General features: G+C 36.9%; 4 protein-coding genes and 1 long non-coding RNA gene across 7 annotated transcripts; 2 read left to right on the forward strand and 3 right to left on the reverse strand.

Annotated features, from left to right (window-relative positions):
- The first annotated feature begins 7,358 nt into the window (after window positions 1-7,358).
- LOC110756371 (DNA glycosylase superfamily protein) lies at window positions 7,359-12,139 on the forward strand. 2 transcript variants are annotated; one of them, XM_021957788.2, is made up of 4 exons: window positions 7,359-7,769; window positions 7,860-9,544; window positions 11,205-11,397; window positions 11,882-12,139. In XM_021957788.2, the coding sequence occupies exons 1-4, from the start codon at window positions 7,451-7,453 to the stop codon at window positions 11,932-11,934; spliced, it is 2,250 nt and encodes a 749-aa protein (XP_021813480.1). In that variant the 5' UTR covers window positions 7,359-7,450; the 3' UTR covers window positions 11,935-12,139. The 2 variants fall into 2 exon arrangements, with proteins under 2 accessions (XP_021813480.1, XP_021813479.1); XM_021957787.2 differs by having other exon boundaries at window positions 7,363-7,769; window positions 11,205-11,401.
- Window positions 12,140-19,755: 7,616 nt separating this feature from the next.
- On the reverse strand, window positions 19,756-22,772 carry LOC148294854 (uncharacterized). Its single transcript, XR_015835434.1, has 3 exons — window positions 22,510-22,772; window positions 21,535-21,710; window positions 19,756-20,128 (listed from the first exon to the last, which is right to left on the reverse strand). It is a non-coding gene; the product is annotated as an uncharacterized LOC148294854 (long non-coding RNA).
- A 14,225-nt stretch (window positions 22,773-36,997) lies between these two features.
- On the forward strand, window positions 36,998-37,645 carry LOC110756368 (VQ motif-containing protein 31-like). The gene has a single exon (XM_021957785.2). It carries the CDS (start codon window positions 37,067-37,069, stop codon window positions 37,643-37,645), a length of 579 nt encoding a protein of 192 aa, XP_021813477.2. The 5' UTR covers window positions 36,998-37,066.
- Window positions 37,646-37,664: 19 nt separating this feature from the next.
- On the reverse strand, window positions 37,665-43,722 carry LOC110756374 (uncharacterized protein At5g08430). Of its 2 annotated transcripts, none has more exons than XM_021957793.2 (6): window positions 42,762-43,722; window positions 42,139-42,198; window positions 40,347-40,397; window positions 39,149-39,219; window positions 38,701-38,978; window positions 37,665-38,306 (listed from the first exon to the last, which is right to left on the reverse strand). In XM_021957793.2, the coding sequence occupies exons 1-6, from the start codon at window positions 43,620-43,622 to the stop codon at window positions 37,891-37,893; spliced, it is 1,737 nt and encodes a 578-aa protein (XP_021813485.1). In that variant the 5' UTR covers window positions 43,623-43,722; the 3' UTR covers window positions 37,665-37,890. The 2 variants fall into 2 exon arrangements, with proteins under 2 accessions (XP_021813485.1, XP_021813484.1); XM_021957792.2 differs by having other exon boundaries at window positions 37,665-38,309; window positions 42,762-43,721.
- A 25,107-nt stretch (window positions 43,723-68,829) lies between these two features.
- On the reverse strand, window positions 68,830-71,556 carry LOC110767397 (uncharacterized). The gene is made up of 4 exons (XM_088251659.1): window positions 71,172-71,556; window positions 71,046-71,082; window positions 69,173-69,211; window positions 68,830-69,062 (listed from the first exon to the last, which is right to left on the reverse strand). The coding sequence occupies exons 1-4, from the start codon at window positions 71,350-71,352 to the stop codon at window positions 68,966-68,968; spliced, it is 354 nt and encodes a 117-aa protein (XP_088107785.1). The 5' UTR covers window positions 71,353-71,556; the 3' UTR covers window positions 68,830-68,965.
- Window positions 71,557-72,089: the final 533 nt, after the last annotated feature.

Below are 72,089 nucleotides of genomic sequence, written 5' to 3' on the forward strand. Positions count from 1 at the left end.
GACAAGTTTGAACACGATAATCAAATTGCCAATAATAAAAAATTAAGGGAAATAATACCACTTGAACTTTGAGGCATAAGCGTGATTATTACTTATACTTTTAATTTTTATTTTCTGTTACATCAATATATTTGACGAGAATTTTTCTATGAAAAAAACTTAAGTATCCAACGACTTCTTTGAGCTCCTTCCTCCCTCACCTTGCCATGCACCCTTCAATCTCAAGTGGAAGGTTGGGGGCAGTGGCAGACCTATTTAGGCGTAAGGAGGTCCAGTTGCATCTCCACTCACTGGAAAAATCAGTGTAAGCGCTTCAAATTGCCCCTCTGCTCAACCTGGTGACAGTGCATTCTAGGTGTTCGACAGAATACCTTAGCCAAACTATGTATGTTGCACTGTTGTTTTGGGCCAAGGCGAAAAAAAAAAAAGGAGTGTGGAAACCAGATTCATGGGCTTTCAACAAGGCTTGCATTTCGTGGGCTTTAATTTAAACAAGGATTCTTTCTTAAAGCAATTCTTTTCGTGAGCTTTAAACATCAATTCTTTCCTAAAGCAATTCGTTAAACATCATGATATGAAACCTCGTCAGCAACAATTGTATGTTAATTGTTGATGAGGCCCAAAAAAGTCACGAGAAGCCCAAAAACATTTAAAGTCTAATATAACATAAAATGTTGGTCATGCATTAATCCAAGCTGTATTTTGTGAATTAATTCATTAAATAAATAATAGTGTCCATGCCATACGAGGCCAATAATACATTTTTCATATGTCAATCACCTATCAAGCTCACATGAGCCCAAGTCATGTGGTTTACGGGGGTTGCACGAGGGATTGTGGTGTGGAAGGTTACGGAGGTCCACAAGGCCCACGGAAGCTCTTGGATAATGAAGACTTTGGGCTAGCTACTTGGGAGCACCAAAGTCCAAGCCCATTACTTAGAGTTCTCCAATTTGGGTGAGCAAATGAGATATTTTTCAAGCACTTCTTTTTACCCATAGGAAATAGCCATTTTCCAAATGCATAGCTTTACCCATTGGAAACAAGCCTTTTCCAGCACTTCCTATTACCTGCTGGAAACAAGCCATTTCCAGCGCTTCCTTTTACCCATAGGAAATAATCAGTTTATGGTACCTAGCTTCGCCTGCTGGAAAATAGCATGCCCCAGCGCTTCCTTTTACCTATTGGAAATAAGTTGGTTCCAGCACCTCTCTTTGCCTATTGGAAATAAAGGAAAACCCTCACCCTCTATAAATTGGGAGGCATTTGCTGGGCAAAATCAGTCTCTCTTTGTGGCTGCAAGCTTCTCAGCAACCATGAGAATTCATCTTCCTTCCTCTTTTCAGCTGCTGCAAGCGTTCCAGCGGCCATCCCAGCCATCAACCTTCATCATTTGGCTGCTGCAAGCATCCCAGCAGCCATCGACCAACACCTCTTGGTTGCTCAAGCACCCCAGCAACCATCAAACCATGTTCCTTCCTTCCAAGCTATAAACACCATAGCCTTCAAACCTTAAGCTTTTCCTCCCATTATTCTTCTCTTGAAACTTTTAAATCCATAAAGCCTCACCAAGCATAACTCCAATCTTTCCCTTCCTTCCAAGCTATAAACACCATAGCCACAAACAACAAATTATCAATACCCAAACTCAAGCATATCCAACACCAAGCCAAGCACATGCATTCTCATTTGCTAAACTTGTGGATCTTTAGCTCACACACTCCAAGCTCTCATGCCAAGCTCATATAATTTCATGTCAACATCAACAAGTCATCTTTAACTCTTCGTCAAGCTACCGGAAACATCAGCAAGTCATCTTCAACTCTTTGTCAAGCTATCGGAAATGTCAGCACCAAACACGCAGCTGCTGGAAGAAGAACAGAGTACTCCCCTGGGACATGCTTCTCCCTCAAGATGCTTTGGGCCTAGTCCTCGCTAACTTAGAAAAAGGAGCAACGAAGGCTTGATCCACCACTCTATGGCGGTCCGAGAATCAACAAGCCCGAACAAGCCTTCCGACGAAAAAAGACCCCAACAATTGTAATGCTATTTTTTTCTATGACTTATGAATCACATTAATATTGTTTAAATTATAGGGATATTTGGTTATCAAAATTTTTATATATAAAGCTTTTAGCCTTCAAAATTGCACATTTGATAAAAAATTCCTCGGTCCGCCAGTGGTTAGGGGAGAATTAGTTTCATCAAGCTCGGTCTAGTCAGGCGGTGTTGAGCTAAAACCAAGTGGTCGTGATGGTGTTTTTGTTGGTGTGACTTGTGGACTAATTAAACTTTCCTTGCACACCAAAGATTCCCATATTAATTGTAATTGATTTCCCTTTTATTTCTGATTTCCTACTGTAAATAGAATTAGGAGTTATTACTTTCCTTGTGTAGGGGTCTTTTCCTTCTGGCAGCAAATGGGCTGGGCTGCTGCAACGAGTGATCTGAGGCAAGTGTCCCCTTTGTGTCTGAGTTCGAAGATTAAGCCCCAAAGATGTCTCGAAAGGGTGATGACGCCTGTTGGGGTCTTTTTGTTCCAACAGCTAGACGAATGGGCTTGGACTGCTGTAAAGGATGAGCTGAGGAGGTTGCCCCTGTTTCTAAGTTCGAAGACTAGGCTCCAAGAGAGTTTTGAAAGGGTTTGTGAAAACCCTTTGAAAACACCTTGGTTCCCTTCACCAATGAACCAAATAAACGTGACAAATTAGCAATGGAATGGCTTGGCATGAGGAGCTTGTGGCATGGGAGCTAAGCTTTCACAAGTTTAGCAATTTGAGAGAGAGAAAAGCATGAGTTTCTTACAAAGGACAGAAATTAAGACTGGGGCAGAGGAATATTAGGAAGGTTTTTTATCTCAGGAAAAGAAGAAAACAACGGAGGAAGATGATTGGGTGGCTTGAGTAAATTTCAGGTTACTTGACAAAGCTTGGTCAAGCTCTGAAACTGGGTTTGCAGGTGAGAGAGAAAGCTTGCTCCCTGAAGAATGGGTTGGTTTTCTGGGTAGCTAAGGCCCTCTTTTATAGCCACAAAGAACCCTAATTTTGTCTTAGCTTTTCCCCATCTTTCATTGTTTCGTCCCACTATAACTTCTTTGGTGAATTTCTCTCTTCCAAAACGCATGGGTAAGGAACCCTTCATGGTTCCAAGGGTTTGACGCAGCTGGACCTCCCCCAAAAGGGTGAGGCGCCACCTGCTTTTCTTATCAGTTTTCAAGATGGAGCTTGCAAAGGAAAAGAGAGATGGAGGGAGTTCTTTGCCCGATAGGTATTCCTATGAATCTCCGTTGGTTTTTGCAGTGGCTTGCTATTTGACTTGGTTCTGAGACTTTTGACAATGCTAGATATTTTATAAGGTACTGGGCTGGGCTTGTATGTACAGTGTTGGGGTTATCGGTGTTCTCCTTTCCAGCGGCCTGCACGCTTTCGTCCAGCTGCTGGAAGTGGCTTATCCGTTTTTGGGCATTCTAACTGTCATGGATTTTCCTAAATGCTACAGCAGCCTATGGGATGTTCTCCTAAGGCATTGGGTCATATTCTCTCCTCTCTCATGCTAACCCATGTGTTTGGGCTCAAGAAATAGGCTTGAGTTTTGGGGCTCCCAAGCAGCCCAAAACTTCCATTTCTTGGCTCATCAATGGGCCTCATGAAAGCTCGTTACCATCCATACCACAACCCACTCAAGCAAGCCCCGAGCATTTGCGTGGCTTGGGCCCACTTAAGCTTGTAGCGTGGCTATGTGTGAAATAATGATTTCCTGCTTGGCATGGCATGTCGCTTGGCGTGCTTGAATTTTGTCGTCTTTGAAAAGAGACATAATGCTTGACAAAATAATTAGCATGAGCTTGTAGAGCCAATGCCTTTTATAGGCTCATTTTAATTCCTAGCGTGATAAATTGCATATTTATTTGGCATGACACGTGTTTGTGGCTCGTGCAAGCGTGCATGAAGAATTTTGCATGCTCCGAATTGGGTTTCTTCTTAATAAGGTGTCGCACTGGGCCGGGAATTTATTTGGGCCCAACCCTTGATTTTTTGGGCCTCAACAACGCCTTAGAAAACTCTTTGGCTATCTTTACCAACGAAAGTAACAATAAATTGCAAGTAAATCTTCTAGCTTGGCATGGGAGCAAAATTATCATGAGTTTAGCACTTTAGGAGAGAGAGAGCTGTGGGTTCCTATGAAGGTCAGAGGTTCTAATGGAAGGGAAGAGAGGTTCTAAGGAGGCTTGGTGGAGAGTTTTGGATGATTTTCGCAGTTTCCGGCAGCTTGACAGTGACTCTGTCAAAGCTTATGTCAATCTGCCAAGATGGGGGAAATAAAGGAAAATTAGCAAGGATAGCACGAAAATGGCTGAGTTTGCAAGTGAGAGAGAAAGCTTGCTCTCTGAAGGTTGTGGGTTGTGTTGTGTTGGGTGGAAGGGGTCTTATTTATAGCTGCTGGGAATGGGTCTTCTCCAAGAAACCCTAATGGTTTCTTCCCAATCTAGCTAAGCTTTCCTCTTCCTTTCTTCTCCTCTTTCTTGACTTACCTCATGGTGGCAAAAATCAGTTCTGCCAAATCCCACAAAATCAGAGATTTTTGGGAGCTCCAGGCTTCTTCCGGCGGCTGCTTCAGAGGAGAGCTTCCATTTTCATCCATCTTCTTTCTCCTCTTTCTTCCTCTTTCCATGGCCAAATCTGATGAAGGAAAGAAAATGGGTGCACCTGCTGGTTTAAAGGATGGCATCCTTCCTTGCGTGCCAAAATCCCTTGGTCCTTCGAATGCCTTTGCTGTAAATTTGTTCCCCCATCACGTGCTGAAGCTTCCAGCGGCTTTGTATACATGGACACCTTTGCTTCTTTTTGTAGCTTTTGTTTTCACCCAAGTGCTGAGGCTCCTGTTGACTTTTATGCTAATTGTATGGGCTTCTTGAGACAACAATATGAAATGGGCTAAGCTTATCAAGTGTTGAGCCATCTTGGTTGTAGTAATGGGCTATCTTTTGGTTGGGATATTTTAATTGGAGCAATGGGCTATTTTGGTTGGGCTACCCTAATTGAAGCAATGGGCTATCTTCTCTCTTGTGCTTACCCATGTTTGGGCCTAAGAAATGGGCTTGAGTCCCGAGTCTCCCAAGTGACCCGGAACTTCCATTTCTCGGTCCACCAATGGGCCTTATGACAATTTATTACCATCTATACCACAACCCACTCAAGCAAGCCCCGGGCATTCGAGTGGCTTGGGCTCACTTAAGCTTGTAGTGCGATTGGGTGTGAAATAATAATTTCCCGCTTGGCATGGCATGTTGCTTGGCATGCTTTTAAATATGATGCTTGATAGGATAATTGGCATGGATTTGCAGAGCTAAATGCATTTTATAATTTTAATCTCAATTTCTAGCATGACGGATTTTTATTTAGCATGGCGTGCGGAGTATGACTCGTGTATGTCATACTTTCATGTGCTCCAAATTAGATCTTTTTTCAATAATATATCATTTTGGGCCAGGGATTTATTCGGGCCCAACCATAGATTTTTTGGGCCTCAACACCTTGACCTTCAAGGTTTTATTGTACTATAAATATGACCTCATACAAGGAGAAGAATACACAAAATATTCCCACAAACACATATTCCCTCATAGTTTCTTATATTTTAGCATGGTATCAGAGCAGTGATCTTGGGATTGCTGACTCTAGTTTCAAACTCTCACCGCCATGGGGGAGGATGATTTTTTTCATTCCTCATGGAGGTAGTACCACCGGCCTCGGCTCTCCTTCTCACCCGACCTTAGCCGAATTAAGTGCTCAGATGGCTCAGCTCCTATCGCCACAGAACCAGACCTCGAACTCGATCCTCATTCAGGATCCGACCTAGACCTCGATTCTGAACTCGATCCTCACTCAGGATCCGACCTAGACTTTCGAGAGGCTTTTTAAAAAAAAAAAAAAATTATTTTAGAATTAAAAAAGATAATGGGTAGTTGTGTTCCATAAAAAGAGGATCCATTATCTGATTTTTCTTTTAAAATTAAAATTTTTAAATATGAAAAAGTGTGAATTTACCATATTATCCTCATTTAATTAATAATTTTTATTCTTAATGTTTGCATTAACCAAGGGCATTTTCTGGTATTTTGAATGTTTCACAATTCTCTGCCTTTTGCTTTATATATATAGATGAATTGACAGAAAATGACTTAAAATTTTGATTTAATGGAAATTGTAACGAAGTTAGACTTAGGTGGTAAATTACAATACTTTTCAAATTTTAGGTGGTTAAAAGTTCATGTGACAATTGAACACAACCCTAAAAGGTGGCATTTATGCAAATTTCTCAAAAATAAACAAATAAGTATGGGTTGGCGATAATTGTGTTTATGTTGAAATGGGGATAAAATATAAACAATTTGTGTTTCGGCCAATTCTAACTTTTTCTTTAATAAAAAAAATTAAAATATATGGTTCACTAAAATGAAAAAGTTTATAACAATGGTAAGGTAAGATTTATGTGTTTGTTTAAATCTAGTAGATTGCTAGACTACTATACTGACTTTGGTTTGGATTAGCCCAAAGGAGCAAATTTGATGAATTTTTATACACAAATTATAGTAAATTTGAGAATTCATAATGGTTTGGTTGGGTCAAGACAAGAAATTGATGGATCCATCCATATAGCACAAGAATTCTTGAAGTCATTCTATAGTTAGGGTGCCATATATGGACCTTAGATTTGGAACTTTAGGTTAGTCGCATGATTTATCTGAATTGTAACTTCACTTAAGTGCCCCGTTTGGTTCACGGAATGAATTTGATGGGAAATCTTTTCCCATGTCATTTCCTAAGGGATGGGAAATGGTGATTCCTTTCCCATGTTTGGTAATGCCGGGAAAGTGACCCGGAAATATCACTTTATTTCCTTTCCCATGTTTGTTTTGAGTAGGAATGGAAAACAAATTTTGTTTAGTTTCCCAATTGTACCCCTATTAAAATAATAAAAAAAATACCAATAATTGTTGGATAAAAACTGTAATTATGAATTGTTAGTAAGGACAAATTAGTCAGAAAAAAAGTTAGTCTTACTTTCCCATGGGAAGGGAAAGTGAAACCCAAGTAGGAAGGAAGGATTCACTTTCCCTCCTACTTTCCCATGTGCTAGGCAACGCTTTCCCATGCCTGACTTACCAAACATGGGAAAGCAATTGGTTTCCCATCCCCAAGATTCCTTTCCCGTGAACCAAACGCAGCCTTAATGAAACGATCATATGTCTATTATAAAAATTCACATGAGAGGTTCATATATGGCACCCTTTTAGAGAATTTCACCTTGATCTAGTTTTGTGGGTCCAAGTAGAATGAGTGAAGTACGACAAGTCTGGGCCTTGGGAGTTTTTTTTATAGCGGAACCGCTGTGCAAGTGCAACAGTGAATGTGAGGAGGAGGGAGGAAAGTAGGAAGGAAGTGGGAAAATGGTGGAAGGCGAGAGGGAAAAGAAGAAGAAGAAGAAGAAAAGGCAGCCTAAGCCTCAGCCATTAGAGGAAGAAGATAACGAGCCTAAGCATAAGAAGAAGAAAAAAAGGGAGGGTTTCTATGTCAATTTCTCCAGTGGACCTGTTCAAAGTGAAACCCAAACCCATGAAGAAGAAGACAATAAAAAGGGTAAGAGCGAGGGAAAGAATAAGAGAAGACGAAAAGTCAATGCCATACGCGTTGGCGAGCGGCTGGTTTCTCCTTATTTTCACAATCAAGGAGGAGGAGGAGGAGGAGGAGGAGGAGATGGAGAAAAAGGTAAGACCTCTACTAAAATTATTAATTCAGACAGTTGTGATGTACTAGTAGTTGTTGAAACTGAAACAATTTGTTATGAAAATAAAACAGAGAAAAAGAAGAAGAAGAAAAAGGAACAAGAAGGCAACGACAATGTGGATTTAGACGAGGCCAATGCCAATGCCAAAGCCAACGCCAGCCATAAAAGAAGAAGAAGAAGAAGAAGAGAAGTTCCGAAATGCGATGATGGCCAACGGGTGGTTTCACCCTATTTTCAGAATCAAGGAGGAGATGGAGAAAAGGGTAAGATATTCCCAACCTCTGCCACCAATTCAGGCATTCTTGTTAATGTAGTAGCTCAAAATGAAAAGTCTTCTTATGAAAACAAACCCAAGACAAAGAAGAAAAAGGAAAAACTAAATTACAATGTGGGTTTACTTGAGGCCAATGCCAATGTTAATTCCGACCACAAAAGAAGAAGAAAAGCCCCTATATGCATTGGACAGCGAGTGGTTTCTCCCTATTTTCAGAATCAAGGGGGAGATGGAAAAAAGGGTAAGATGTTTGCGACCTACCTTAATGTAGTAGCTGAAATTGAAAAGGTTTCTGGTGAAAATAAAACCAAGGAAAAGGAACAAGTAAATTTCAATGACGTTTGTGATGGTATTAGCATAAAGAGGAAGAGGAGAATGGTAACACGACATGATAAGGATGACAATAGTTGCACAAATGCTCTGGAGCCCGAGCCCAAGCCCGAGGAGATTACAGAGTTCCTGCCAACCTCTCCGGAAGCCATTCACAAAGATGAAAGTATGGAACCTGCAGGTGTTGCCAATGAGGATGTGACTTCAGTGGAGTTATCCGGTGCTAATGGCATCGGAAAGAAGAAGAAGAAGAGGGGAAACCGGGAAACAAGCACTATGATGAATGTAGTAAATGAGAAAGAAAGGGATGCGGAAGAGAAGTCTGAGATGAATCCCCAAATAAAGGCTAATAAAAGTAATAATGGGATTTTGAAACTTGAGGATGTACTTGCACAATTTGCATACAAGGGTGGTGCTAGTGTGAACAACATACGAATTGACAAACAGAAGAAGATGGGCACTCCGTTGCAAACTTATTATCAAATTAGTGGTGTGAAGAAACAAGAAGTGGAAGAAGAGGAGGAGAAAAAATATCAGAAGGAAAGTGAAACAGCACCCCATTTCCCATTGAATAATATTATCAATTCTTCCATTGTAGTAAGTGAGAGTGCCAGGAACACAACTGAGGAGCATGCCACTGTGCCAAGCACCTGCAGAAACTTCAAAGAAGAAAAAGTGAGTCAGAATAGTGCAGAAAATGGAAAGGTTTCTTCCAAGAGGAGGAAAAATGAAAATCACCAAAGAATAGCACGTGTGGAAGTCCGAAAGGTTTCCCCTTACTTCCAAACATCAGGAGGGCAAGAATTGTTGGTAAATGGGGGTGATGATACAAAAGCTAAACTGCCTAAACGCTGTTCAAAAACTTGTTCCAAGTCTGTTAAGGTCTCTTCCTACTTTCAGAAAGAATCCAAAGAAGAAGATAATGTGGATGGCCACTTGTTGGAAAGTAAAAAAAGGCGTAAGAGATCTCTGGCAATTAAGACTACTCTTTCTGCTTCCCAGAAGAAAGACGAAGCATACCGAAGAAGAACTCCAGATAACACATGGATTCCTCCTCGCTCGGAATATGGTCTCATGCAGGAGGATCATTTCCATGATCCTTGGAGAGTATTGGTGATTTGCATGCTCCTTAATCAGACAACGGGATTGCAGGTCTTGTTTCTTTATATAACTTCGTCACTTGATTACTTGACCATTCATAGTATTATGTCTATATTAGATTTGGACTACTATAAATTGCATGATTCATATAAGTACATATATATAGAGAGTAGGGGTTTAGTAAGTAACTACGATAAGTAGTTAAAATAAGTAACCAATCATTGACTGTTAAGTCTAGTTTTGAATCATTCTGATTGGCAAAGTAAAATATTCCCACTCAAGTCTCTTAACATTAGCCTTAGAAAGAGTTCACGATTTGTTTATTTATTTCAGAAAGAGATATTGGCTCGACTTCTGGCTATGCCATCACATTTTAAACATAATAGTTTGAGTAATGGTACCAAATACCCCCTACATCTAACTGAAGCATATATGATCTAATTCTTCCGAATGATAGCCGTCACTTGTTGTAGGCATTTTGTTTAATGAGGTTTTTGAAAATGCATAATTATACATGGATTTTTAGAAGAGATAATTGTACATGCATATTTAGGACTAGTTCCACCCCTTTCCCATAAGACATTTTCTGTCTGTTATTTGTATCTTTTAGTAGAGTTCCCTCAGCTTTATTGTTTTTGTTGGTTGTTCTCTTCATGGCTTATGAGTTATTTCCTTGTCTTGCTCTAAGAAAGCACTGGAAAATGGAAAAGGAATAATTACGAGAACGACATCAAATTGAATTGACTGATCTTATTAAAATTTGGGTTGCTAGAATGTTAGACGCTTTTGAACTTCTACACTGTGTGGTAATGACTATACATAGCCATTTGTGTACTAGGATTGGAAAAGAGGTTTGCAAGCAGAAAGATTATAGAACTTCTCCCTATGATGTTATTGATGTTAATTTATCTACACTAGTCCTCAGAAGGGAATGAAAGTTTATTTTAATTTCAAACAATATTTCCTTACAGATAACGTAGAATGTTTTTTCAAATTAGCATGGAAAGTATTAACTTTCGGATTATATATTGGATGATGGTTCTGGTGGACACTGTTATTGATAGTATGGTGCTTAGTTCTCTAGTCCAGTGACATCTAGTCCTTTGCTTTGTTCCATTGCTTTGTATAATTTCATTTCCATTAGTGAAATTTTTTTCCTATCTAAAACCTCAGAATTCATCTCAGGCCATAGAAGTCTTTAAAATCAGAATCATAAGATTTGGAATTTATAACAGTTTATTGTTTCCAAAAAAAGAAAGATGCTAACTTGAGTAAGCCTAACTGTTAGAATTTGATTCAATGAATATAGCTGCAATCTTAACCGTTAAATAATTTTTATGAAGGTGACTGCTGTTATGTTTTATCAAATAATCCTGTTTACTTGCTTTTCAAAAAAATTAAAATAAAATCCTGTTTTCTATCGCTAACTGTGCAGTCTAGGTTCTCACAGTAGTACAGTATAGCTACATTATACCTGTATGTAAATTACACTGAAAATTACTAATCTAAGTTATGCTTTTTCGTTTATGATTTAATATAATGGGTCCACGGTTTTGTTTCATGGGATCCTTGATCTGGTGTTGGACTGTGGATTGGAAAAAAAAATTAAAAATGTGATCTTGACTTTTAACACTCATTTCAAAGTGATGAAAGATGTGAATACTTTTCCCTACCGTTCCTATGGATTTATTGTGTAATGGATTATATGCAGGCAAGAAGAGTTATATCAGATCTCTTCACTTTGTGTCCCAACGCAAAGGCTGCTACTGAGGCTGCCACAGAGGATATAGAAAAGGTTATAAAAAGTCTTGGTCTACAGAAGAAGAGGGCAGTGATGATACAGCGTTTGTCTCAGGAGTATTTGGAGGAAAGCTGGAGCTATGTAACTGACTTGCATGGTGTTGGCAAGTAAATTGGCTAATCTAAAATCCTTTTATTTGCTTATATATTCTTGTTCTTTCTATTTGTTCCTCCTGTTTATTTTGGCAATGCTTAAGAAGCCTATGCGTCTGGTTTCTCTGGAGTTTTGGAGTTTTGGGATGAGTACATGGTTCCCCAATGTACATGTCAAAATAAAATCATGACCTGCCTAGGCTGGATAAAGCGGTTGCTTTCAGCAATCCAACCATTCATGATGAAATTCATGTTTTCATGGGTCGCACTGCCTTATTTTGAGGGATAAAAAATGGTACCATTTTGATGGCATGATGTGACACAACGTGAAACGTTAATTTTCTCTTTAATGGTTGAGATTTTGCAGAGTCCAGACTAGTGTTCTCCCCAAACTCCAGAGAAGCCAATTGACCTCCCTCCCCATCCAATTGCATGCAAGTTATTCAACTTGATCTTGACGCAAGCAAGCTGAATTTTCCTGTTTATTTGAGCTAGGTATGCAGCTGATGCATATGCAATATTTTGCACTGGAAAATGGGAACGAGTGAAGCCTACGGACCACATGCTAAATTATTACTGGGAATTTCTCGGCAGAATTGTTCCTACTGTGTAAGAGGCAGTTTGGCCTGAGAGCAGAGACTTTGTCGTTGAAGACTTTAATGTGTACAGCTGTGTTTTAGACGTTTTTCTTTATTGCTCATATGTACTAAGAGCATCACCATTAATAGTTCAATAAATTGATCTTTTTGGGCATATTGAATTGAATTGCACTTTTAGTTGGAATGTTACAGTTCAATAGCTTCAAATTAATACTTATAATTAATTATACGTTTTTTTACGTACTTAAATAAAATAAAAGGGATAAATTTAGAGTTTTTCTATTTAAACCCCACACATTTCTTTATTCATCCCAATACTTCAATTATTAAGCTCTTAAGTTTTATTATTGTATGAAAAGACAAAAAAATCATCAAACTTAATACTTAACCTTGGTACATCTATACACACACCCGATCACTTGGAAGAAGTCAAATTCAATTTGAGTTTCCTCGGCGGTTGGTATGGCAGTTATCCTCATACCCATAGACTGAATCTAACTCTTGTCTTTCCCTTCCCTTGAAATAAACAAAAAGTCAATTTGAGTTTCTTCGTCTTTGATGAATTGGCTTAAATATCTTGAAGAGAATGTGAATGACTAAAGTCAGGATGGCCACATGCAAAAGTGTGATTGTTGATACAAAAATAAAAGCTCTAGTGACCATGAAGTGTGATTGTTGAAAATAAAACCAAAACCTCCTTGGAATTTTAATAATAAATAAAATAAAACCAAAACATCTAGTACAACTTAATAATAATAATAATAAATAATGATGCTACACATTTGACAACAATGTTTTTATCTCTTTAAGTAATGTGAGGTTGAGATGAACTTAGAGTGGGGAGGGGCAAAATAACAGGGTGTTGGGCGTGGGGTGTGAGGTTGATGAGTTTTTTATTTTTATTTTTATTTTTATGGGTGTGTATTTAGGGGTAGTTTGGGAAGATAGTGAGGTTTTCTTAGAAATTGTGAAAATTTGAATTAGAACTTGGGGTGAACAAAGATAAGTGCGAGTTTAAATAGAAAAACTCCAAATTTAATAACACTAAAAATTGTGCTATTGCAATATTCTCAAAGAGATCTTAAAAAGAGACCAATTTTGAAATTTTCAATTAATTGATGGATTTTTTTTTCTATTGCATTGAACTATTGCACAACCATTGTGGATGCTCTTAATCCATTAATTGCTGTTTTTTTTTTCCATTTTATTGGCATGTGGGTCCCATAGTTAGCCTATTGCAATTGCAAAAGAGGGTTCATCACATAGCACCCTCTATTGCAATGAACTAAATCACACCATTGCAAGTGAGATTTTACTGTTTTAGTTCAATTTCATGCAATAAAATTGCATTGATAATAATCATTGCAGATGTTCTAAGTACCAATGTTTTAAATGGTGATTGTGTATCACGTCGCAAATTGCGTAAAGTGTTGCGTAAAAATCAACGATGCATTGTCGTGTAAGCTTTTTGGTAATAGAAAAATATTAATTATATATATAAAAAATTCATATTGTAACTCTTTATAAGTAATAAAAAAAAAGGCCATCCAAAAGTTTTAATTATCCTCCTCCTCATCCATAAGTTATGGGAAGATTCAACTAACTCATATATCTTCATTCTCATCAACCAGCATTCCTCTTTTTAGAGCCTTGATTTTTTAAGATTTTTTTAATGTCATTTTATTATATTATATAATTGATTTATGAATTTTTTTAAAGAAATTGGTGGGTCCTAAAGTGGACACGTCATGAGTTAATGTCTGACCAAACGATCAACTTAACAAAAGGCTTAAATTGGTCAGATTTGAAAATCATCGGGTGTAAATTGATGAAATTGAAACTCGGGGGCCCATATTGAGGATGACCCCAAACCTTCAGGGAGGTTTTTGACGTTAGCCCTTAAATATATTAACATTTTCTTTTTGAAATATATATATTTGGATATGTGCAAAAATGCCAAATTGGTTTTTTTTTTTTTTTTTTGAAGACCTTTCCTATTGAGAGGGGTGATAGCATACTGTAGGGGTCTTTTTCTTCCAGCAGCTTGACGAATGGGCCTGGGCTGCTGTAAAGAGCAAATGGCTGGAATCGCCCCTTGTGTCTGAGTTCGAGAATCAAACCCCAAGTGTGCTTCGAAAGGGTAGCTGAGCCTTAGGAAACACCTTGGTCTTCTTCACCAACGAGACTAATAGTTGCTTGCATGTAAATATTGTGGCTTGGCATGAGAGGCTTGTGGCATGGGAGCTGAGCATTCGTGAGTTTAGCATGAGAGAGAGAAAGAGCTGTGATTTCCTATGAGAAACAGAGTTTTTAAGGCAAGGGAAGAGAGGATCTGACGAGGGTTTGGCTGAAAAGAGGGAGAAGGAGACAAGGAGAGGGCAATGGGTGGCTTAAGTGATTTTCCGGCAGCTTGACGAAAGCTCTATCAAGCACTGGAACAGTTCTGCCAGGAGGGAAAATGGGGAAGAAGGATGAATAGTGCACGAAATTGCTAGGTTTTGAAGATGAGAGGGAAGCTTGCTCAATGGATGTGTGTTATGAGAGAGAGAGAGAGAGAGAGAGAGAGAGAGAGAGAGAGAGAGAGAGAGATGAAGAAGATGGAAGAACAAAGCATGAAATTGAAGGATTCCAAAGGGGATGCTTGCCTTCGATCGATTCTCATGGTTGCTGGGAGGCTTGCAGCAACCAAGGTGAGTTGTTTTGCTGGGTAGAAAGTGCCTCCTTTTATAGGCGCTGGAAACCCTTAATTTTGTCAAGCTTCCCTCCTTTTTCTCTTCACTTTCTTCCATTTAATCTTGTTTGGTGAAACTTCCTTAGCCTGAAACCATAGGCACGCAGCTTTTTGGGGTTCCAAGGTCCTCAAGCAGCAGGACTTCTCCATGTGGGTGAGGAGCCACCCACTTTTGTTTCTTGTTTTCTCACCAAAGCTTGAAGAGGAAAGAATGGGTAAGGGTGCTGGTCAAAAGGTGATTCCATCAGCACATGGTTTTGCTTGGTTTTGGTGGTTTGGCTTCGATCTGGTTTTAAGAAAGATGCTGGATATTTCCACGATGTTGGATATAAGACGTTGGGCTGTTTTGTTTCCAGCAGCTTGTGAGTTTGCTCAAGTAGCTGGAAGTTTTAGCTGATGTGGGATTTCTTCAAGTGTTGTGGGCCTTTTCTTAAGGTGATGGACTATTGGGTTTTCTCTCTCATGCTTACCCATATGTTTGGGCTCAAGGAATGAGCTTGAGTTTTGGTGCTCCCAAGTAGCCCAAAACTTCCACTCCTTGAACCATCAATGGGCCTCGTGAATACTCGTAACCATCCATACCACAACCCGCTCAGCAAGCCCCAGGCATTCGCGTGGCTTGGGCCCACTTAAGCTTGTAGCGTGGCATGTTGCTTATTTGCTTGGCGTGGCATGTGTGCAAGCGCATATGACGAACTTTTGCGTGCCCAAATCGGGTTTCTTCTTGATAAGGTATATAATTGTGCTGAGATTATATTTGGGCCTAGCCTTAGATTTTTTGGGCCTCAACACATACTAAACTCACACACACTACACGGATGCTAGGACTCGAACCCAGGACCTTGCCTGAGGGAGTAAATACTCCAAACCACGTCATGAGTTAATGTTTTGCCCCACAGAACAGGTGTTCGGTCTCACTTCACCCTATGAAACTGAAATTCTCACAAAACCCCTAAAATCTCTATAAATTGCTGAAATTTTCTCACTTTACCACTTTCGTCCATTTCTGTCCACAAAATTGTTAAGTGTGCTAATGTGGAAAGGGCATTTTAATAATTTTGCAATTAATTTTTTTTAAATCCAAATTAAATAAATAAAAAAATATTTATTTTTGGGGTTTTAAATCTGAAAACATTTTTCAAGGATTCAATCAAACCCCCCACCACCATCACAATCAAACTAGCCACATCCTCCACCATCACAACCAAACAACCAAACAATGTTGAAGAATATAAAGTCCCACATCCAAACCTTGACTAAATAAAATACACTACATAATGAGTGATTTCACTCCTAATATCACCGATACCTTTTGTGATAAAACCCTACACCTACTGGGCTTTGTAGGTGGTTAAGTTAAAATGCATGTATGTTGTGGTTTGTTTGCTTTGTTGGATTGAATTGAATGTGAAAGATAGGCTTGAATTTAAATGTGATCAATTAGATTGAATATGAATGCGAAATAAAGAAAATTTGACAGGTCGAAATTATGAAAGTTTAGGCTCAATTGTTATAAAAATATGAAAAGGGCCTTAGATGCTATAAAAGCCCAACACAAAACAAAGAGAACCAGTCCAAATTGAAAAACTGGAAAAAATGCACTGGAAATTGGCAGTCTGAGTTGGTGCGGTTTTCCTCCCATTTTTTTCTAAAAATCGCATCAAACCGCATTGGTTAAATAGTATCTATTCTGGTTTCTGGAAAAAACAAAGTGTTGAATATGGCGGGTAGACTCACTCCGGCTCAAGCAGTGACCTCCTCTTTACCTATTTATACCATGCATACCGCAAAGTTTTCACACCACCAATTTGGAGTATGTCCAGACCCCTTTAGCCCACCCTTCCTCAAGAATGGCCCTCTCGGATTTGAGGATCATACTTGTGCAAAGCTTCTTTTCCTTGCACCTTTGGGTGGTGTTGTACTGCTGCGAATGGGTGTTGGCTTCCTGAGAAAGAAGACAAAGAAAAGGTCACTAGAGTTGATGGTGGGGCCACCAACCACCCTCTGATGCCTAAGTCAAATATTTCCCTAAAGAAGAATTTGAAAGGTAAGTCTAGAGAGAGTTCCAAGTTACCATTTTAGTGCATATGTATGAGCCTAGGTGGCCCTGGTTTATCTCAATCGAGCCTGGGTGGCCTTAGGAGAGGTCGGTTCTAGGTCAACTCGGATCAGGTGAGAACACTAAAATGAGAATCTTATATGAGAATCAATCCAAGCCGTCTAAATTATCTGAACGGCTGAAGAGAAAAAGTAAGCTTACAATACAAATGGGTACGCTACACTTCCCCTTAGCCCCTGTGTCCTGCTGCGTGTTCTCAATCGCACCTTTCTTTGGGAAATTGGCGGCTTTGCCCCCGGCGCACCTAATTTTCTCAATAATATCCCCATTTTGAAACCTAATCACAAATGCCCCTCTTAAAACTCTCAATTGAGAATGTATCGCCCCTCTATCACTTGTTTTTTCTTCTAAGTCTTTGCTCTCTCACTAAACATCTTCTGTCTCTAGTCTTCCTTCGACTCAAGCCCTCCGTCGTTGACCTCCACAGAGAGGCCAACGTCGCCATCCGACTCACGAGCTCCACAGACAAGCCACAGTCGTGACCCGCGACCTCCATCGTCGATCTCCACGATGGTGTGAGTCCTCCAACTCAAAGCCTCTCTGTATAATCTGGTTTTCTCTCAGAGACAGTAAAACCCACCCCACCCCTCCCCCCAAAATCGCAATCCACACTCAATCACTGGGCTTCATCTTCAAAGCCCAAATCTATATAAATTATGAGTCTCTCACCTCTTTCTTTGCTAGTTTCTGCAATTTTAGAAAATTATGTTTGTTAAGTAATATTCTTGGAGAAGTTATTGATTAATTTTGAGTCTCAAGGATTATGAGAAACTGATGGGTCTTCTTAGGGATTTGGTTAGCAGCAGGCCATGGTATTGGCAAAGATTAGGAAAATTAATTGTTCTGCACTATTGTTGCTGTTTTTTGAAATTTTATGGTGTCTAACAGAGTTTGTTTTATGTTTTGCCTCAGGTTTCAGTTTGAAATACTTGCTTAAGAGGCTACATTCTGTCAAGAGGTATGAATAGCTAAAACTGTTGCTTTTTGGTTAAGAGGTATATTTGCTTCAAAATTTTGTTACCATTATCCACTTGAAATTGTTTGCTACTATCTATATGTATAACGTTTTGATCTAAAAATGCTACGAAATTATTGAAGTGCTTGAAGGCAGGCATTGCCCTAATTTTTTATAACCATTATCCACATGTAAATGTGCTGGATGATGAGTAAGAGAGATGTTAGTTTAGGAAACAATAACAATAAGAGGTTGATGGATGTTGCAGCTTGTTTTCATTTTACTTTGTTGCTGTCCATTTGGGTATGGGGAAGGATAATCAACTCCGCAAATATCGATTGAAACTTGAACCCTTAACATAATTTTTTTTTTTGGAGCAATCAGATATATCCATGTTGCTACCCCTTTGGTCTGCAATATAATTTTTTTTTTCTTTTTATTTTAGAGCAATCAGATATAGTCTTGTTGATGCCCCTTTGGTTTGGAACATAATCTCTCAGTTGTGCAGACATTAGTGAAATTGTATAGTTAGATAAAAAAAACAAAAACTAATATGTTTTAGTATTATTACGGTTAATTTTTTTGTTTGTTCAAATTAATAATCCTATCCTCCCTGCTATAAACATGTTAGTTTGCCAATTTGCCAATGTCATCCCCCTCACATCTTCACATGGACAGGTTCTTTTGAAGTTTTTCTTTTGCTTATTGAATTTTATTACTCAATTAGGTTTTTATTCTGACCAAAAGAAATTGAAGAAACACTTTTTTACTTGTGAATGAGAAATGTTAAAGATTGGTGGAGATTGATGGATTTTGGTTTTGCAGGTTTTTCAGCTCAAGGTTGATGATGGGGTAGCCTTAGGGTTGATTTTGTTTTTTGCCACTTTTTTTATGTATATCTTAAGATGTAATGAGATAACATTGTTAATTCATCAATTTATGAAAGTCAAGTTAGAAGGAAATTTGTCAATCTCTAGTTTCCATGGTTTTATTGTTTCCCCTTGCAAAGAAGAAAAAAATACAAATGTAACCAAATTAGTGATTTAATTGGCAAATGCCATGACAGATTGTATTGAATATGTATTGCACATGTGTAGCCCTTTATTGTTTGAATCTGTTGTTTTTTTATATTTGCAAGCGTATGCAATTGGAAAATACTTTTATTTATATTATACATTGAAGAGAGTAACTGTATTGCTCGCGTATAACCTTTTTTTTTTGAAGTCTGTGTTGGAATGAAATTAATGGGGGAGCAAGGAGTTCTTGGATTGCCATTGTATATCCCTTTATTGCTTGTGTATTGCTATTATATTGCCCCCGTATATCCAATTTTTTCAATTCTGTGTTGGAATAAAATTATAGTGGGATTATGGAGTTTTCGTATTGCCATTGTATAGCCCTTTATTGCTTGTGTATTGCTATTGTATTGCACCCGTATATCCTTTTTTCAAGTCTGTGTTGGAATAAATTTATAGGGGAGTATGGAGTTTATGTATTGCCATTGTATAGCCTTGTATTGCTTGTGTATTGCTACTGTATTGCTCCCGTATATCCTTTTTTCAAGTCTGTGTTGGAATAAATTTATAGGGGGGAGGGAGTATGGAGTTTGAGTATTGCCATTGTATAGCCCTTTATTGCTATACGAGAGCAATACAATAGCAATACCTAAGCAATAAAGGGCTATATAATGGCAATACAAAAACTCCATAATCCCACTATAATTTTATTCCAACACAGACTTAAAAAAATTGGATATACGGGGGCAATATAATAGCAATACACAATCAATAAAAGGATATACAATGGCAATACAAAAACTCCATACTCCCCCATTAATTTCATTCCAACAGATACTTGAAAAAAAAAACAAAAAGGTTATACGCGAGCAATATAGTTGCTCTCTTCAATGTATAATATAAATAAAAGTATTTTTCCATTGCATACGCTTGCGAATATATAAAAACAACAGATTGAAGACTGAAATTTCTCAAGCAAATTGAACTCAATTTCATTCCATGAGGACTAAATAATTACATGGTTTGTCTGATACACAAATAGTTCCTCAATTACATGTTTTTTTCCCTAATAACTACAGTACACTTCCTGCAACTGAATGGAATGTTGTCCCACGCCAAATTGATGAAGGTTCTCAATGACAACAATCTTCTAGAAGCCAAAGATCAAGGTCCAACTGTCATGAAAAAAGGTCAATTATCTCAAGACTTAAAGTTAGGGTTTCAAATCACAAGAGACCAGGCTTGTGGGATATGGGCCGTGACATGATCTCATACTCTACCAATTGTTGCTTCACCTTCTCATATTCATCCATCATCTTCCTCTACAACAGAAACAAAATAAAGCAATGTCAATATGCACATATATAAATATGTATATACAAAGTAATACAAAAGACAAATTGGTATTAATGAGGTACATCTTTGATCTGCTCTATCGAAACCATCACTTTCCTTTTATTGCTATATATGTAGATGCGCAAATGCACAAATAAGCCCAATTTAAAATCTCCTACTTACGTATCAAGAAAAGACAAACTTAAACTCAAAGCAGACTAAGTTTCTTATAAAAATAGAGTTCATTGTTTTTCGTCTCAATTTCATTTGCAACTTATAACTCACATGGTATCCAAAATTTCAAGCAGTGCATGACAACTCAATCAAGTTAAATCCAGAACAATGAGAAAACAACAATATTGATCAATGAAAGAATTATGAAAGAGGCTGATCATTGATCAACAATATTAACTCCACAACATAGACACCACAGAGGTATGCAGTACAATTTACTTTCATTCAATTTCTACACAAAAATAATCTTTTAGATTGATATAGCCATTCATTGCAAACTGAAATTTCACAGCCATGAGAATAATGCCAAGAGGAAGAGTATCATATCACCTCAGAATTGGAAAACATCTAATGGACAAGGAAAAGCAAACCTACTAACCACAAGACGAAAGACCTTACTGCTCAAGCTTGATCAGCGCACATCTACATGGACATTAACCCCCGTATGATCATATTGCTTATTTTTTTTCTATTCTCGGCATTGGCTTTGCACCATTTATGTTTTAACAGTATACATGAATTGTTCCAATTAAAAACTTCAAACCGTAGGACCTTTAGTAGTAAATTATGACTTAATAAAAAATAGCCATTGGAGTTGGATCTAGGGAGCTGAAAGCATCACATGGCTCAAAGAAACCAAATCAGGGGACTACGTACAACAGAGGCAGTAGTGCTAGCTAGTACTGCAGGCCAGGGTAGAGCAGGGCATGGCAAGGGACATTTGGATGCAAATGCTAGAGATATAGACCCTTTCTTTTAGGTAAATGAGAGAGAGGAAGCAGCAACAGCAAACCCTCTCTATGTTTCTTTTGTTTGCTCACATACTTTTTTGCCATAACAATGACACAAAACAATGTAGTATTAACTTGTTCACATCACAAGTTAAATGGCGACTTCCAAACGAAAGGAACTCAAGACATGACACAAAAGTGGAAAAATAAGAAAATAAATCTAATAGAATTCCAAATATCAAATGACACAACCAAGTATCCATTCACTATAAACTGACATAATATGGCACTTGTGTAAGTCCTCATGTAAAAACAGGGACATTTCTCAAGCATTGTTAAAAGGTAATCAAACTAATGTCAACGGTGATCTAACAAAACCATTATGCACTGTAAAGTCATCTTTGTAAATAAATTATAATAAAACTCACATGTTCTTCCTTCCATTTAGATGGGTTGATTGGGTCCTCCTAGAAGTTCACCTTTAAGTATATACCATGAGAATTGTCCCAATTGGTTTGTATCTCAAAGAAAACCATAGTGCACTCATTAAGGTGATTCATCGAACACCTGCAGGCCACCTTTTTCATGCACTCGTCAACTCAGCCTAACCAAACAAATAGAACCATATATTCAGAACAAGCAAATAAGCATGATAAATAAAACGATGTACCAAAAATTTGGATTTCGAGCAATTTTCTAGACCACTATATGAAATTGAAACAAGCAGAAGAAAACCCAAATAACAGATGGGTATTATTAATTTGAGAAGGTGAAGAAAACCCAAATAACATATGGGAGGACAGGAATATTAATTTGAACAAACAAAAGAATTAACCGTAATAATACTAAAACATATTAGTTTTGGTTTTTTTTTATATAACTATACAATTTCACTACTGTCTGCACAACTGAGAGATTATGTTCCAAACCAAAGGGGCATCAACAAGACTATATCTGATTGCTCTAAAATAAAAAGAAAAAAAAAATTATATTGCAGACCAAAGGGGTAGCAACATGGATATATCTGATTGCTCCAAAAAAAAATTATGTTAAGGGTTCAAGTTTCAATCAATATTTGCGGAGTTGATTATCCTTCCCCATACCCAAATGGACAGCAACAAAGTAAAATGAAAACAAGCTGCAGCATCCATCAACCTCTTATTGTTATTGTTGCCTAAACTAACATCTCTCTTACTCATCATCCAGCACATTTACATGTGGATAATGGTTTAAAAAAATTAGGGCAATGCCTGCCTTCAAGCACTTCAATAATTTCGTAGCATTTTTAGATCAAAACGTTATACATATAGATAGTAGCAAACAATTTCAAGTGGATAATGGTAACAAGATTTTGAAGCAAATATACCTCTTAACCAAAAAGCAACAGTTTTAGCTATTCATACCTCTTGACATAATGTAGCCTCTTAAGCAAGTATTTCAAACTGAAACCTGAGGCAAAACATAAAACAAACTCTGTTAGACACCATAAAATTTCAAAAAACAGCAAAAATAGTACAGAACAATTAATTTTCCTAATCTTTGCCAATACCATGGCCTGCTGCTAACCAAATCCCTAAGAAGACCCATCAGTTTCTCATAATCCTTGAGACTCAAAATTAATCAATAACGTCTCCAAGAATATTACTTAACAAACATAATTTTCTAAAATTGCAGAAACTAGCAAAGAAAGAGGTGAGAGACTCAGAATTTATATAGATTTGGGCTTTGAAGATGAAGCCCAGTGATTGAGTGTGGATTGCGATTTTGGGGGGAGGGGTGGGGTGGGTTTTACTGTCTCTGAGAGAAAACCAGATTATACAGAGTGGCTTTGAGTTGGAGGACTCACAACGTCGTGGAGATCGACGATGGAGGTCGCGGGTCACGATTGTGGCTTGTCTGTGGAGCTCGCGAGTCGGATGGCGACGTTGGCCTCTCTGTGGAGGTCAACGACAGAGGGCTTGAGTCGAAGGAAGACTAGAGACAGAAGATGTTTAGTGAGAGAGCAAAGACTTAGAAGAAAAAACAAGTGATAGAGGGGCGATACATTCTCAATTGAGAGTTTTAAGAGGGGCATTTGTGATTAGGTTTCAAAATGGGGATATTATTGAGAAAATTAGGTGCGCCGGGGGCAAAGCCGCCTATTTCCCCCTTTCTTTCTAATCGCGCCTTTATTTTTCAGAGTTCTTGTTCCCAGATTCTCCTCTCAATACCATTTCCTATTTTCCTTGGTCAGAATCGATACCTTTCTCCTCAGAACTCCCTCTCTCTTTCTCTGCCCTCTCAGTTTCCCTAATCTCGATCTGCATCTCTGTCTTGCTCTCTCAGCTTCTCTTTCGGTATATCTTTCATTTTTATGCAGACCTTGTACAAATAAACCCCCTTTCTCTCTTACTTCCCTTTCTTCTTCTCTCTCTGCCCAAATACAAATACAACTCTAGATCTGGAATTCTCAAAGCCATCGTCAATGGCGGTCTTAGAGACAGAGTGCTCGTTTGCAAAGTCCCGATCATCGTCATTAGCCTCATCCAGCAGTTCTGACTACCTCTATGGTCACATCCGTTTTCCCACTTGCTATGACGTCGTCTTCGGCAAGTTCATCTATATCTCATTGATCAAGCTCTTCTTATTTAATTGTTAGCATCCTTAAATCTAAACATGTTTTTGTCAACCTAAACATTTCTGGGGCTGAAATGGGTGAATGATGGGTTTATAGTTTAGGGTAAAGATTTGTTGAAATTTATTTATTAATTCATTTTGGGACTTTTAATGGGATCCTTACAAATCAATGGTGTTCATGGTGGATTTGGGTTAATTTGGGGCTTTAAGGGTTCAGATCTACACAGAAGGGCATATTGGTAAGAGTGCCTCAGATATGGTCGTCCATTGTGTAGGACAACAAGTTCCCAAGCTCATATGCCGGGTAAGCATTTTTTCTGTGAAATTTGATGGTCTAGTAGATATCATAAGTTTTGAAGATATAAATTTGATGGTCTAGCAGATATAAATTTTGGCAATGGGCTAGCAGATATCGTAAGCATGGAAGATGTAAACAATTTCAGCTTCTTGACTCTTTGTCCAATATGTCTATACAGGTTATGGGCGCATACTTTGAGAAACTTGGGTCAAAATCTTTTGCAGTTTATTCAATTGCAGTTACAGATTCAGAAAATAGAACTTGGTTTGTGAAAAGAAGGTTTCATTCTCATCTATATCATCACACCAAGATTACTCCTTTCTTTTTTTCAATTTTCTTTTTATTGCACATGCCCAAACCTGCCCACACACACTCTCTCTCTCTCTCTCTCTCTCTCTCTCTTATAAAAATAATTAAAAAAAAATTACAGACACATACAACATATACAGAATCCACCTCCAATGCGGATGTCCTAATTTAAAGAAAAGTAAAAACTACTTTGTTGGGGCTCACCTTGAAGTGTAATCCCATGATCCAAACCATCCACTTTTTAGGTTTCCATTCAACGATCATCATTGCAAAAATTGAGCTAAATGGAAATCATTTAGCCCTTTGATGATCGTTATCATGATATAATTTCTATGTTTACCAGAAATACTTGACGAAAATTAGATGACTAAACAGATTCAGATTTTGTTAAGTTATTCTTGCTGGGTGGTCCCACTATGTGGACCTTGTTTTTCTTAAAATGAAGACATGCTCATTAGAGAAAATATGTGTGTGTGTGTTTGTTTTTACATATGTTCAGAAAGTTCTTGAAGTCTATTTCAGCATTACCTGTTCCATATATGAATTTTTGTTCTACCCGCAGATATATGAATTTTGAGCGATTACATCGCCAGCTTAAAGGAATTCCAAATTACACTTTACATTTGCCACCCAAAAGAATATTTTCGTCAAGCACAGAGGATGCTTTTGTTCATCAGCGATGTATTCAGCTGAACAAATATCTGCAGGTATGATGCAGGTTCTTCAATGTATTTCTAACCACGCCCCCCCTCCTCATTCTCTACTTTCTTCTCTCCTTATTGCTTTACTCAGGCTGTATTTTCCCAGGATCTCTTGTCAATAGCTAATGTTGCTGAACAACAATTAGTCAAGTGGTCAGGGCTGTGTTCTCACTAGGAGGAATTCCTATTGTTATATCCTCTCTACAATTAATTTTAAAAAAGATAAACCCCAAAGATGTAGAAAGTGTCACAAGAAGCTTTTATAGATTTTTTTTAAAAAAATGTATTTTTCTGCTATTTAATGAATTATTATGATTTTTGGAAGTTAAATAATTCAAAAATAGTAGTAAACGGAAGAGAATGACAAGTGGCAGCACTTGAATGGTGCATTGTTAGTGCTTCTGACATGTGTCATTCTTGTGAGCGACAGGTGTCATTCTTGTGAGCGGCATGTGTCATTAGAGTTTCAATTTTATGTGTTAACCTTAAAAATTTCCCTATTTTTTTTATAAAAAGTCATAAAAATACACCGAGAATTTCTACAAACTCATTGCAACATTATCTTCAACTAGGGATCGTAAAAATCTAAATTTGAAGTAATAATTAGAGGAAGTGTAATGATCTTCAACTTAGTGTATCATGCTTGTTGCATATTTCAGGCTATCTATGAGGATAATGGGTCATTTATGTATCATCATGCACCCTACGGCACATATGCAACATCTCTGTTGAATTTACTTTTGAATATCAGCTTTGTTCTTTATACGTATTTTTTAATGCTCCTTCCAGTTTGGTTTAAAATTCAAGACCTTGATAAACCACTTCTTACGTGAGAAACTTTTTTCGATCCTGGCATCATTGTGTATCATACTTGTTGCATATTTTAGGCTGTCTATGGGGATAATGGGTCATTTATGTATCATCATGGATATGGTTATGCACCCTACGACACATATGCCACATCTCTGTTAAATTTACTTTTGAATGTCAATGTCCCTTCCAATTTTGTTTTAAATCAGGACCTTGAGAAACCACCTTTTACGTGAGAAACTTTTTTCCTATCCTGACATCATTGTGTATCATGTTTGTTGCATATTTCAGGCTGTCTATGGGGATAATGGGTCATTTATGTATCATCATGGATATGGTTATACACCCTACGACACATATGCCACATCTCTGTTAAATTTACTTTTGAATGTCAATGTCCCTTCCAATTCTGTTTCAAATTCTGGACCTTGAGAAACCACCTCTTACGTGAGAAACTTTTTTCTATCATGACATCATTGTGTATCATGTTTGTTGCATATTTCAGGCTGTCTATGGGGATAATGGGTCATTTATGTATCATTTCAAGCTGTATATGGGGTAACTTTACGTTATCTTTCTTTCTTTTTTCATGTTCCTCACCCCTCTGCCTCCCCTTTTATTCAAAACAAGGGCAATCATTATCCCATTTCCACCTCTCACAACTAGAGTTAAGCTAAAGCACAAGGGAATTTTGCATGGAGATATATTTAATATGTGCTGCATATTTTAATTTCAGCTATTTAATTTGGGAATTTTAGGAGCTTAGTTTGATTTGTATTGTATTTATTTAATTTGTGCAGCCTTGGTTTAAAGATTTGGTTGCCTTTGCGATTGGAAGAGGATTGATTTCATGATTGCTATGAAAGTAATCAAATATAGGAAAATAAAAAAAAATTGCTTAAACGCGTTTGGTACTTCTGCATTTTTTGTTGAGTATTCCTCTAAATGTTAAATTGAGACTTTTTTTGGGTTTAATATTGGAATTTTAGCAGCTTGGTTTTATTTTATTTTTATGTTCATTTAATTTGTGCAGGCCCTTGTTTAAAGCTTTGGTTCCCTTGACAATTCAAATATGAAGAGTCGTTCCCAAGAACTTATAGTAATTTTACATATATTTTTATAATTTTTTAAAATTATAAATTTTACAAATAATAGAGAAATGACACAAGTCTTAATTGCAATGCTGAATCATTAATTGGTTGCCATCAAAAAAGCTGAATCATTAATTGTTTGCCATCAAAAAATCTTTTGTAAACGCTTCAAAAGGATTCACTAGAGCTTCAACATCGCCTCTTTTACTATTCACTAAAGCTTCATGTTTAAATATGAACTCAAAAGACGTGGAAAGTGTATTTTTCTGCTATTTAATGAATTATTATGATTTTTGGAAGAGTGTGTCATTAGTGCTTCTGACAAGTGTCATTTCGCGTAGCGCCGCGTGTCATCAGAGTATCATTTTGTGTTTGTTTATCTTTAAAAATTCACAAACAATTAATGAAAAATTGAAAAAATACATCCTTAATTTCTACAAATTCCATGCAACATTATCTACGATTATGATTTGGAAAATTTCAATTAATAGTTGGAGGAAGAGTTAAACTTGGTCTATAGTTAGTATAGAAACAAACTTGAGTTTGAGAAATTATTTGAATTTTTTTATATCTCATAATAAATCTGAAAAATTCACCAAAAAAATACGCTGAACTCCTTGTGACATTTCCAATATCTTTTAAAACTTAAAATATAATTTTGACTAAGAGAAAAATTCAAATAATTTTACAAAGTCAAACTTGTTTCCATACTAACAATAACACTAAGTTGAAGATCACTAGTTTTCATCACAACAAATGTTCCTCCAATTATTACTTCAAATTTTTCCAAATTAATTTTGATTTTTGAGTATCATAATCGAAGATAATGTCACAAGGAATTTGTAGAAATTTTCGGTGTATTTTTCTGATTTTTTAAATATTTTTTGCAATCTTTTAAAGATAAGCTCACAAAAATGATAACATTAATGACACGTGGTGCAATGAGATACTGACACCTGCTGGAAAAGCTGACAACATACCCATCAGGGGATGCTATGTGTCATTCTCTTCCATTTATTACTATTTTCCAACATTTTGACTTCCAAAAATTATAATAAAATCATAATAAATCTGAAAAATTCACCGAAAAATACCAAGGACACCTTGCGAAATTTGCAACATCTTTTGAGATTGAAAATATAATTTTGACTAAGAGAAAAAATCAAACAATTTCACAAAGTCAAGTTTGCTTCCATACTAACAATGACACTAAGTTAAAGATCACTAGTCTTCATCACTACAACTCTTCCTCCAATTATTACTTCAAATTTTCCATAGTCAAATTTTGATTTTTGAGTATCAGATTCGAAGATAATGTCGCAAGGAATTTATAGAAATGTTCGGTGTATTTTTCTGATTTTTAAATTATTTTTTGTGAATTTTTTAAGATAAACTCACAAAAATGAATCATGAATAACACATGGAGCTATGAGATATTGACACCCGCTGGAAAAGCTGACTAAGCACCCATCAGGTGCTGCCATGTGTCATTATCTTCCATTTATTACTATTTTCCAATCTTTTGACTTCTAAAAATCATAATAAATTCATAATAAATCTGACAAATTCACCAAAAAATACCCCAGACTCCTTGCGACATTTCCAACATCTTTTGAGACTTAAAATATAATTTTGACTAAGATAAAAATTCAAATAATTTCACAAAGTCAAGTTTGCTTCTATACTAACAAAAACACTAAGTTGAAGATAACTAGTCTTTATCACTACAACTCTTCCTCTAATTATTCCTTCAAATTTCTCAAAGTCAAATTTTGATTTTCGAGTATCATAGTCGAAGATAATGTCGCAAGGAATTTGTAGAAATTTTCGGTGTATTTTTCTGATTTTTTAATTATTTTTTGTGAATTTTTTAAGATAAACTCACAAAAATGAAATATGAATGACACATGGAGATACTGACATCCGCTGGAAAAGCTGACGATGCACCCATCAGCTGCTGCCATGTGTCATTATCTTCCATTTATTACTATTTTTCAATCTTTTGACTTCTAAAAATCATAATAAATTCATAATAAATCTGAAAAATTCACCAAAAAATACCCCGGACTCCTTGCGACATTTCCAACATCTTTTGAGGCTTCAAATATAATTTTGACTTTAAAAAAATTCAAATAATTTCACAAAGTCAAGTTTGCTTCCATACTAACAAAAACACTAAGTTGAAGATAACTAGTCTTTATCACTACAACTCTTCCTCTAATTATTCCTTCAAATTTCTCAAAGTCAAATTTTGATTTTCGAGTATCATAGTCGAAGATAATGTCGCAAGGAATTTGTAGAAATTTTCGGTGTATTTTTCTGATTTTTTAATTATTTTTTGTGAATTTTTTAAGATAAACTCACAAAAATGAAATATGAATGACACATGGAGATACTAACATCCGCTGGAAAAGCTGACGACGCACCCATCAGCCGCTGCCATGTGTCATTATCTTCCATTTATTACTATTTTTCAATCTTTTGACTTCTAAAAATCATAATAAATTCATAATAAATCTGAAAAATTCACCAAAAAATACCCCGGACTCCTTGCGACATTTCCAACATCTTTAGAGACTTAAAATATAATTTTGACTTAGAAAAAAATTCAAATAATTTCACAAAGTCAAGTTTGCTTCCATACTGACAATAACACTAAGTTGAAGATCATTAGTCTTCATTACTACAACTCTTCCTCCAATTATTCCTTCAAATTTCTCAAAGTTAAAGATAAATTTTGTGAATTGTTTAAGATAAACTCACAAAAATGAAACATGAATGACACGTGGAGATATGAGATACTGACACCCGTTGGAAAAGCTTACTACGCACCCATTAGGCGCTGCCATGTGTCATTATCTTCCATTTATGTGAATTTTACAATATTTTGACTTCCGAAAATCATAATAAATTCATAATAAATCTGAAATTTTCACTAAGAAAATACCCCAGACTCCTTGCGACATTTCCAACATCTTTTGAGACTTAAAATATAATTTTGCCAAATAAAAAATTCAAATAATTCACAAAATCAAATTTGCTTTCATACTAACAATAATACTAAGTTAAATATCACTAGTCTTCATCACTACAACTTTTCCTCTAATTATTACTTCAAATTCCTCAAAGTCAAATTTTGATTTTTCAGTATCATAGTCAAAATAATGTCGCAAGGAATTTGTAAAAAAATTTGGTGTATTTGTCTTTTTTTTTTCTTTCGGTTTTTTCATGAATTTTTGAAGAAAAACTCACAAAAATGAAACAGTAATGACACATGGCACTATGAGATACTGACACCCGTCAAAAAAGCTGACAATGCACTCATAAGTCGCTGCCATGTGTCATTCTTTTCCATTTATTACTATATTCCAATATTTTGACTTCCAAAAATTATAATAAATCTGAAAAATTGACTGAAAAAATACATCGGACTCTATGCAACATATTCTACACTTTTAAGATTTAAAACATAATTTTGTCTAAGAAAAAGAATCAAATAATTTCTCAAAATCAAGTTTGCTTCTATAATAACAATAACTCTAAGTTTAAGATCATTACTGGTCCTCCAATTATTACTTCAAAATTTTCATAGTCAAATTTGGATTCTCGAATAGTCGACAATACTGTCGTAAGGAGTTTGTAGAAATTTTTGATTTTTGATTTATTTTTTGTGAATTGTTTAAGGTAAAGACACAAAAATGAACCTTTGATGACACATAGCGCTACGCGAGAATGACACCCGTCATAAGCACTGATGACACACCCATCAAGTGTTGCCACTTGTCATTCTCTTCCATTAATACTATTTTTCAATTCTATAACTTCCAAAAATCATAAAAATACACTAAAACTTCTTGTGACACTTTCTGCATCTTTTGAGTTTATTTGAAAAAATTCATAAAAATAATATTTATGAAGCTTTAGTTAATAATAAATCAAGTGTTGTTGAAGCTCTAATGAATCCTTTTGAAGCCTTTACGAAACATATTTTGGTGGCAAACAAGTGATGCTGCAACATTACAATTATGACTTATGTCATTTCTCTATTGTTTTATTGCATTACTTTTGAAATTATAAAAATATACAAAAGCTTTAAACAAGTTCCTTGCAATGACTCTTCGTATTTGAAGTGTCAAGGCCACCAAAGCTTTAAACAAGGCCTATAGGAATTAAATGAACACACTAAAAATCAAACCAAGATGCTAAAATTCCAATATTGAACCAAAAAAAAAGAAGTCCCAATTTAACATTCAAAGGAATACTCAACAGAAAATGCTGCAGTACCAAACACGTTTAAGCAATTTCTTTCATTTTTTCTTATATTTGATTACCGTCATAGCAATTATGAAAGCCATCGTTGTCCAATCTCAAAGGCAACCAAAGCTTTAAACAAGGTTAAGTTTCTTTGTTTGACAACTTGAGGACTCCATATTGTGGTGGCTGCTTCAGCAAAGATTTTGGTTTTTCTCAATATTCTTCATTTTAGATTTCTAATTTTCTGCTTTCAACTAACAAAATATGGTTCTTGTTATCCTGTATTGATAAAATTATATATATATATATATATATTTATATATTTTGGTAAGATAATCTAATTAGTTATTGTTCATTTGAATTGAATTGAAATGAAATGGCTGCAAGAATAGAAGGAAACACATAGCCATTACAATACGAAAGACTATAAATATGTAAGTAGCTTTAGAAAGGTTTAACACTGAAGAAGTTTGTGCCTCTTGAGCTAATGGCTGGCACCCTAGCCAATCAAAAAGCTTTATACAATCTCAATTGACAAACAAAAGAATGGCAATCCTCAGAGAGGATCCTAAGGAAATTTGACAAGCATTCAACTTTAAGTGTAGAAGGTCCCAATTTGATCAAAATTTGGTCCACAAAATGGAACTTCAAGGGAATTTGACAGTCATAAATTGCAATTCCATGAGGCAACACAACGCCAAACCTTGAAGAAATGCTAAACTCAGTAAAAAAAAATGGCAATTTCTTTCACAAATTGAGAGCTTCAAATAAAAAATAAGATAGAATACCTCAAACAAGTAAGGATCAGTTCACCTCAACCTTGGGACCTGAAAATTTCTGCTTTTGCATTCATACAATAGTTGTAGAATCATGGATTGTTTGCTTATTATTTGTAAATTTGTAAAGTTTCTGGTGTAACTTAAATAATCCAAACACAAAGAAACTGGATGCGTTTTAATTAGCTCAAAAGTAATTAAGTTGACAGTGGGAAAGTTAATTTACATATTGACAAAGTCTGGTGTCACAGAGAGCCATGCCTCTTAATTGATTCTAAGAGTTTAATCTTAAAGCTTACACCAGTGAGGCATTATTACTTATATTATATAACTTTAGAACGGTGCAATAGCATCCATTTGGCGTTATAAGTCGGTCTAATTATAATATTTCAAACTAGAATACACATTTTTTTTTTAAAAAAAAATTTGTAAAGATACGCAGGGGAAATGATATGATAGGAAAGGAGAGGCTGAAATTCACAAAAGGAAAAAAGAAAAGGTGAATTAATTAAGAAAAACAGGGGAAATGATATGATAGGAAAGGAGAGGATACGATAGGGTAGGGTAGGAAGGCAGACCATGGAACTCATGAGGACGACGGTCCTTGTCCCTTACCGATGCCACGAGTGGACTTAAGGTACTGATGGACGAGGTGGCGGTACTTCTGGAGGTGGTTGACGCCCTCGATGCGGGAGCACTAGCACCAGCGGAGCTTTTCTCTAATGATCTTGGTCTCCTCGATGTCGATCCACTTCTCTCGCACTATGTGCTCCCTCATCTCCAGCATCGACACCGGGTCCTTGTACGGATTCGCCGGATCAAAGTCATCTAGCGGCGACTCGTCTATGTCCACAACTCCCTTCCTCCTCCCCATTTTTACACTTCACTCACTCTCTCTCTGTGTCTCTCTCTCAAACCAGAAAAATAATAATTGTGTTCTTCAAGAGAGAGAACAGCTGTTTTGGAAAAAAAGAAAAGACAGAGAACAGCTGTTTTGGAGGGAGGAGAGAACACGTGCAAGTTTTGGGCCTCATTCCAGTGCCACAGTTACACTTACAACTGCTTTTCGCGCAGCCGTTAGATTAGATCCAATGGTGTTCTCATATAATGTTCTCATATAGTTGTTCTCACTAGATCCTGACCCGGTTCTAGGTAGGGTCAATCGCTTCCTAAAGCGAGCTGGGTCTAATTTTGCTTTGGGCTCTAGACGGTGGACCCAGAGACATTTTGGGTACAAAAATGTAGATGAACCATGCCATACTTGCCAAGGCAAGTTGAAGAATTTGTCAGCACAAGCAAGTTTTGTGGATCTCTAGTTTTCGAGATAAATATTAGGAAATTTAAAAGTACTAAAGAATTCATAAATGATAGAATTTAAAATGATGTAAATTAATGTTCTAGAATTTGTAGTTTCTTGTTTGGCTAATGGATTTAAACAAGGAATTTAATATTTTAAACTTCCACTCACTTGGAATTTTAAAAATGACAATTTTTAAATATTTAAAATTGGGATTCGTACCCTCCAAATTCCATTTTTTTTCAAGTGGAATTTCTAAATTTCTATGTTTTTTTTTAACCAAACACAGGAATTGATGTATGTCAATTTATAAATTTTGACTTTTGTCCAAATCTCAAGTTTATTTCCCCCATTCAAACGCACCATAAGAGATTATTCTCTTCTAGATGACGGGTACAAGATCCCCAAGGGTGCCAAGCACATGGTCAACTATCTCTTTTGGTGCTAAGCTCCAAGGGCATTATAAAATAACTTTACTTGTGTGCCCCACACATAGCCATACAGTACGAAAGAAATTCAAGCATAAAAGAAACAAACTTGGAAAATTCAGGCAAAGGCCTCATTGCACAAAACAACAATTGCAACTATAACTTTTAAACTCTCACAAATAAAAGCTACAAGTAGAGACTACAAACACGAAACACTCAAAAAGAGTTGATACAATTATTACAACTCAAAAAACTATAACACACAATAAGAAAATTGTAGGGGCTTTTTCGTTCCGGCAGCTACTGCGGGTCTGGGCTGCCGTAAGGAGAAAACTGAAGAAAATATCCCTCTTGTGTCTGAGTTCAAAGATTAGACCCCAAAATATTTCGAAAGGGTTGTAAAGCCTAAGGAAACACCTTGGTTACCTTCACCAATGAAAATAATGGCTGCTTACAGATAAATTCTTGGCTTGGCATGAGAAGCTTGTGGCATGGGAGCAAAATCGACATGAGTTTAGTACCGAAGAGAAAATTATGCGTACTTGGGGGAAAAAAGGAGTGTTAAGGTAAGAAAGGGAAGGTTTGCAAGAAGATTTGGCTGAGAAAGGAGGGAGAGAAAGGGATGGGTGGCTTGATTGTTTCTTCCGGCAGCTTGACAGAGACTCTATCAAGTGTTGGAACAATCTGCCAGAAGAAGAAAAATGGGGGAGATGGGCAAGCAAAGCACGAAATTACTGAGTTTTGCAGGTGAGAGAGGAAGCTTGCTCTCCATATGTGTTTTGTGATGATGGGTAGGAAATGCCTCTTTTTATAGGCGCTGGAAGCTACCATTTTCCAAGAAACTCTAATGGTTTCTATCCAATTTGGCCAAGTCTTTCCCTTCCTTTCTCCCCTCATCCCTTCAATCATCCTTTTTTGGTGAAACCCACTCTACCCAATCCCACAAAATCAGGGATTTTTGGGAGCTCAAGGCCCTTTCCCGCAGCTGCCTCAGAACTCCCATTTTCAGATATCTCCTTTTCTCCCTTTCTTTTCCTCCTTCGTGATCAGATCTGATGAAGGAAAGAGCTTGGTATACATGTTGGTTCGAAGGGTGGCTCCTTGCGTGCCAATATCTTTTAGTTCCTTGGATGTTTTGCTTGAAAACTTGTTCCTTCCCTCCCAATAGCTTTGTATAATGGACCTTCAGACTTCCCCTTCGTGGCTTCTGTGTTTTCAGCAAGGGGCTGAGGCTTTTGCTGCTTCTCATTTCTAATTGTATGGGCCTTCTAAGATAATGGGTTGGTTTGTGAAAATAAATGGGCTAACCTCAACAAGTGTTGGCCAAATTTTTGTTGAGGTGTTGGGCTAATTTAGTTAAGCTAATGGGCTATTTCGGTTGGGCTTTTTGGTTGAGATATTTTCTCTTTGTGCTCACCCACATGTTTGGGCCTAAGAAATGGGCCTGAGTTCCGAGGCTCCCAAGCAACCCGGGACTTCCATTTCTTGGCCCATCAATGGGCCTCATGTCGATTTATTACCATCCATACCACAACCCACTCAAGCAAGCCCTGGCATTTGAGTGGCTTGGGCCCACTTAAGCTTGTAGCGTGGCGTGTTGCTTATTTGCTTGGCGTGGCATGTGTGTAAGTGCATATGATGAACTTTTACGTGCCCAAATCGTGTTTCTTCTCGGTAAGGTATCGCATTGGGCCGAGAATTTATTTGGGCCGAACCGTGGATTTTTTGGGCCTCAACAAAAATAAAAGTCAATATGCCACCATCTTGTCCCCAAGACAACTAAGGTTGAGATGGGCAAGTAGCATAGGGGTGGGAAAAGGAGGAGGGGTGGGGGAAATATAGGCCACGGACCCCGAAGGGGGTGTCGACTAAAACTTTTCTCACCTTAGGGTTTTCTCATCTAGAATTAAACTTTAATTAGTTTTGACACAGTGATACATTAATTTACTATTATGAATCAAACAATAATAATATCCTTCATTTAGTGATGAAATGTACTTAAATAAAATCATACTTGTTGTGATTGTTCAATTTGAAAACATAAGGTTTATATTTTAGTTTAACTCAAATTAGTGAAAGACTAACACTTATTAGATTTATGCCAACAATTAGGATCATCAATTGACATTCATTGGATCAATTCAAAACGAATTCAAGTGGACATGGAACATTGAAGGAAAATCGGTCTTTTCAATCCTAATTTCTCCTAAATTTATAAATTTTACTAACTAACTTCTCCTAAATCGGTCTCTAAAAATTGAAAAATGCTAACCAGTCAAGCATGGTGCATGTGATGATTTTCAACTTACATACGATGAATTCCCACTAAAGAAATATTGTAAAGAACATTACTCAAAAAGATTGAAACTGGAGTGGAACTAGGGTAAGGCGATTTTGATGCCAAATAACTTTTTTTTTGGGGCCAAAGTTGCCAAATAAATTGGCTCTCCTATTATATATAATATACAGAAATTCTCCTATGCGGACATTCGGACGTTCTTATCGTGCGACGCTATGTATTTTGTACTATCCCTTCCTGCTTTCTTAACTGTTTACAATGACATTCGCACGATAATAACGTGCAGACATCTAAATAAGAGAATAACTATATATATATATATGTAATTATACAATTTATGTTTGGGGAGAGGTGGATAAAGGAGAATTGAAGACAACATCGAATCCTCACACCATTGAAAATGACCATTATTTTTTGTTTTTGTTTTTTTCTTCGACAATAGGTATTTTTGAGTCAATACTATGTTTTAGCAAGGAAATTAGAAGTAGTTGTAGTGTTTACCACCACACCACGACCTTAGCATTTGTAATATAAATTTCTGTACATAAAAAAGAATTTGTTTTTTATAAGTAATAAAACAAAAATAGAAAATGGAACTAACAACCAACCGTGATTTGTTCAGAAATTGAAATTGGAAAGTAGCTGGTCTGAAGCAAAAAGTCAAGTCCAAAAGTCAACGTGTCAGGGTCATTGGCGGTAAAGATGAATGACAATTTTGCTAAAAGTATAATTGTCATGTGGTTGTCGCTCCCCAAAATGGGTGATTTTGAAAACAAATGTTGTAACAAAGCAGAGGCAATTCTGGTAGTTTTGTTTGCCCTCACTGGCTTCTCACTGTACGCCTGGAAACCAATCCTTCATTTTCAGTCCTACCTACCTAAGCGCTAAACTAAACTAACCTAACCTCTCTCTTCTTAACTAATTTCTGTCCACCTTATTTATTAATTTGGGTCTTCCTATCTCCCTAAACCTCAATCCTTCATTCCGATTCTCAATCCGGCAACTTTCATATTTATAAATATAGATGATCAAAGGTGGATAGGTTGAGGCAGTGGTTTGTGAACCCCAGCTCAATCGATCGATGAGCATGGAGACATCAGAAATAGGCATAACTACTGGTTGTAAGAAGTTACCCTTGACTACTACATTCATCCAAACCGACACAAATACCTTTCGAGAAGTAGTGCAGCGTTTAACAGGCAGCAGCAGCCCGCCATCTGATCCTGCACAACTCAAGAGAACGAGCACAGGCACAATATCGAGCACCATCATTCCTAATAATATTACTAATAGTATTGGTAGGAAGACCAAGACATGGTCGTCGATGCCGATATGCAAACTTCATGAAAGAAGGCAGTACATGAAGATGAGGCCCAAGCTTGAGATAGTGAAACCACCCACCATGACCTTTCATTCCAAGCCACCAAGTTCATCAAGTTCAAGCCCCTCAGTACCCAGCCCTTGTACAATATTCTCAAAGCTGTCTACACTACAGCTGGAACAAGCTGAAGAAAACAAATCAACGAATACTCAAGAAGAAAAAGAGAGCGCCATTCAAGAGAGGAGATTTTACTTGCATCCATCACCCTGCGGGGGAAGGCCACCTGAACTCCTTACCTTGTTCCCTCTTGCATCTCCCAAATCAAGTCAAAAGGAATGATCATTTCCAACAAAAATACTTAGCCAAATGTCATCCTCTATGTCATTTCAAAACCCGTAGTATAAATTAGCATTGCATATTCAATTACCAGCACAAATCAAATTATCTGAAATTTCAAGAATTTCAGCAAAGCAAGCTCTAAGCATTAAAATTCATCACCACGACAGCCAAGATTGTCATATCCCTGCATGGAAATTTTATTCGGATAATGACAGATGAACCCTGAACTAATGACTAACCAAAATCTAATCTTTTGAAACTTTATTCGGATAAGTCTGCTGAAGAATGCATTTCAATAATACAGCTTGATTTAGGCTCTGACCTGCCTTCCAAATTTTGAAATCTGGAGGAAAGTATTCAGCATCGCTCCATGACTTTAAGGAATCAATTGAAAAGGGACCCTGTATGTTTCCCTGGGGATCTAAATAATGCCATATCAAGCTCCCCAGCTGGTCACCAGGAATCTCCTTTACGTCATATCTTTCTTCATTTTCCTCATCATTACTTAAATCAATTACCTGAGATGTCATTACCAGCTTATCCACCAGTTTCTGAAATCCCTTAGTGTCGATAATTCCATGCTTTTTCTCACCATTGCTACTGTTTACGGACTCTGTCGGTTGTTCCCGCCATTCTTGCCAAGAAGCATCATGATTGCTTGCTGCTGAAAAATAATGAACATAAATATCATTTTTCATTTTTTTGAAAGAGTACTGTTTCCTTATATCTACCAATAATAATAACAACAACAACAACAACAACAACAACAACAATATTAATAATGATAATAATAAAATGTAATGACAAAAATAGCTAATGTGGGATTTCTTTATATTCTCAACAGGCCACCCTCACATAACGACATGAATATTTGGGAGACGTGGGGCACGTCTAGGCAACTTTGGCCTGACATGTGGATGAATTGCCCGCTTTATACCATGTTAAACTTGGAGCATCAAACCCAAGACCAATTGGCCATGAGTGAGGCCCAAAATTTTATTGATGCAAAGGTTTAGCATACCTGACGTGAAATCATCATATTCTTAAAAACGCACCTTCAGAATCTACGCCACCTGAGGTCCGAGTTAATAGAGCTTCTTCTGCTGGTACATCACAAGTAGGAGCTGGCATATCACAAATAGGAGCTTCTGAAGCAACCCTTTGGATATCTGTTGGTGAACTGTGGTTCCCTTCTTGTACTTCATCTGGAGCATCCTTCGGTGCACCTTCTAGCTCTATTTCATCTGCAATGACTTTCGGAACCTCACGCAACAATCTTGCCTGTTCATCTGGAGTCTGAAGCAATTGCCTTCTCTCCAAGTACTCAAACAGCGTAAATTATCAACCAAGTTAAGGATCCAATGAGCAATTTCTTTCACTTCTGTTATAAAATATGAATCATATTGCCTCATTGTGAGCTAAAAGTTGACTGGGCAATACTTCTGCAAATTAGGCAACATATTAAAGCATGGCATATAAACTGTAGATATTTTGAAAGGATATTCTCGACGCCATCCCTTTTCATTGGCTCGATCAATTAGTTTCTGTAACAAAGCAAGTTCTCTCACGAGCCACTGAAATAAATCCACCACATGATGGAGAAAATGTCACACAATCAACCTCCACTTACATCACAGGCATCAGAGAAAGTCCAAAGTTTAGGTGAGAAGTGGTAGCCCCACAAGGGAGATGCCAATATAAATAAATAAAAGTTAATCAAATTTCTGTTTAGAATTTAGTCCCTGATGATAAGGAGTCAGCAGAATTGCAAAATATGGTTATAGAGCTAACATATGCAGAATATGCTATATGTTTGTAGAGGGAAAAGAAGGATATCCCTTGGATCATGATTTATTTTGGACATTACATATACACAACACCTATAGGTTATGTCGAGAAAATAAGGAAAGAATGAGATTCCTTAATCCTAACCCTACAAAGTGTTTAAATAGAATACAACTCTCATCACAAATATGAAACTAAATAACAACCAAATCACTTAATTCATAAAACTAGACCGCCCCCTTAAACAAACCAGGCAAACAAACATTCTGACCTACTTTGAATCATATTTATCACAAACCGGACCCTCTCGCATAAGTCAACCACCTCCCCACGCCTAAGATCATCAAATGTCCTCCTATTTCTCTTTTTCCAAACTACGCAACAAATAGCCGTCACATCACACCTCCCAAAGACCACAACCCTCTTGCCCCCAAAAAAATTAAGCTTCCACATAACAATGTATTACATGAAGCAGGAGTAACCCAGCTAAAATTAAACACCCTTAGCCACAATGACAGTGCAACTAATGACTACGCAAATGATGCATGCCTTCAGCACCACAACTAAACACAGCACACAAACAGGGAGAACGACAAAAAGACCTTCTCCTTGGAGCCATATCACAAAGGTTCATTCTCACATGAGCAGTTATCCAAGGTGACACCCGTACCATAGGTGATCCTTTACGTACGATAAACTTTTATTCTCCAACACTACCCCTCAAGCAACAGCAAATATGTAAAAAACATTTTTCCATGGTATGCATAATATCGATAACCATCTCTTCCTTTTGGGTTCATTACACATGAATAATATAAAAACTTAGCCCATATTTGAAAAAATACACAAACTTGCAAAACACTCTGACAGAGATTCTTCTGTTGACATGAAAATTTATCTGTAGTCGAATACTTACATGCTTTGTTATATCCTCGTGCAACATCTGGACCTTTTGTTGAAGCTCCACCTGTCAAAAGTTTAACAAACAGATTAAAAAGATGAAGGGTAAAATAATTGAACATATGTAGCTGACCATAAAGAGAAAAGAAAAAGACTAATCTGCACATAGATCTGATAATCATTAGCATGGCAAAGAGAATAAAAACTCCACACCAAAGACAACCAAAATTACAAGGTTCAACAAGTTGACTATGTTCATAGAGGAGAGAATCCACAAATAAGCAGTAATAATTATAAAGGTGTTAACCTCTTTAACATTTATCTGAAAAGTTTTCCATGAAGGAAGCCCCCACATGGGGTAGCTGAGTAAGAGGCTCACCCGTTACCTCTGCCCTCTAGAGAGGAAGGCCCTAGGGCAGTATAAATTAGTATCCCTTAATATATTGAACATAAGACAACACATGATGGCTTTCACTCAGTAAGTATTATATCAAGCAATGAATTCCGTTGCTTCACAGTACCCACTTGCACCCTTTTGGTGGACTACTACCAAGTCCAAGGTAATTCTTGAGTATATTTGTGAGGATTAGCTTAGCAAACATAGCAGTAAATTTGTTATCTGTCTAGTTTTATTTTGGTTAGTTGGGGAGGCGGGCATCTATTGGTTTCTGTTGTTGTGTTCCTGGTGGATTTCTTGTCCATATTATTTTGTAATTTCTTTTTGCTCTAACAAAATTGTTGTTTCCTATTATATCTAATTACCAATGAAATGGTTGGCCAAGCAAATAACCTTCTTCCCATTTTGATAGGTTAATAAACATTAGTATAAGAATGCCCAGCGACCATTACCTGAGTTGTATACAAGAGGACAAAGGTATATAGTCAAAAACAGAATCCAACAAAGTGAGAAAATAATAGGTATCCTAATTCACCACTCAAACAACCACCTCAACATAATGGACATCACTTCCACAATGGAATGTTCTACCCTTCAAAATCTCTTACGATCCTTTCTAGTCACAAGGACCAGAAGGGCACAACTTATCCAGCAAAAACTCTGTTGTAGAAAATACTAAACATTAGACAATCTCCAACATACAGAACTTTAGCAAAAGCACCTACTATTAAGATTCTCAATCAGAGTTTGCATCCATCTAAATTGCAACGTCACCTAAAACCAAAAGTTATCCAATTTTAACGTGCTTAAAAGGTATTCCAAAATAACTACCTCAACCGCATTCAATACTTCTTTCCAAACTTTTACATGTACTGGCTACCAAGGGTAATTCTAAGTAGACAAGAGATAAACAAGACCAGTGCACGCCACTAGATACATGAGAAATTCAACCACACCAATATACGGAACCAAAGGCATGCTGCCCAACTCATTGTCTGAATTTGGGAATATCTTTGGTGAGAATTTAGAAGAAGAAAATCCAGAATAAAAGTACATTTAACCATAACTGGTTTCCATAATATTATGCAACTAACACCCATTCAACCAGGGCATACGCGTTTGGGCATTGAAAGACGGTAATCATGCGGCACTAAACCATTTATTTTGAAACCTTAAACAGACTAAGTCCTTGCTTTCACCTCAAGACCTCTGTTGCGTAGGAAAAAGCTTCTTGATGGTTAGTTAATAAACATGTGAAAGGAAGCAAAGTTCCATAAGTTTCCCGTATGACATGGTAACATTATTTTTTCTATGTTTCCAATATACTACCTACTTTTGGCATAGGAAACATGATTTGTATTGAAGCCAAAAAAGAAGAGAAATTTTACAGGGACAAGATATTAGAAGTTACCACTGTAAGACTCTTGAGCAACCCATCTTTTATTCTTTGACACAAATCCTCACATTCTTCCTGCAAAGCAACCGGCAGAAATGGTTAGGCAAGATAAATAAAACATGCACAATTATATTAACGAATGCCAGAACCAGATGCATACTTAAAAGAAGGAATTACTGACTGAAGGCTTTTGAGGAATTTCACAAGAACAGGGTAAGAAATGCACCAACAAATGAAACATACATTAACCTCATTTTAAACAGGGAAGATTCAGCGTGTTTGACATTAGAACAATAAGCTTGGTATCAAGTATTGTATTATAGGATATATCATTTAAGGGAGGTCTTGGGCGACACAGTGTTAATTTAATCAGCACAAAGGGTTTTTTTGTAAAAGGGATGCAAATTTTCAAGATCGATTTTTCAAAAGGCTAGGGTTTTAAGACAATGTGGAGCGGAGGTGGGGTTTTATTGCGGAGAAGAAAAATTTGTTTGGCAGGCAGCATATTCATCTGAGATTATTAAAACAACCCTAATTTAGAATTGTTCCCAAAAATAAACACCAACTGGCATTTGATGAACTAGATAGCAGCAACAGGAGTGATCCATTAAGTAGATTGATTAGATTTTGGGTTTTACCGGGGAGAAGTTATCATCGGACAGCTCGGAAATTTGGACTTGTTTTGGGAGGGCGAGGCCGGAAAGCTGAAGAAGAACTCCTCTGTTGCTGCTGCTGCTGACATTATCATCATGAACAAGACCTGTAACTTGGAGAAGCTGGTGAGAGTTCGTCTGCGAGATGTCATTCGGGTCGGCCTTGATTCTGACAAGGCTTCCCACAACTTTAGCCTCCTCAAACAACGCTTGATTTTGTGGCTGCTGCTGCTCCTGCTGATTGTGAAGAAGAAGAAGATGCTCCACCAAAGACCTCCGCAAATACACCAGCTTTATGTTCTCGGGGATGACGGCAGCAAAACAGCTTTTGCTTTTTGGAGGACAAGCAGAATCGAATCTCTTGGGGTTTTTCTGCTTCCGCTGTCGAGATTGCGATTGAGAAATGTTGTCGTCTGCTGAGCCTAAGAAGTAATTGGAAAAGGGGTTTTCGTCGTCATCATCGTTTTCGCCGTCGTCGGTTGAGTCGTCTTGTTGATTTTCGGCGAAATGTTGGTGGAGCAAGTCGTAGATTTTGACTCGGCCAATGGTTTTGCGGCCGAAGAGCGAGTGGAGGGTGTCGTCGCAGACGATTCTCTTCTTCTTGGTGGGGTGCTGAAGCTTGTGTTGATTGACGTAGTCGGCGATGATGGAGGCGACGTCGTATTGCGAGATTGGGTTGCTGGTGTCTCTGCCAATCGATTCCAGAAACTCAAAGAGCCGCCTGGAGCCCCACCCGGTAAACTCCACTTGTTTCTTGGACCGGACCCGTTTGCTTTGTCTGAACGGAGTCGAATTCGGATCCGGGTTCGGAGTCGGATCCACCATCCAACTGAAAGAACAATCCATCAATCAAATCAAAACCCACCCTTCTTCTTCTTGTACCTTCAGCAAAAACGCTCACAGACTCACTCGCTCACTCTCACAGAGTCAAGAAGAAACTGAACAATGATGACGTAGGCCAATTAAACGCTTTTACGCTTATTCAGGCACACCTGGCTGCCCACCTCAGCAACAAATCGCCACGTCTCTTCTTTTCACCTCCTCTTCAATTAAATTAAATAAATAAATTTGAATTTCACCCACTTGCCCAAACCAAACTAGAATTTCCGAAGAGCACTTTCTTCTTTTCTTTCCTTCTTTCTTTGTTTCTACAATCAATTTGGTAACTATTTGGTACAAGTGGAATCAATCCAATTGGATTTTTCCATTCAGCTGCATGCAACCGCCTTCCTTAAAAGACCCACCTTTTTTCGGTTTTTTCCTTCCTTTATGGGATTTTTCCGACAATGTAATTTTTTTTTTTTTTTTTTTTAATGTGAAAGGAGAATTACAAATTAAAATCTCGCGAGGATGCAGGTCAAAAGAGGTCAAAAAAGAAAGCAGAGTAACAGAATGAGGGAATGTGGTTTCGATTTGAATGGGGGAAATGTAAATTTGATTTTTTTTTTCTTTTATTAATTTTTGTTTTGTTTTAAGTTTTTTTCCCAAAAAAATTGACTTAAATTTTGAGTTAATCGTTTTATTAGTCCCTGAACTTTGACCCAATTTGCATTTGAGCACCTCAATTTCCAAAATGATTCCAAAATGGTTCCCGTGGTCCTTTAACTTTAGTTTTGTATGGACAACTAGTCCCACCATTACTTTTGTCAATTTTTTTGTTATATTTAGAGGTAGATGGGGAGATTGAGTCAATTAGGGATTTCAATTAGAATCAAATCCTTATTTGATGATAATATGTTCCAATTTTGGTCTAAATAATCTCCAAATAAATGGGCCCAATTATTGACCTAGGAGATATTCTTCTTGTCCGCGTGGCACCTTGTCAATTAGGCATTAGTTGACATGTATTCCAAGTGTCGTTCTATTGAGTTTGAGTATGCTATCATGGTTTTCAAAGAGAGATGTAATTCTGTGGAACTCCGTGATTTTGGGATGCTGTCACAACTATAGGGGGAGAGAAGTACTTAAATCGTTTGGTTTGATGGAGGATGAAGGTATTAAGCCAGACCATGTAACATTTCAAGGTGTTTAGGCAGATTTGCAGTAGGGTAGTTTCTCTATGCTATACAGCTCCTGAATCTCTTCTTGATGGGGTCGAATAATATGAAAATGTTATTCTGCCGTTAGCATAGGGACCTCCCTTTTATAGGTATAGTTTAAGAATCCTCCTCATCATGGATTACTTAAACTCCTTTAACCATAAGGCTTAGGTATCTCAATCCATTTAGAGATAGGAAACCTTAAGCACTTGTATTTATCTGAAACAGTCATATATCAAGCCTTAAACTTAATCGATCCATGTAATCCTAATTGACATTGAACTAGTTATCATTAAGTGATTAGAAGACCATCTTTAGAGTTTGTATTAGAATGCAAATCTTACAGAGTTTGCCCAGGAATTCAATTTGCCATAGCTGTCCAAGAGATTGCTTTGGCAAATTTAGTGCACAAGTTGGACTGGGCGCTGCCCGATGGCGGAAGAGGGGAGGACTTAGACATGACTGAATCCATTGGAGCAAGCGTTCGCAGAGTATGTCCTCTTAAAGTTGTTGCTATTCCATATTCGGGCTAATATAGTGTTGGTGTATCCAAATTCAACCTCGTTTATTCACAGCAAATAACAAATTATAATATCTTCCACCATTATTTGGAAATAAAAATTTGAAATAATGGTTAGGTTTTATGTTGTCATTAATATAAATATATTAGTTTTTATTGCTAAAATATGAATATGGTTTGAATACTTTAGGTTAATTGTATTCTTCTGCATAAGGAGATATATAGGAGTTTACAAGGGTGCTTTACAACGAAATATATACAGTAATTAATTAGAAGAATATTTCCTAATTATACCAAGTTTGTCAACTATATGAAAACAATAAAGTAAATCATCTAATTAACTTAGGAAATAAATCTTCTTGATTTCACTACTACAAAAAAGGCAAAAGACGACGGGAATTCACCGTCGTGAATTTGGTTTTCAAACCGTCGTAAAATCGATCGACGTCTTTTGCAAAGTAAAACCACGACGCGAAATCACCGTCGTTGTTATAACAAACAACGTCATTAACAACCAAACAACCGACGTCTGTATACTGAAAAATGAACCAAAAAATTGTCCTGGAGAAGAATAGACGACCTATTTTATACAACCTCCGTCGTGTAAAAGAATACAATACGTCTTTAAATAAATAAAATATGACGTTATTAAACCATACGACGTCCAATGTATTTATATAACCGTCGTGCAATAGTAATGCCACTTCGTTTTTTACATTAATATTGACGTGGAAATAGCGGTTAGGGTAAATCACCGTCGTTGTTATAACAAATAACGTCATTTACAAAAAAAAACCGACGTCTGTACACTAAAAAATGAACCAAAAAATTGTCATGGAGAAGAATAGACGACTTATTTTATACAACATTCGTCGTGTAAAAGAAAACACTACGTCTTTAAATAAATAAAATATGACGTTATTAAATCTTACGACGTCGAATATATTTATATAACCGTCGTGAAATAGTATTGTTACTTCACTTTTTCCATTAATATTGACGTGGAAATAGCGGTTAAGGTAAAGCACCGTCGTTGTTATAATAAACAACGTCATTTACAAAAACAACCGACGTCTGTATACTGAAAAATGAACCAAAAAATTTTCTTCTAGAAGAATAGACGACCTATTTTATACAAACGCAGTCGTGTGTATGTATATACTACGTCTTTAAATAAATAAAATACGACGTTATTAATATTTACTACGTCTTATATATTTACATAACCGACGTGGAAAATATGTTAGGCTCATGACTTACGACATATTTATTTCTATAAACGACGTAGTATGTGATATACAACGTCGTGATCATGTAAAAGACAGCCGTGTTTCTCTATTTATACGTCGTCTTTAGTAAAATAATAGTCGTCTAATCCATCCAAGACGTCGTCTTTTGTAACGTTCAGGTTCGATATCTGTCCTTTTAGACGTCGGTATTATTGTACTGAAGTCGTGTTATTTGTAATTACATGTCGGCTATTTATCCTTCTCCGACGTGATATCGTTAATAACTGTTTCACAATAACGTCGTCTTTTTTCACTTTTAGTTCGCTTTTAGACGTCGGTAAGTTCAATGCCGTCGTTGAATGCTCCAAAACGTCGTTTTTTATTGACAATTTTATGGCAACAGACGTCTGTTTTTCACAGTTTTATAAGGACCGTCGTTTTATAATACTGAACCAGTATTTTATGTACTGATTGTTTTGTGTCCAAAACCTGCATAATGAAAGTGAAGAAAACACATTACAATTTATTGCAAAATTAATGTCATACAGTAGTGCTGTTTAGGGCATAAATAATTTCATAAATTACAAGAGCATCATTCAATCCATATATCTTCACACCCATCTCGAATATTTTGACTCCCAAACTCACCCACTAGTTCATCAAATGTGTCAACATTTGGCATCCCTCTAGTAAATGGCTCACACTCAATTCTCACATCACCTAAGACATCATCACCAATAACATCATCATTATATTCTCTATTAGGCGCTGATAACACTACCGACCAACCATGATGCATCGGGTCGTCAACAAAAAATACTTGTTTGACTTGAGAAGCCAAAACAAATTGGTCATTCCTATGTCCAATTTTACTCAAATCTACAAGGGTAAATCCAAGTTCGTCGACTACAAGGCTCGCACCTAAAGACTGGGATTGTAAACTTTTGGTAGTCAAGGTCCCAAATTTCTTGAATGACACCATAAAAACCCATATTTGAGAGAATTGGGTTTTTATCCTTGGCACTAGCAACTTGCATGGTATGTGCAAGTAAATAAACTCCACTATTTTGAACTGTCCGCACATCATCTTGTGCCTTGATGTTAAATTTAACACCTTTAATAAGATAGCTCCTATATAATGGCACTGCCATGTTTGGACCAGCTGCTAGCCACCTTAAATTTTCTGATACCCCATGATTGCCTCCCTCATCAAGTTCACTTTGAACCTGCAAATTAATCATATCTTAATTCAATCTAACATAGAAAGAAGAAAATTAAAAGTCCAATATGTTATTGAATAACATATACCTTGAAGTGTAGCCATTGAATGAAAGTGCTATTGTGCTTATCTTGCAGCCACTTTGTTCTCTTTCTAAATTTTGGATAAGCGGCCTTGATGTGGATCATATGTTCCCTACATGACACGAAAAATTCAAGCATTACGGTCCCAAACATATAAGATAAACATAAGGAATAATTTAAAATGGAAACTTAAGGAATAAAACTCATACTCGATATAAGGTAGAACTTCCTCCGTATTCTCCAAGACATATAGATGTGCTTGGTTCAACAGGTCCCAATCAACTAAGCTCACTGTGCAACCTGATAATGGCTTTGAAACTCCTATCTTCTGACTTGATGGCACTCCAATTGTACTAATATCAGATAAATGTTCAGTGCAATATTCTACAGCTTCTTCAGCTATATAACGCTCCGCAATGCAACCTTCGGGATGAGTACGGTTCTGAACATACCCCTTTAGAACTTTCATATATCTTTCGAACGGATACATCCATCTAAAATAAACTGGCCCACATAGACGAACTTCTCTGACAAGATGTACTACTAGATGAACCATGATATCGAAGAATGAAGGTGGAAAGTATTTTTCAAGCAAACACAAAGTAACTACTACATCTTCTTCCAACTTATCTAGCTTGGAAATATCAACCATCTTTGCACATATAGCATTGAAGAAGAAGCACAAACGAGTTATTGCATACCTTGCAGGCTTCTCCAAAACAGAACGAATTGCCACAGGGAGCAATTGTTGCATTAAGGTATGACAATCATGTGATTTAAGGCCAAGAAGTCTTGAATCTTGTAAAGATACAAGATTTTTTATATTTGAAGAATAACCTTCAGGGACCTTCATACCATAGAAAGAATTGCAAACCGCTCTCTTCTCTGCTCTTGACAAATTCCAAGGCCCTGGAGGCAAACGAGTACTTCTTTCTCCATACTCAGGTTGCAAATCAGTTTTGACCCCCATGTTCAATAAATCTAACCGAGCAGCAATCCCATCTTTATTTTTTCCAGGGATCTCCAGCAATGTACCAATGAGACTATCACAAACATTCTTCTCAATGTGCATAACATCGAGGACATGCCTCACTGGAAGGTATTTCCAATACTCAAGATCAAAGAATTTTGACTTCTTCTTCCAACAAATTCTGTCACCATCATTTTCACCTCCACCTCCCCCTTTTTTCGATCCCCATATGTAATTAATATCTTCAACCATATGCAGCACTTCTTCTCCCCTTAATGGCTCCAAAGGCGTGCCATATTCAGGTTTCCCATTAAAAGCTGCACGTTGCCTTCTATATGGATGATTAATTGGTAACCATTTTCTATGCCCAATGTAACAAATTTTGTGGCCATTTTTCAACCTATGACTAGGTGTATCATCGCCGCATATTGGACAAGCTTTATATCCTTTAACAACACAACCAGATAAGTTTCCATAGGCGGGAAAATCATTAATGGTCCACAGTAATGCAGCTCTGAGTGTAAAATATTCTCCTATGTGTGCATCATACACTCCTCTAATCCCATCCCACAAAGATTTTAAATCATCAATCAAAGGCTCCAAGTAGACGTCTATATCATTTCCGGGTTGTTTAGGACCGGAAATCAATAAAGTCAACATCATGAACTTTCGTTTCATGCACAGCCATGGTGGGAGATTATATGTAACTAAGATAACTGGCCAGCAACTATATCTGCTACTTAGAGAACTGTGGGGATTGAATCCATCAGATGAAAGAGCCAATCTCAAGTTTCTCGGCTCATTACCAAGCTCGGGCCATTTATCATCAACAAGTTTCCAAGACGGGGAATCCGCCGGATGAGACATCTGACCGTCAATTGATTTTCTAGCAGCATGCCAAGTCAAATTCTTAGCTGTCTCATGTGATTGAAACATCCTTTTAAACCTTGGAATTGGAGGAAAATACCACAACACCTTCGCTGCCACACCCTCTTTCAAGAATCCATCTTTGGTTTCCTTCCACCTTGAGATACCACAAGTAGGACAATTAGTTGAATCTTCATACTCCTTCCTATACAAGATGCAATCATTGGGGCATGTGTGGATTTTCTCATAACTCAGCCCCAATGCACACAAAGTCTTTTTTGCCTCATACAAAGAGGCCGGTATTGTATTTCCTTCTGGAAGCAACTCGCCCTGAAGTATCAATAATTCTGTAAAACATACATCACTCATCCCATGTTTTGCCTTCAAATTATACAACTTCACTAATGCCGATAACTTGGTGTACTTTCTACAACCAGGGTACAATGATTGATCTCCATCCCCAATCACATTAGCAAACTCATAAGGATCGGATCCAAAATCACCAAAATCATTATCATCCATCTCTATTTCTTCAGACACAAAACTGTACCTACTATGGTCATCATCTTCTTCAACATTTCTACTAGCATTACTAGTTGCAATTGGTTCCCAAGGTTCTCCATGAAATGTCCAATTCTTATAGCTTTGGTCAACTCCATTAAAGTATAAGTGATCCCTTATAATTCCAACCCCAAACAATTTCAAATTCGCACATTTAACACATGGACAACGGATATGCGTTGTAGTTAGAAGATTTTCTACAGAAAATTGCAAAAATGCTTCCACCCCTAACTCATATGCCTTCGATCTTCTATCCGAGTGCATCCATGACTTATCCATCTCCGACACTATATCCTATTATCTATAATAAGGTGAAAAAACAAGCAATGACTATCACTTATAGCAGATTATATAAGGTTTTAATAGCAAATAATATAGTAAACAGACGACGGTTTTTAAACAACAACAGACGTTTTACACATATATAGATGACGGGTTTTAAAAAAACGTCGTCTAATGCTAGCAAGAAACAGACGCCAGCGAACTTGAACCACGACGGTAGTTAAAACAAGCGTCGTGGTATATTTTTATAGACAACGGTTTGTTAAAACAAGCGTCGTCGTATGCATAAAAAAGATTTCGAAATCCCAGTTTATTTTCAAGAACCCAGAATATATTAAGAACACAACATATACATTAATACTAAGCACGAAACCAACATATACTAAGCATGAAAACATTAAATCCATTCCCGATTCATAATAACAGAGAGTATTAAAAGATCCGACAACATTAAACCCTAAACCCGATTCATGAAAACAATAAACATTAAATCCATTAACCCATACCGTCGACAACATTAAAACATCACAAAACCCTTTACCACAGAACTGAATATCATTCAATGAATTTACAAGCATGAGATTAGGGTTTGCACTTACAGGTAGGCAGAGCTCACAGCTTATGGCCAACTTGGATTCGACGGAGTTGTAAACTTGGCCAACTTGGATTCGACGGAGAGACCAACTTTGAATTAGAGTTGAAGTGAGAGAGCGGAGCGAAATGTTTTAGGACACAGAAATTTTGGCAACTTGTATAAGAGTTAGAGCGAAATCTGAAAATTTTAGGTCGAGGTGAAATTTTTAGAAAGCGCGCTTTTTTAAAAACATCGACGGAAACAAAAACACAATCGTCGTTAAAAGTTCAACCTAAACATGACGCTTATTTTAAAAATGACGTCGTTGTAAATATCCTTATGACGCAAAACCAAACTATCGTCGTTAAACCCTAATAGACAAATATAACCTAAACCCTAAACCCTAATAAATAAAACCACAATTATATATATATTTTTTAAAAAAATAATTTCTCCAAAGGGATTAGGGTTTTATGTCCTAAAATATCTCGTCCATAAAACCCTAAACCCTAATCCCTTTTCTAAATTTATATAAACCCTAAACCATGAAAGTATAAGTGATGTTGTGACTCATGAAAACATTTCTCTTTTTGGTTTTAATTTTAAATTTGTATAACTCAAACTTAATTTTTTAAAGCTTAAGGGGGAAGAAAATATCTCAATGACTTCATAGGAGTTGACGTTGCATTTTTTGGATTTATTTTCAATTTATTATAAATATTTCGAATTAAATAGAATAAAATATTATTAATAAAACCCACAAACCACGTCGGCGTTAATAAATTAACGACGTTTTAAATTATAATAAACGACGTAATTTTTAAACAAACGTCGTTTAAAGTTAAAACCATGGCCATTTTTACACAGAAAACGACGTACAAACCATTTTCCACGACCTAAACGTGTATACGTAATTAATAGACGTCGGTATATTATAAAAAACGACGTGTTAAATAATATACCATGACGCGAGAGATTAATTTATCGACTTATTATTTTGGAGCATACTACGACGGTACCTACAACACTACTGTCGTGTTTATTTACCACGTCCTAAGTTCAAATTACCGTCGTATTTTTTCAATTTATACGTCTGCCTTCTCTGTAAACCGCCGTCTTATTTTTATAGCTTTTTAAAATTAATTAATTTTTCTTTTATTTTGGTAATATCTTTCTTAACACAAAACAAAATTTAATTCTCAATCCTCAACAACATTTTCATCTTAAAAGGCAAATCTCTTCGTGTTAAATATTGATCAATATTTACACAATATATGTACACAAATTTGGCAAATACATCGTGGTTTCTTTTCTGCCTTCACCCTCAGCTTGTTCAACTGTTTCTTCCTCTCATATGCAAGCTGGGCCCTCTCCTTCCTCTTGTTCTCAAGCTCCTGCACAGCCACAGATGAATATCTAATAATTTCAGAAAATCAAAATCAACAAAGTGTGAAAAGCTCACTCCTCGATTCCTGGTTACATTGTAGTCCCCTTTTCCACAGTGATCAACCTCAATCCTCCTGTGTAGCAGGGGGGAACCAGCCTTAAAAGCTAGTTCCACCCTTGCTACACAGGAGGATGTAGCAAACCCATGCTTGGTCTTTTGAGGAATCATTCTGCAAACCCATTTTCTTTCAGAAAGACAATTTCTTGTGAGGAATCATTCTGCAACCCTAATTGAAAACTGAGAGTTAAAAAACGCGTGAAAAAATCATATTTAAACAAATTATATAAGTACAACGTCGGTTCTAATATACATAGCGACGTCATATTTTAATAATCAACGTCCGTTTAGATAAACAAGCGCCGTCATAACTACATCGGAAATCCAAAAGTCACTTGGCGAGTATTAAAAAGAGAACGACGTCGTTTTCAGAACCCCAAAGTAACCACGTCGGTTTATTAAAATACAGTCGTTCGGCAGTTGTGATAACTACGTCAGTTATGAATTATTTACAGTCGTTATAAATTTATAATACGACCGTTTGTAAACCCTTTTACGTCGCTTGGTAAAAACTATGACGTTGTTATGTGTGTACAACGTCATTTTAAAGAAACCAAGGTTTAGAAATGCGCTCTTCGTAAATCATCGACGGAAAACAATAAAACCGTCGTTAAATATGACATCTATACCCTAAACCCTAAACCCTAAACCCTAAACCATAAAATATAAACCATAAATTATATATATATTTTTAAATAATTATAGAAAAGGATTTATGGTTTTAGGGCCTAATATATATTAACCATAAACCCTAAACCCAAAAAATAAACCTTTATCCCCCTAAACCCTAAACCCTAAACCCTAAACCATAAAAGTATAAGTGATGTTGTGACTCATGAAAACATTTTTCTTTTTGGTGGTAATTTTAAATTTGTATAACTCAAACTTAATTTTTTAAAGCTTAAGGGGGAAGAAAATATCTCAATGACTTCATAGGAGTTGACGTTGCATTTTTTGGATTTATTTTCAATTTATTATGAATAATTGAATGAAATGGAATAAAATATTATGAATAAAACCCACAAACCACGTCAGCGTTAATAAATTAACGACGTTTTAAATTATTATAAACGACTTAATTTTAAAACAAAACGCCGTTTAAATTCTAAACCATGACCATTTTTGCACATAAAACGACGTACAAAATATTTTCCACGACCACAACTCTTAACTTCTCGCCGTCTAATATAAAAAAAACAACGTCGTCTATAGAACCAAGAGCGTCGTTTGAAAAACCTCTTACGTCGCTTTTTTAAAAACTGTGACGTTGTTATGTGTATACAACGTCTTTTTGAACAAACTACGGTTTTTCACAACATGAAAACCTCAACAAATTTACAGGGACGTTGATTTCAACAAAAACTTGCGAATTCTAACCAATTTTGTACAAAAACTTGTCTAATTCTAACAAAATTTGTACATTTTATAAAAATGTTTAAGTATGCTAAAATTCCTCTACTCCATATGAACACACACAAACTCTGCCCATTCTTTCCTAACTTCTTCAATGGCAGCTTGGGGGTATGGCGCTTGATCCTTTCCTTTGGCAAACTGCAGTCCATAAACAAAGATTAATCTCACAGACGACGCTATTATTCATTCACCGACGTAGTATATATATTCAACGACGGTATTTTTAATTTACCGTCGTTGATAATATAAAAACCCACATAAAAATAAATCTGAAAATTTTCTTCTTACCATCTTCTCAAATTCCAGGGAAGTATCCTTTATGATGTCTCTCATAAAGCGCATGACATAATACCCGCATTCTACACTGCTTGGTTGCTTTGGAGTGCCGGGCAGAGTTTTCCAGAGAGGTGTTTTACGGCCTACTCTGCCTATGTGTGTATTATACATTTTTAGAGCAGAGTTCACAATGTTTTTCTTTGCCTATGTGTGTATTATACGAGACGTGATCTTTCAGTTAATGAACCAGCGTCAGCACTAACTAGAGCAGGGTCTATAAAGCCAACCATATTCACCATATTTGCAGCTTTCAGATGATCAAACAAGCACCTAAATATATGAATTGAAACCATGAGTGTTTTTTTTTTTTAAACAAAAGGAGAGTGTCAAATGAATATTTGATAAGGACAAACCTCATATATACTGCAACGACAGTAGCCCCAATTTCTTCCATGCCAGCAAATTGGGTAATATCTTCATGCAAGACGAAGGTGTTACGATCTACGCCAAACACCTCCTTCTCAATCATAAAGCTCATAGCCTTCTCCTGAGGCTTTAGTGTCGATTCAACATAACTACAAAGGGATTGTAAAGAAGATGGCAACTCCAGCTTTGTATAATCTGGTACTTCAGTACTCTGTTTGAACAAATAAAGCAACATAAGTGACGTGGTAAATAACTAACAACGACGGTTTAAATAACAAAACGTCGTCTTAAAATGAGTTACACTACGGTAAAAACATACCGTCGTAATGAATACTTTATTACGTCGTTTAAATAAAACCGACGTCTAATTCAAATGCAAAATTCATAATTAATGAATTTACCTTTTCAATTTTCTTTTCTCCAACACTGGATTGTTGTTTTAATAAATAAAGAGATATATATATATATATAAGAAAGATTGTACAATAATTTAAACATTCAATTAAAACAAACGACGGTTGAAAGAAAATATAGACGTCTGAAAATTGAAAAAGAAATGAAAAAGGCAAAGTTAAGAGAATTTACCTTTTCATCTTTCTTTTCTTCAATCTTTTCACGATCCCCAGATTTCTGTTATAAGAAATAAACTCAATATATATAAGACATAGTACAAAAAGGGCAAAAAAATTAAATTAAACCGTCGTGGTAATAATAACAAACGACGGTATTTAAGAATTACAGACGTGTATATTTAATCACACGACGGTAAATAATAAACGTCGTCGTATTTCATATACTACGACGGTATCTAAGCTTGTACAACAATTTAAACATTCAATTAAATAATTGCAGACGTGTAACATTCATTAAACGTCGTGGTAATTCCTTTATTGAAAAAAAAATTGAAAAAAGCAAAGTTATGAGAATTTACCTGTTCAACTATCTCAAGTATCTTTCCTTCTACTCTCTTTTCAACTTCCCCTGATTTCTGTTATAAGAAATAAAGAAATATATAAATGACATTGTAGAAAAATTAAAACAAATAAATAAACCGTCGTGGTAAACATTAACAGACGATGGTATGAAATAATTACAGACGTCTGAATAACATCAAACGACGGTTTAATAAAGAGCGTCGTGGTATAACTTTAACACGGCGGTAAATATAAACAGAGAAACAGAAAATTCAAAGTTCAAAGATGTTACCATTTCCTCCTGCTGTTCCCCATTCTTGGCAGTATCCTCCTCAAATTGTAGGGCTCTAACATCAAGTGCCCCAGAACAGCTTGCTTTGTCAGACATTGGATTTTTGGGACTTTGCCCTTGGATTTGGGACAATGTATTCAGTTTCAGCAGGCTTGGATCAAAATTGGGGATGATTTTTGAAAGCTGACTCAGCAAATTTTCCCTCTCAGCTTCTACCAATTGCTTCGTCCTAGCCTCCATCTTTAAACTCTCTTCCCTTGATCTAGCCTCCATTTTCAAAGTCTCTTCTTGAAGGACAAGTCTTACACTTTCCTTCAATTGATCAGCAAACCTAACCTTCTGTTGTCTAGGTAAGTTGAAGTATTGCTTAAGGGAAACCCCAGCCCCTACACCTCTAACTCTTCCTGGATGCTCGGGACCCAAAGCCATTGTCAAAACATCATTGGATCCTGACAGAGAAATTGTGCCTTCAGAGACTTGCTTTTGCAAATCATCCTAACAAAAAGACATAATAAAAAGTCAGAATAAGGAAACAAACGACGGTTATTTATAAAAAATAGACGTAATATAATATTTCACACGACTCAATAACATAACAATCGACGTAATATAATATTTAAGACGACGCTAACTAAATACCGACGTTATTAATATATTAACACGACGTCAATAATAATCCATCGACGTCTTATGATATAATTACAAAAAACAGAGCATGGATTCCAGATTCAGACCTTTAACGTCGCCTTTTAAAATATTTCGACGTAGTAAAACTTTTCACACGACGGAAAAATATAACAGCAGACGTAATAAAATTTTTAAAACAGAGTGAGTAGGCTTACAATTAATTTTGCTTTCTCTGCAGTCTTTGGATCTGGGATGTTACCATGTTTGTCTTCTCTTGCTTTTTCCATAAGGTAGATCGATCAATATCTACCCCAGGCATGATTTCCTTCAAGTCCTCCTTAAAACCAACATATCCTTTTCGAGACAATCGATGATTGTACTCGAGTTTCTCCCTCCTCTGTGATTGTTCTTCATGCACAGCCTCAAATTCTTTAGATAACCTTGAAGCTACAAAGGCATCCCATTGAGCTTTCTCTATGAATTTGTATGTTTCAGGGGGCTGCCTTAATCTATCCTGCTCCTTGATGAATGGAAGGATATGAAACCTCGTTAGTGTGGACTTGAAATCTTTCCATTTCTTGGCGGCAGAAGATAGCACCATTTGCTTGCCCCATTTACCAACCACAAAAGCCATGTCAACGGCTTCCCAAATCTGCTCTTTTATATCCTTGGATATTTGAACCCATTTCTTGTCCACAAGTGGGACTTGTTAAGCTCATAATTTCATACATATACATGCCCAATTTACTTACTTCTTTTGCTTAGTTTCTTATAATTTTGAGTTATTTGCCTCCCTTTGTGTGTTTTGTAGGCCAAAAGAGCAAGAGAGCATAATTCATGCAATTCATGCATGTTAAGGCCTAATTTGGATGAAGAGAAGAAGAGCTTAAAGACAAACTCATTTTGGCTACAGCCCCCTGCCAGTCCAGTTCCGTAGGTCATATTGCAAGCTTTGTTTCAGCAACCTACATAGCTCGGATGAGGCAACATTCTTCATGAAAGTTGTTCCAATGGGTGTGTACTATAACATATCCAAAATTCAGCCCCATTGGATAAATCTGGAGTCCGTCACCTAGCAAACACAGAACCATGCTCAGGATGGATTTTGTCAGCGAGCAAACTGAGTTAGCAATTTGTTTCGGCCTTAACTTCCTCCTCCGAGCTTGGATTGGGCCAATACTTGTGTGGTTGGATCATACACATTCTGAACTTCACAATGGACATCTTAAAGTCTTCATTTGATTCAGCCTAGCCCAAGTTGTAAGCCCTTGAAGTTGCTGGTCATGCTGACCTCAGGATGAGCTGGTTGGAAGCTTGGTCATGGTGAGCTAGGCATGAGCTATTGTAGCTGGTTGGAAGCTTAGTCATGGTGACATGAAGATGAGCTAGGGCTGCTGGTGGGATTTATTGCTGAAGTGCATCAACCAATTCAGATTTTATAAGGCAAGTGTTGTATGCATTAGTGAAGTGCATCAACCAATTCATCTTTTATAATGCAAGTGTTGTATGCATTAGCCATATTGAATTCAGATTTATCACTCCCCTCTCCCTATAAATACCACATCCATTCCACATTCAAGACACAACAAATCCTGAGATTCACAACCCCCACAATTCACTCCAACCATCCTCAAACACTCTCACAATCCCAAACACTCCAACAATCACCAAAACAACTCCAGCAAACTTCTCTTCCATTTCCCTACGAATTTCATCTTCCTTAGCCATCACCACTCACTCAAACTCATCCCAAATCACCTCCATATCCTTCATACATCTTTCTAGAAGTGGGGAAGCTCTTGGAGAAGCATTAGAAGTGGAGAAGCACTTGGAGAAGCCTTGGACACCACAAGAACTTCAGAAAAAGGGTTTTTCTACTCTTATTGCATTCATTATGTTTTCTCATTTCTGTTCAAGTCTCTTTTCCATTATGAGTAGCTAAATCCATAACTAGGGCTTCGATGTAACCTAACATGAATATTCTGGGTTTATAAGTTTGGAGTTTCAAGTTTGATTCATGATTCATGTTCTTATTCATTATGCTTATAAGTTAACATGCTTGTTTGAATGATTGATCACCATTAGAACTTGTTTGTTAACTATCTTGGTTTGAATTAAGAGTATACACCATGCTTTAATTCGAATTGAACTATGAATAGGAAGAGTATGTATGGACATTCGACAACAGGGATTAGATACATACTTGGTTGTTTAAAATGTTCTTCTATGCTTAATGGGTTCCTAATGCTTAATTTTAGGTTAGACAACAAATGATCAAATTAGGGAATTAGGAACACAAGGTTAGGACCAAACACCATGGCCTAATCATACTTTAGCTAGAATCAATCTTTGAATCTGAATTAGACTTGTTACTTGAATCTTTATAACCCAGAATTGAATTGTTATGGTGAATCGAATGCCCTAGTCTCCAAACCTGTGTTTTAACTTTCAAAACCACCCTTTGTTACTTTTGTTTACTTGCTTTCCGTTGCAATTTCAGTTTGTTCATTTCTTTCTATAATCACAAGCATTCTCACTTCAAAGTTCATTTTAATCTTGCTGCATTTGTTTTCAAACTCACTCTTGCTTTAAATTCTGTTTTAGATTTAACTTCCTAACTTCTTGAATTTGGTAATCTAAAGTACATAACTAATTTGAACTTCTCAGTCTTCGTGGGTACGACCTCGTACTTGTCTTGCTATACTACTAATTGCCCCGTACAATTGCGAGTTAACATATTATTAACAACAGGACTCTGGAGCGTGCCAACACACCAATGTAGGACTGCATCTCATTATGTGCACGGCCATAAGGTTTCCCTTCTTCATTGTACTCCACAACAGGCTTGATTTTCTGAATTTTTCTCTGCACAACACGGGGCATTGTGCTCATACCCCGACCTGACTTTGCCTCCTCAGAAATAGTTGCCGTGCTGGCTGGTTCTGTCTCAGAAGATGTAACAAGCTTCATCTTCTTCGAGGTCTTGGTTTGAGGATTTACAACTCTAAGCTCCTTCTTCGAGGATTCATTTTTTTTCAAACCAGACTCCTTACTTTGGGATTGAGAAACCATGGTTACAGACAAATTAAACCTGCAAGTGAAAATATATCAATGAAATTAAGAAAAACCACGACGATTATTTATAAACTACGACGTATTATAATATTTCAAACGACGTAAGAACAAAACAAACGACGTAATAATAAATTTACACGACGGTAATTAATCACCGACGTGATAAAATATTACAATGACGTCAATAATAAACAACCGACGTCTTATGATATTGTTTGTACCATATCTGACCCTCCACTCGTACAACGACACGTGGACCTTATAAACTCGCCCAAGTACCCAAGGCCTCGGACAATCGGCATCGGCCACCGATGGAATTGTCTCAAAGCTGCGAACAGCCATTACGAGCCCAACTCGTCTACAATCGGCATCCCTTACCGATTGTAGAGAATCAACCTCGAGGTACCCGCCCAAAATATCTAAGGACTCGTGTCGACCTCAGAAGGCCCTCCCACGAGTCCCACATCGAAAATGAGCACTAAGAGCATACTAAATGCCCTCTATAAATAGGCCCCTCCACTACAATACAGGGGTAAGACTTTTCAGCTTGACTTTTATACTTCTATATGGTCAACAGCAAGAGCTCTTAAAAACAATCTTACTTGAGCATCGGAGGGTCTTAGGCTGGTTCCACACCGGTTCCATAGACCTCACGAGCTTCGCTTATCTTCTATTCAGGATCAGCATCTGAAGACAGGAGGAATCTCCATTTACCACTCAATCGATCTCCTAGATCGTCCACATCTCTTGTAAGTTGCACTCATCTCTATCTGTTCAGATTTAGCGCCAACAGATATAATAAAAACAGAGTATTAAATATTACAACGACGTTAATAATAAACATTCGCCGTGGTATTGAAAATAAAACGACGTAAATATTAATATACCGTCGTCTATACCACAAAAACAAATTAGGAACAACGTAAAATATTTTCAGCAGAAAAATAATTAAAAAGATTTTCGAAACAAAAACCATTGTTCAGAGAAATCAAACATGCGATGAAAGCTTGGAAACTTAAAATGATATCCTTAAAAATCAAAAACAAAAAAAGGATATCATTTTAAAAAACAACGACGAACACTTTCACACGACGCTAGGGTGACTGACGAACCGTCGTGGTTTATAAATCTAACCACGTAAATAATAAGCCACCGTCGTCTTATTTAGTTGAAGTAAAAGAACCAGAGTAGTGTTCAAACTTGGAAACTTTTCGTCTTTGTCTGCAAATTTTATCAAACTTGGAAAGAAAAAATGTAAAAAGATTTAAAAAAACGAAAATTATATGCACATGCAAAACAGGAACAAAAATCCTTCCAGAAATGCTTACCCTTTGCTTGCGATGAAAGCTTTCTTCTGGAGTTTGGTGTTTCAGTTCAGAGATGAAGACGAAGAGGAGATAAGCTTGAAAGTTTGAAACAGTTCTTGGAGAATGAAAAATGAGAAAAGCTTGAAAGTTTTTCTTGGGTTTGGAACCAATGCAAGTATGGGTCAGGAAGGCGAAAAGTTTAAAATAATAAAAAAACCTTTTCATAACAACGACGCTATTAATAGTATGCGCCCTAGTATGATACATTATACGGCGCTATTGTTAACACTGCCGTATAATATTACTTTCAACGACGGTATGTTTTAATGAAACGACGTTTTGAAATCGAATTACACGACGCATGTTTCTTCAAAAAAGATGAATTGTCATTTTCCAATTTACCAAACGACCTTATATTCAATAATAACGACGTTAAAAATTAATACCACGTCGTTTTAATTACTCATACCGACGTGTAATTTTTTTAATTACACAATAAATTAATTTTCCAAAAAATTACAACGTCGTTTTTATATAGCGTCGTTGTTAAATAATTTATACGACCTTATTTTAAATTTAAACGACGTTTATGTTATATATAAACGTCGATATTTTAAAACACCGACGTGGTATATAAGATTTGTTTATAAATAATGGGTTTTCTGTCTTTCTGTCGTCTTCATTTTTCAATTAGGGTTTCAACTTTTTCTCAATTCCCTGGAGGCACATCACCTCTCTGTCTCATCTTGCTTTCATTTTTCAGTTTGGATGTTGATGTGTGGGCGCGTTTGTGTATCTGAAAGACACAAACACGCACACATCATCTAAAAAATTGTCTTTCTGCACAGAAGGAGAACAAGGTCTGCATCAGCCCTCTTTCTCAGCTCCTCCATGATGGGGTTCTCTGGGTTGATCTCCATGGTCTTCTTGCTCGACATGTACCCAGCCGCTCTGTTATCCCTCAAGGCCTGAGCCTTCATGATTCTTTCCATGTTGGTAGTCCAGCACGGTCAGACGGTCAGACACCACAACCTTCTCCACTCTGTCACCCAAAACATCCTTCACAACCTTGCAGAGTCCCTCAAACTTCTCCTTCAACTCTTCCTTCTTCTTTGCCTCGTCTTCACTCTCATCAAGCTTGAGACCTTCCTTGGCGGCTGAGACAAGCTTCTTGCCCTCAAACTCCTTGTGAGAGTAATTGGCACATCATCCACTTCTAAAACATTGCCTTTGTTCATTCTGGTTCGATTATGATGAGGAACAGAGTTCATTCTGGTAATGATAGACGAATAATTGCATAAAATTTGTACGTCGTTAATTTAACAAACCGTCGTGGTTAGTACAATTATGCGACAGTAGAGTTATGGATACCGTCGTAGTATATTATAATTAAAAAGTCGATAAATTTATATTTACAGTCGTGGTAACTTAATTTAAAGCGGCGATTTTTTTTGTAATTAACCGTCGTAGATTCCTTTGAATTTATGCGTCGCTGACTAAGAAAATTGGGTCGTGTTTATTAATTAATTAACACGGCGTCTTATTTTTATATCGTCGTCTTTACTTTCTACGGCGGTGATTTCATAGATGCAGTCGTTTTTAGGTTCAGATTTTAACTCTGAAAATACCTTTGTAATAAGACGACGCTTTTTTAATTTGGTGCGTCGTGGTTTCAAAATATCTATACGTGTGCCGTTTTTTAGGTGTTTAAAGTATGTTTCTACGACGGGTTTCTATTACCGTCGTCTTTTAAAAAACAACGACGGTTTTTTGATCTACCGTCGTTGTTTACTGGTCGTCTTTTGCCCTTTTTGTAGTAGTGTTTGTTAGGTTAACTCACGTCAACACTCCTCCTCAAGTTGGTGTATACACATCAACAATGCCCAACTTGGTAAGTGAGTCATAAAATACTCGTCCATAGACAGCTTTCGTCAAGACATCTGCTAACTGATCTTATAATTTTACAAAGGGTAGGCAGATGATCTTGTTCTCATTTTTTTTCTTTGATGAAATGTCGATGCACTTCAACATGGTTTGTTCGATCATGATAAACTAGATTATGATCAATATCGATCGCTGACTTGTTATCACAATGTAATTGCATGGGCTTCTCTGGTTTAAAACCCAATTCTGTCAAGAGCCCTCTAATCGACAATAATTCACAAACTCCTTGAGTCATACTTCGATACTCTGCTTCTACACTAGACTGAGCAACCACATTTTATTTTTTACTTCGCCAAGTGACTAGGTTACCTCCAACAAATGTAAAGTAACCCGATGTAGAGAGTCTATCTGTAATAGAACCTTCCCAATTAGCATATGTATATCCAACAACTTCGAGATTTCCATTCTTTGAGAATATTAATCCTTTCCTGAGGGCTGACTTTAACTATCTTAAGATCCGATCACCTGCATTCTTATGAGAAACACTGGGTGAATGCATAAACTGGCTAACGACATGCACAACATACGCAATATTTGGTCTTTGGGGTGCCAAATATATCAACCTTCCAACAAGGCTCTGATATTTTGTTGAGCGGCTTATATCCCAGCATTCATACTTCAGTGAATAGATATGTCGCATACTTCCTTCAAGACATAAAAAAATACCAGTTTTTGACCTTGCTACTTCAATTCCAAGGAAGTATTTCAGAGCACCTAAATCTTTCATCTCAAATTCCTGAGACAAATACTTTTATAACTTATGTTGCTCTCCTGCATTGTTTCCAATTAAGACCATGTCATCCACATAAACAATTACTGGAGTATTTTTTTTTTTTCATCACACTTCAAGAATAGGGTGTGGTCTGAATCACTCCGAGTGAATCCAAAATTCTTCATGGACTTAGTAAATCTTCCAAACCACACCTTGGGTCTTTTGCTAGTCCTCGAGCAAAACTAAAACTAAAACAAGACTCAAAACAATCTTTTCAAACATTTTCCGAAAAGAGAATTATTCATGCACATGCCTTAAAAGTTTTCACAACAAAAACTCGGTTTTAAAGGTCATTCACAAGGCGAAAAAGTTAAAAACACAACATGCTCAAAGTGTAGTAGTGTGACAGCAAATTGCAACTCATTCCTCAATTTCAGTTTGCACACAACTTCGAAAATCATACCAAGCACAAATGTAACTTCAATCCTCACCAAAGTTGTTCTCTCGCAAATGAATCACTTAAAAGAGGGCTACAATGCATCACTCAATTTTAAACATGAGAATAGAGTTAAACCATAAGGGACTTAACTCGAAATGAAAATATAAGAACATGCATGAATATGATCTCAAGAAGGATGCCAAACACCTAAAAGTAGTAAATAAGTACAATTCAACCACATGACATTTAGATCAATTTAAGTCTTTAGCATAGGTTGTAATGGGGCTAAGGGTGTAAGGTAAGTGAGAAATGAAAGGTATGGATAATACAAAGTCCAAGGAACTCACAATGTGGAGAAGAATAAATGAGGATTGGATCTTGGTGCGAGTTTGTTTGATGAAGTGGCTTATTGGTAGCGTTTATTGGTAAGGGTGTACTGAGAATTTTAACAAGGCAGCGTTTATTGGTACCATGAAGAAAATATGGCGTCTGAAGGACAGTGTATCCATCTCGTGTGTAGATGCCAATCGTTTCCTTTTTACTTTTTCATGTGAATCTGATAAACAACGAGTTCTCCATGGAAGTCCCTGGACTTTTGATAAGGCTTTATTGCTGCTAATAGACTACTATGGCCTTTGTAATCCAGCAACGATTCCTCTCACAACTCAGGACTTCTGGGTCCAAGCCCATGATTTACCTGTCCTCTACATGAATCTGGTTGTTGGAAAGTTGATTGGTCGATCGTTAGGTGGTCATATTGAAATTGAACAGAGTCGTACTGGACTGTGCATGGGTTCTTTTTTACCGGGTGTTAAAAATTCAACTTCCTGAGAAGGGGCTAACAAAAGTAAGACTGCAGTATGAACGCTTACTAATGTTTTGTTATACTTGTAGACTGCTTGATCATAAAGAGAAAATCTGTGGGGTACATGCAACGTTGGGGGAAGCTGAACCAAGGACGTATGGCTCTTGGCTAAGAGCAGAATTGGAAGGTCCCAATTATTTTCAAGGATGGAGAGGAAGGACTTTTTCATGCAAGACCCCTTTGCTAAGTGAAACTCATGGCAAGGCTAAGTTACCACCAAGTATGGCTGAGACTATGACGCGGAGGAAGTAGTGGTAGTGAACGGAACTGGCAATTCCGTGAATGCAGCTGAAACAGTGACCGTTTCGGAAAATCGAAACCATGAAACACGCGACTTTGCCTCTTCCACACTAAAGAAGATTTTGAAAGTTAATGAGGGAATTATTAGGGACGGTGCGGACGTTATGCATGTTTAGTCGCCTCATGATTCAATTCCCAACGTCAATTCTACTGGTATGATTGGAAAATTAAATGGTGAGTTTGCTAGGGCTTTCGTATCGCAATTGAACACAATTAATTAAGATGGAAGATCTGTGGGTGCTAGTCATGGGCTGAATCCTGGAGCAATACCTTGAGTCTAACTCCTTAGGCCCAATCTCAGTGACTAAATGGAAAAGATGAGCCCTAGATTTAGCTCCAAAATATATTTCAAGTGGAGCTTTCTCATTCCAAGTCCAGGGAGCGTACGAGTCTTCGAAAAGAAGGGAAGGGCACGGCAGTATGGCTCAATTTATTGGATCAAAGAAACAGAAGTGGTCCAAAGTGGTTCTTGAAAAAATGACGAATTCACAAAGTTCTCGATCCGTGGTGGGCTCAGTTGGTCTGGCCCACCACGAGTCATGATACTATTGAGTTGGAATGCTCGGGGGCTTAGGAACCAACGGACATTCCGTGCTCTACAGGAAATCCTCAAAGTAAAGCAACCCAATTTGGTTTTCTTGTCGGAAACCAAAATGAATGTGTATCATATGGAAGGGGTACGAAAGTGACTTGGTATAGATTATTGCTTTAGTGTGAACAGGCGTGGGTTAGGTGGAGGTTTAGCCCTTCTATGGAATAAAAATTGGACAGTAAGGCCATCTCCAGTCATAGGGCTAAATGTAGTCCAGGGCTAAAAATTTAGCCCTCCAAAATATTAATTTTTTAAAGAATAGTGCATGGCTAAATTTTTCCATCTCTAGCCATGCAAGGCTATGTTTTAGGATCCTTCATATTTTATTATATATATTCACCTATAACATCAACTCACTTTACTATTGGCTTTTAAAAAGCAAATGCATGGGCCCCCAAAAATTTGGCCTAGACTAAAGGTGGGCTATATGTGGCCTGGTTGGAGGGCTAAAGGGCCAAATGTGGCCCTCCAAATTTGGCCAAAATTTTATTTAGCCCACGGCTGGAGATGGGTTTTGCATTATTTTAGGGCTATATTTGGGATATAGCCCATGGCTTGAGATGGCCTAACTATCTTATCTCACTTTTTGGTTCATATCCATGCTATTGTGAAGGCTCCAGATGGTTTTTCTTGTAGAGTGACAGGTTTTTATGGAAATCCTGTGATGAATCAGCAGCATCATTCTTGGGAGCTTCTTCGACGTCTATCTCAGGTGGGGTCGGGTCCCTGGATTAGATGCGGTGATTTTAATGAAATTTTGGAAGATAAAGAGCAGCTTGGTCATTGATTCAGAGCTTTATCTCAAATGATGGACTTTTGACACTGTGGGAGCAAATATTTTCGTCTCCAATCAGAGCACGCCACGTGGAAAAGAAGATTATCCCTTAAATTAATTAATTAAACCATTTATTGGGATAATTAATTAATTTGGATAATATCTTAATTATATGGTATTATCTCATAATTAATAAAGATAATATCATTAATTGGGATATTATCTTATAATTAATGAGATAATATCAATAATTCAGGTATTATCTTATCAAAGGGATAATATCCTAATTATAGGATATTATCTTATAATTAACGAGATAATTCAGATATTATCAAAGTCCGACTCAATCTCTACGAAACCCTAGCCCCGAGGCTCCTATAAATAGATGACTTCAGTCATCATTCAAGGTACTTCAAAAACCCTACTTCTAAACCTAGCTCCAAAACTCGAGAAAATACCCAAAGCTCTCTCTCCCTCTCCACTCTCCACTCTCCATATTTTCTCCACACGGCTCCGGCCACCACACACGGCTCCGGCCGCCCGGTTTACACCATACAACTCCGTACCCTTTGCTTAGCTATTGTTTTCCTACAAATACTCGAACTAACTTAGGCATCGGAGGGCCTTTGGCCAACACCCCCCGGGTGTGGTCTATTTACTCCAATCTTTTTTACAGGAACCAAGAAGGAGAGAGAGAAGGAAGATCAAAGGTTGAAGGATCTAGAAGCGAATATTCTCCTGCGAGATTATTTGCACAAACAGACATGCTTTGGAGGACTGTGATTTGCTGGCCATTCCATTCAAGGGTTACAAGTTCACTTGGGATAATGGTAGAGCTGGGGTTGAGAACGTTAAAGCCCTGCTTGATCATGTTGTGGCAAATAAGGGATTATGGCAAGCTTGTGCCAATATGATCACTTATCATTTGGATTACTTGGAGTCTGATAATCTTCCTTTGTTAGTTGTGACTGACAACAACTCTCAAAGGGGTTAGAAGCTACTCTTGCTCAAATGTTTCCTACAAAAGCACCAGGCCCTGATGGTATGCCAACACTTTTTTTCCAGAAATATTGGCATATTATAGGTGACAAAGTCACTTCTACATGCTTGCAAGTTCTGAATGGTAGTGGGAGTGTCAAACAATTTAACCACACTCTAATTGCCCTTATCCCAAAGATTGCTCATCCCTCTCATGTGTCGGATTATAGGCCAATCAGTTAGTGTAATGTTCTTTATAAATTGGTGGCCAAGACTCTTGCCAATCGACTCAAGGTGGTTTTGCCTCATGTTATTTCAAGTTTTCAGAGTGCATTTGTGCCTAATCGTCTTATCACCGACAACATTATTGTTGCTTTTGAAACAATCCATGCCATTAAGAGAAGAGGGCCAAGGGGAAGGAAGAAGATTGCTTTAAAATTAGATATATCAAAAGCTTATGACTGAGTTGAATGAAATTATCTTGCCACTGTGATGGCTAGAATGGGTTTTCATGCTAGATGGGTCTCTATGATTTTGGATTGTATTTCATCATTATCCTACTCAGTCTTATGCAATGGTTCCTTATTTGGTCATATTGTTCATCAACGTGGTCTTCACCACGGTGATCTACTCTCGCCATATTTGTTTCTTATTTGTGCTGAAGGTTTCTCAGCACTTATAAGGAGGGCACAATTGATGGGTTCAATTCATGGAGCACTACTACAAAAATTGAAATAGACGACGGGGAAACACCGTCGTCTTTTTCTTTTTCAAACCGTCGTTAAATCGACAGTCGTCTTTTTGAAAGTCAAACTACGACGGTAATTAACCGTCGTCTATTATATGTAAAAACGACGGTTTTTAAAAGATCCGTCGTCTATTAAATGTAAAGACGATGGTTCTATAAAAAAAACTGTCGTCTATTACATGTAAAGACGACACTTTTTCTAAAAAACCGTCGTCTATTAAATGTAAAGACGACGGTTTTTCCTAAAAACCGTCGTCGTTTTTATGAAAAAGACGACGCTTTTTGGAAAACCGTCGTTATATATGGTAAAAACGACGGTATTTTGTTAAATACCGTCGTTGATTGTATATAAAGAAGACATTATTTTGTTTAAAATCGTCGTCGTTTTTATGTACAGACGACGATAAAACCACCGTTTATTTTCTTTAAATATGTCGTCTAATAAGTTTCCAAGCTTTTACATTGTAGTTTTTTGTTTTCTATGATTCCATACAACAATTTCAACTAGGAAACCGATTATAATGATTCAAAAATTATTTCTTTCATAAAACTTGAAGATTCATAGTCATTACATAGTCAACCAATCTTTATTCTATTACATACATACTTCCTACCTATAATTAGAAATAAAGGAGCTACATGTTGCTCACAAATTCTACTAATTTGATACAAACTTCATCAATTTGTTCTTGGATGTATGAGTTAGCTCCGCCTTCCTTGCACATTTTCCAAGTTGTTGTATTCCCCCCTCCACTCTAGCAATATCAGCAACAATAGGTCAAAATACTTGAAATGCCATGCTTGAAGCTTTGTTACAGACTGACAACTCAAGTGGAGCAAGGCAAAGAAAGTTGTATGCTAGTACCTTTCTTGACCACTGAGTAAGCTTCCTTGTAGCAGCAACCTGTACCAAATCAGAAAAACAAAAACAAAATTTTAACTAAAGCTACTATGGTCTACACTTTAATAATACAGCACTTCTTGGAATTACCTTTTTCTGAAAATATATAGATTTATTTTCCCTATACTGCTAAAAAATGCTTTTCATATATTCATAGTCTATTACCATTGATGAGTGTTACTACAGCACCAACTGACAGTTCAAATAGACCCCGAGTATGATCCTTACCAAGATAGCCAAACCTGCCCTAAACTTCTATTTTAATCATATAGAATATGTGAAATTCATCTTATTTCTACTGAAAACAACAGAAAATATTACTTAAAGTTACTTAAACTTCTATTTTAACAAAGAAACAGTAACTGGGGCATAATCCCAACCCTCCTCACAACAATGAACAAGTTGCAGGAGGGGATTTTTCTCCCTGGTGGACTTAAAGTTGAAGAGTTCATAAGTTACCACAGACCTAGTATCCAGGCCTGCATTTTCTAACCCTTCCATCCCAAAACAATCCCCAAAATTTGAAACCGTAGTGCCTACTATTTAGATATGTATAGCAGCAAAAGTATACTTGGTTAATGTCATTGCATAAAAAATACCATCAAATACTAACTTAGATAACCAACAAAATGCAAGTGTCTTTCCTTGTGTAGGCTCACTTTACACAAACTCTTGTCACCAAATTACTATGAGACTGCTAAATTGATAAAACACATTTTTAGAATGTTTTACTTGAATAGTGGATTCAAATAATTTCCAAGTTAACCCTTGTCCATGTATAACATGAATATACACTCTTCTAGCTAGAAAAAAGGTAAAAAGCAATGGATAACTAGATAAAAATATGTTAAAAGGCATCATAGATTATGATCTGTTCTTGATAAATCCATGAATTTCTCCATAAAAATAAAGTTTTATCATAGAAAAATGATATTTTCATATAATTAGTATGCCTATTATGTCTTGAAATTTTAGTTAAAATAATGAGAAAATAATAAATCTGAAAGTGACAGCTAGTACCAAATGTATCTGGTATATGATATATTAAAATAGAAGCACTCGCATTCCTTATAGTCTCCCATTTGTTTATCATCCCATGACATCATATAAAACCGGAAATCAAATTAGGAAAAGAATGACTGGTGAACACTGTTTTAAGAAATCACTGATGAATATTATCTTATAAGAAATCACTGATGAAGATTGCCTCTCATAAGTCAAACTTCGTGCAAGTTTATATTGACCACAGTGGAAAAGAAAAAAGAGGAATCCATCCTACATTATATCACAACCAAACCAAGAAAACATATTAAAATCTGCTTCTAAAATCCTTGCTTAATTGGCCAATTTTTAATTTTTTTTTCAGACAAAAAAAAGGGCCAATTTTAAGAGAGAATCAATTTTGAACTGTTGACCTACAAAATTATTAGAATCGACCAGTGCTAATGACTAAATTCAGTACAATCTCAAAATTCAGATTCAAAGCTGGCTTCATCCATCAGAATGAATCACAAAACACTCCTTTAGACCAAAAACAGAGTAATAGCTAAAAGCTCCAAGACAATTCAACCAACATCAGCAAAAACCAAAACAAACCCAAGTAGAATTCAGCAAGTTAAAGTCCAAATTCCATCAAATTACATTAAATCAGACCAAAATTAACATTCTATATCAAATCCCTAAAATAGTCGATGGTGTGGATTTCTTACCAGCTTTTTATACCCAAAGCCCTAATTCCTAAATCAACTCACCAGCATCTTTAATGGAAGAACCTAAATCAAACAAAATAAAACATACACAGTTTCTTCGATAATAAACCAAACATAATAAAACATACCCATTGCAAAGTGTTCGCGAGCCAATCATAACCAGATCTGACATTAAAACCCTCATTAAAATTAAAAAAATCAAAAAAGGAGAAGAAGAAAACAGAGAGAGAGAGAGAGGGAGAGAGAGAGATTACTTGGGGTTTTTCCCTTCAAATTAGTGCTTGAGCTTGGTTCGTTTTCAGAGGGAGAGAATAAATTTTGGCGAACGAGGCGAGTTCGGTGGACTGAACGCGGTGAGCTCGGTGGACTGAATGACGCGATGGAGATGGCGATCTCTGCAAACTCGGTGGATGGTGAGAGGGAGATGTGCTTCATCGATGTGAGAGAGAGTTGAGAGAGCGAGGGTTTTGTGAAAGTTTCGTGAGAGAATTTGAGATAGCATAGTGTCTGAGAGAGCGAGTGTTTTCTGAAAAGCTCCGCTCTCGAGAACTTAAAGTGAACTGTTGTTAGCGCCTCCTGAAAACACGACGGTCCTGATAAGGTATGGTCGTAATTTTAAAAATCAACTTAACATATTGGTGTATTAGGTACTTTACCAGGGCGGTGTTATAAAATTGGTCGTCTTTTAAAATACCACGACAGTTTTTATATAAAGGGTCGTTTTTTGGATGTCGTAGTTTAACATAATTGTAGTAGTGGAGTGGCTATCGCAAGGGGAGCACCTTCGATAACTCACTTGCTTTTGGCTGACGATAGTTTATTATTTTGTGATGCTAATATGTCTGAATGTCAGAATCTGAAACACATTTTTGACATATATGAGAAGTCCTCATGCCAAAAAATTAATTTTGCTAAATCTGCAGTCTCATTTAGCCCTTCTGTAGATGTCAATAGCCAGCAAGCTATCTCATCTCTACTTGGAGTTCCTGCAGTGATTTGTCATGAGCATTATTTGGGACTCCTTACCATAGCTGGAAGAAGTAGGAGGGCATTGTTTCGTGGTATAAGAGATAAGGTGTAGAAGTGCATGCATCTTTTACAATGGCCCCATTCTAAGATCTTCTCTTCTGTTTGAAGATCCACTTCTTCACATATGTCTGGCATGATGTTCC

Source organism: Prunus avium, chromosome 4, assembly GCF_965620075.1.
Source record: "Prunus avium chromosome 4, drPruAviu1.hap1.1, whole genome shotgun sequence".
NCBI lineage: Eukaryota > Viridiplantae > Streptophyta > Magnoliopsida > Rosales > Rosaceae > Prunus > Prunus avium.

Bases quoted from the DNA above. Each gene is read 5' to 3' on its own strand.
- LOC110756371 (XM_021957787.2), top strand. From the start codon at position 7,451: ATGGTGGAAGGCGAGAGGGAAAAGAAGAAGAAGAAGAAGAAAAGGCAG. The intron at 7,770-7,859 runs GTAAGACCTCTA...AAAATAAAACAG, and splicing joins AGGAGGAGATGGAGAAAAAG to AGAAAAAGAAGAAGAAGAAA. The intron at 9,545-11,204 runs GTCTTGTTTCTT...GATTATATGCAG, and splicing joins ATCAGACAACGGGATTGCAG to GCAAGAAGAGTTATATCAGA.
- LOC110756368 (XM_021957785.2), top strand. From the start codon at position 37,067: ATGAGCATGGAGACATCAGAAATAGGCATAACTACTGGTTGTAAGAAG.
- LOC110756374 (XM_021957792.2), bottom strand. From the start codon at position 43,622: ATGGATTGTTCTTTCAGTTGGATGGTGGATCCGACTCCGAACCCGGAT. The intron at 39,220-40,346 runs GTAAGTATTCGA...GATTTATTTCAG, and splicing joins ACGAGGATATAACAAAGCAT to TGGCTCGTGAGAGAACTTGC. The intron at 38,310-38,700 runs GTGCGTTTTTAA...ATTATTTTTCAG, and splicing joins AGGTGGCGTAGATTCTGAAG to CAGCAAGCAATCATGATGCT.
- LOC110767397 (XM_088251659.1), bottom strand. From the start codon at position 71,352: ATGAAGCACATCTCCCTCTCACCATCCACCGAGTTTGCAGAGATCGCC. The intron at 71,083-71,171 runs GTAATCTCTCTC...TTTTAATGTCAG, and splicing joins TTTGAAGGGAAAAACCCCAA to ATCTGGTTATGATTGGCTCG. The intron at 69,063-69,172 runs GTACTAGCATAC...TGATATTGCTAG, and splicing joins TTACTCAGTGGTCAAGAAAG to AGTGGAGGGGGGAATACAAC.